Here is a 72,089-nt window from a genome sequence, read left to right as displayed (position 1 = left end):
GATCAATTAACAATGACTTGATAAATAATTGATAAGATAGATTGATAAAGTGCCATGAAAAGCTGATAGAGTGTCATAGAGGACCGATTGAAATTGATTGATAAAGAGGTTGATAATTAATGACTGATTAATTATCAACAAAGAGGGAATTAAGTCTAATTGTCAAGATGAGACCAATTCGAATGATTTGAAAATTATAAAATGCAAATCATAATGATTTTGGACCAAATGCAAATGAACAAGAGTGATTAGGGTTGGATTTGAAATGAATTGAAACCAGAGGAATGACACAATGTCAAAATATGATGAAGCTCAAATGCGACATAGAAGACATGTTAAAAATTAGGTTAGCGACGTAGGAGTAATGACCAATTTTGAGTGTCTACATCTATAAATAATAGTAATGAATTTTTTGATAAAGCATGAGGTGAAATTCCATGATAGTTGATAATGAAAGACAACAATTTATTGCACATAATATGCCAAATATACAAAAATGATAATAATTTTGATCATCAATCATAGTTAGAAGAGTTATGCTAGGAATTCACTTTTGAGTTTCCTATGTTGTATTTTCATGATGAAATTTAATCATCTTCCTATTCCTTAGGAAGGTATAATTTAGGGACTTAATTTGATTAGAACAATTAATATTATTTAGCCGATATATTATAGGATTTACAGTAAAAATGTAATGATGATTTATTAGCAATTTGTATATGTTCTTTCCACTCAACAATAAAAGTAGTTTTGAATCACATAGTATTCAGTGGAATGTGAATGAAGAGTTGAATTAATTATCTTATAATTTAGATTAGTGTAGTTACCCTAAAGGCCCACATGGGGTAACACTACAACTTTGTCATTAATGTTAGTAATTAATTAAGTTAGATCATTAGTTAATTGCTAAGTAGTTCATAACTACCATTTATAGTAACTAATGGTTAGTGTTATTTATAAAACTTGCATCACTATTGATAGCCAATTGCAATAGCTTGTAGCATAATTATTACATTTTTTTTAAGTCCTTTTAATATAAATTTCTTTTTAGTTCAACATGTTTTTAGTTGGCAACCACCTTATCATTTTATATTTTGATTATTTTTAATATGCTTTTTCCTAAAATAGTGCAGTCAGCTTATCATTTTATATTTTGGTTATTTTTAATATGCTTTTTCCTAAAATATTGCAAGTGATGGGACTAGATTAATTCGGAAAAAAGGCACTCTGCAACTTTGTCTCGACCTAGGGTTTGGACTTTGGATGTAGGGCCTAGGCTCTGACGTGGGGATGTACGCGGGCCTCCCACAAAGGTATGTTCATTAATTGGTTTGTGTGCAGGCTCCCCCAATGTCCTCCTCGCCATCGCTTCACACTGCCTTCCCTTGTGCGAGCATTTAATGCCAGTTAATGGAGGGCTCTTTCGGAGGTGCTGTAAAACTCAACAACGATGCCCCATTTAAACCTAAGTCCTTCAAGGAGGCGGTTACATCTTCTTCTCCCTCTGTCATCAAAGGTGAGAGGTTTGTCATGAACCCTAATGGCAGCCCCCATGGAGAAGGTAAGGACCCTCACTCAGCCCGGGAATCTATTTCAATCTCTCCTAATGACCTAATGTGTAAATAAATTAATATGGAAAAGGATAGACTTAGAGACACTACAATTTTCTTTGCTACTGTGGATTTGGATAAATGCCCCGCTTGTAAATTCATTGATGATTGGATTAGGAATGTATGGAATACTAAATTAGGTTATTTGGTATCGTTCTGTAGACTCATTCAAAAAGGATTGTTTGTTATTTTTTTTAAAGATCATAAAATGCAAAAAGAAGTGTTTAGTAAAGAATACTGGTCTGTCGGAAAATGCACATTTTGTGCCCTAGAATGGACACCAGAAGTGGTCAATGAAGAAATTCTTGCACTCTCGTGCCCTAGATGGGTTCTAATCCGAGAAGTGCCACCGCTGTTATGGAAATTCATACCCCAAATACTGGAACCAATAGGCAAAGCTATTCGGGTTGATAACTCATCCTCGCTTATTCCTCATTTAGATGCTAGGGTTTTGATATAACTTAATCCTGGGTGTGATTTCCCCAAAACGGTTAATATTAATCTTGAAACCGAAGTCGTGGTTTGCCCTATTGAAATCCTTGTTGGGGTGAACGGATGCTTCTTCTACAGGAAAGAAGGGTATATCTGCAGGAATTGCCCGATTATTAATAAAACTAAGGGCTTAGATAGACCTCACAATCAATCCGACAACCCGCCACCTATTCATGAAATGCACATCCCGAGCATGGATAAGCTCAATGACATTAGTAAAAAAATCAATAACTTGCTAAAAGGGGAAAACTCTAAACCCCTGGAAGATGGAAAAATATTCAACTCTGGTAGCTCTAGTGTTGCCCTCACCCCCCATTCGGCAATCTCAAATGCTCTAAAATAGATAAATGAGAATCCACAGGAGGAGTTTCAGATTGTAGGAAAAAATCCTAAGAAAAGGAGGAAAAATGCACAACAATTAGCATTGGAAAAAATTAGGGCAAATGGTCCTAGTAATTTGACCAATAAGATTAATCTGGACAACAATTTAACATCTCCTATGGAAGATGATGGTCTTGAGGTCCCCCCGGAGATGAAATTATCTAGCCTAGTCTCTAATGGTGATAAGCCTGGAGCTCATAACCCTAAGGATAGAGTTGGTGTGAGTAGTGAGCTGAGTTTGAGAGGGGGTCAGGTTGGGTTGATGAATATAACTTCTCACAGAAGTTCGGCAGACATGGATGTCTCATTTGAGGAGATTCCATCAAAGGACCCTCCTTTCATCATTGAGGTTGAGCCCCCCTCTCAATCTGAACCCATTCCTGACTCGATCTTTGTCATTCCCCCTAAGAAGTTTGTAGAGATTGAAGATTCTTATGTGATTGAGGTCATTATTGCTGACCCTATGGTTGGTGAAGCTAATCCAATATCTAGTGATGGTCTTATTCTAGACCTTCCAGATAGTTTGAAGGCTTTGGAGTCTTGTGCTGAAACCCCAGAGACCCCCAATCAACGGATCATTAGGAAGGAGTCTGAAATAGATGAGGAGGACCAGGGAGAAGAGTGCCTAGGAGAAGAAGGAGAGTGGGCTTCAGATACTGAAAATCCCGAGGCAATCCCTTGGAGAAGAAGGGGTAGGCCTCTGGGATCCAAAAATAGGGGCACTATTAATAGAAGGAATAATGAGGAGAAGAAAGACCTCCAGAGATGCTTTAACAAGTTTAAAGCATCCTGAGAATAAAACAATAATCTGAACCTAGATGAAGTGCATTTGTTGGAACATTAGGGGTCTGGAATCTCTAGATAGGAAACAAATGGTCAGAAGGTTTGTCAACCAGCATAAGAACATAGACTTCATTATGCTTCAAGAACTCAAGGCTGTAAAGTTTACCCTGGATGTCAACTTAGAATTGATATGGAAAGACTCTATCAAGATCTCCTCAAATCATGATAGAGGTAGAGGAGGTGTTGGAATTCTTATCAACCCCAGATGGAAAGAGAGTATAGTAAACCAAGGATGCTCACCATGTAACAGAGCAGTCTGGGTGTCCCTAGATAATAATGGATTCAGATTTGGAATTTGTTCCATTTATGCCCCCAATGACTACAGGGAGAGAATTGCATTATGGGATTGGATCGCCACATTGCCAGATATCCTCTGGATGGTAGGAGGTGACTTTAACATGGTTGAAACTCGGGAAGACAAGTATGGAGGTATACCTATGGAGTGGAAAGGGATGGAAAAAATTCACTGGGAAAGATTGAAAAACCGAAAAAAACTGTTTGACCCTCTCTTCTGCAAAAAGAAAGATAACTCTAAAATTTGGTATACATGGTGCAACTTCTAGAGTGGGAAACACAAGATCTTTTGTAGGCTGGATAGGTTTTATGCTAATAAAGACCATTTCTCTTTTGACCTAGGCAATAATGGCAGTCCTATAACAGTTCTTCTGACCACTCTTTCAGATCATCATCCTATCATCTATCAAGTTAGACTCAGGGACTATCTTGAGAACTAGGAAACTTCAAAGGATAAGTTCTTTATGAATTCCAGCCTTCTCTTAGGTGTAGATGTGTTGAGTGCAGTTAAGATTGTCAGGATGTTTAACAAAAGGAATAGATTGTTGAACTCTTGTGTGGAAAGATGGAACCAGAATGTGGATAGCTGGCAAGTGCTTCTTCAAACCATAGGACAAAAGAAAGCAAGGGATTTTAGATGGAAAGAGAAAAGTCTAGTTGAAAACTTCCACTTGTGTGAAGCTAAGATTCAAGACAATCCAAGTAGTATTGAACGTACTCATGAGGTAGCCTTGGCTAGGGATAGACTCAGAAAGCATCAACAGACTAAGACCAAAGGGGCCATAATCAGGGCTCGAGCACATTGGATGCAATTTGGGGACAAAGGATCCAAATTTTTCTTTAATATGCTAAAGCAAAAATAGTATAGAGAACAAATTGGTAGGATTTGGGTAGAAAACAGAGAAGTTAAGGACTTGGAAGATATCAAAGAGGCATTCTTCCAATTCTATAAAGGTCTCTTCTCATCTGAAGAATCTGCTAACTCCTGGGAAGCAAGAGAAAAGTGCAGAAGGATTATTCCTCCTAAAATCTTAGAGGCAGATGCTCAGGCATTAAAAGGGCCTATCACTCGACAAGAAGTAAAAACTTCCATCAAGAACTTGAATAATGACAAATCTCCAGGCCCAGATGGGCTGACAATAGAATTCTATAAAGCCAATGAGGATTGGGTGAGTCATGACCTACATGAGCTTTACACTGAGGCCTTTAACACTGGCTCTCTAGGGGAACGAATTAACAGTGGGATTATCAAACTACTTCCTAAGGATGGGAACAAGTCCCTTATCAAAAACTGGAGACCAATAACACTCCTTAACGTTTCTTACAAAATATTGGCCAAAACTCTAGCAATCAGATTGGAAAATATTCTCCCTAAATTCATTTGTTCCACACAAACAGGCTTTATCAAAGGAAGATATATACTGGAAAATCTAATTACTAGCAGGGAGGCCATGGAATGGGTGAGGACTTCAGGACAAAAAGCAGCCATGTTTCTCCTAGATTTCAAAAAAGCATACGACAGGGTAGAATGGGGCTTTATTCTGACTATGTTAGAAGCTTTTGGTTTTCCAACAGAATTCTATAAATGGATTATAGTATTTGTCAAAGACGCTTTAGCTCAGGTAACGGATCCCTGACTCAAAATATTTCTCTAGGCAGCTCCATTAGAAAGGGTTGCCCCTTAGCCCCTTCTCTCTTCGTTATTGCAGCTGATGCCCTGTTCTACATACTTAGAGACTCTATTATCTCTCCTAAAGTTTAGGGGATCCAACTTCCAAATGGGGAGGAATTGATCAATGCACAATTTGCTGATGACACAACACTCTTTCTAGATATCAACAAACATAACTTGGAAGCCCTAGAAGGTAAAATCAAATTTCTAGGGGAGATTTCAGGAGCTAAAGTTTCACAAAGAAAATCTACCATGCTTGGATGGGAGGAGCAGCCTCCAGACTAGTTGCAGCAGTTTGGGATCCAATGGGGAGGACCTAACAAGATAGTTAGGTACCTAGGAATCCCATTTGCAATATCCCCATCTCTCAAAGAAATGTGGCAATGGGTTAGAACCAAAATAGAAAAAAAACTTAATAGATGGGATAATAGATATCTTTCACTTGCCGGGAGAATGCAGGTTTGCCAAAAAGTTCTATCTTCTTACAACATTTATTACTCATCAGTATGGATGTTCTCTAAATACCAAATCCTAGAAATACAGAAAACCATTAGGAACTTCTTGTGGTTTGATGGAAAAGGTAAAAAAAAAATGCATTCTGTTAAATGGGAGTGGTGCCATAAGGACAAGAGCTTGGGAGGGCTAGGACTTAAGGACTTGAGAATCCAAGGAATTGCTCTTGCAACAAAATGGATTTTCCAAGCTCTTGATGGGAATGAACCGTGGAAAGTACTGGTTAGGAATAATATTTTGAAGGCCATACCAAAGAAGGCCAAAACTTGGAAATCCCTCCCTTTTTGTGACCTTGTGGTTGGAGACTTCGAGGTATCAATACAAGGGTCCAATGTCTTCAAGTCTATCTGGAAGGCCTGGAGTAGTGTTAAGCCCTTCATCAACAATTTTAGAGTCAGCAACAATGAGTTTATCCATGGAAGTAGATCCATTTGGTGGAACCTCTTGCACTCATCTAAACCCTTGGCCCTTACTCAGGGGTGCTCTGCCAAAACTTGGGCGGCAAAAGGCATCTGCTGCTTTAAAGATATTATTAAGGATGATAGTCTACTAGATTGGGATACCCTTAGAGCTAGATTTAACCTTCTGAGTTCCCATAAACACACATATAGTATGTTACAAAAAGCCTATGAGAAGCTTTTGGCCAAGAAATGCAAAAATGATATAGAATTTTGTAAGGATCTTTTATGGGATAATGCCATCTCGGTTCTTAATGTTAAAACTAGTGTTATTTATAAGACCCTAACATATGATGAAGCAATAATTTCCCATACTAACAAGCTGTGGTTTGTAGACTTTTTAGTTAAACAATGGTAGAAGGTGTTCAATAGGCTTTGGAGTAGCCCTGTCGCTCCTAAAGAGAAATGTTTTAAATGGTTGTTGATTTTAAATAGATTACCAATCAGAAAAGATCATAACAACAGTGATATTTGTAATATTTGCAGGGTTCCTAAATCACTTAGACATATTTTTTTGATTGTAGCATTGCCAAAGAAATCTGGTTATTATTTGGTATTCATTTTCCTATTCAATTTACTGTTCTTGATGTTATAATCGGATATATTAAAGATCTAAAAAAGGACACTAACCTTTTCTGGTATGTTCTTACTTCTGAGATTTTATGGCACATTTGGAAATTAAGAAATGAAGATAAATTTCAGGGTTCAAGTAGGGCCCTTACTGAGTCTTTTCGTGGACTCACCCTTCATCAAATTCTCTTGCAGGTATCAGTAACAATGAATGTAGAAAAGAACAAGTTCTTCAGGTTCATAAAGGATGGAAACGCAAGGATGTTCCTTCACGAGTTGGAAAATGGATATAAATGCAAGAGGACACTCAAAGGGAAGAAAGAGGTGGACCTGGCTCTGGAGACCCTACGAGCAGAGGTGGCCGGAGCACAAGACCCTATCCAAGATCAGATTCAGATGCTCACAGAGCTCCTTGACGGAAAACACGCTATTTGGATGGAGGGCCCCATGGGTTGGACCACATGGATGGATGCTCCGCAGGAGAAAAATCTTCAAGGATAATTGACATACTTCATGGATGGATGCTCTGCATAGTGGCTCCTTTTTGAATTAAACATTAGAGTATCATATTGTAAAGTGGAAAATCGAACCCTAGGTGTTCCCCCACTCCATGGAGAGAGAAAGGAGGTCACTAGGGTTGACAGTTTTCACTTGGGAGAGACTTTACATTCAAAAGAGGGGTTGAAACCCACAAGATCCAATCTCACACAATGCAAGACTGGATTCTAAATGAGTTTCAAGGGTTAAGACATCAAGGATACCCTCTTTTGTAAAGAATGTAGATAGAATGATTGAACTAGGAATGCATGTAAAGTAGGAAAGATTCGCTTATAAACGGAGATAGAGACACAGGATGAAGCTACAAACCTAAAATTAGCAGTAAAATGTTGAGACGATGCTGTTCTGCAAATTTGAGCGAAAGTTGACGGGACGATGGCGCTCGGAGTGCACACGGTCCTCCAAAAAATCCGTGAAACGAAGGTGGATCTGTTCGTCTCTGTACAAGGATTTCAGATCTTCAATTATAGCCGCGTACCTGCAACCTACACACAGAAAAGAGAGGATGATTGGGGGGTTAGGGATTAGGGGTTTGCCTTTAGGTCAAACCCTAGTTTTGGAATTAACCAAGAAATGAGAATGTTGTAAATGTAAATGTTTGTAATGTAAACAAGTACTGATACCTTGTTGTAAGAATGTTTGTATTCTTACATGAAAAGGTGTAATGAATGTTGTATGTTGTATGTTGTAGGTGATCTCCTCTTCAATGGTTGAATCCTTGTCTTGAATGCAACACTTAGCCTTGAATGGAGACTTATAATACTCAATTGCTTGAAGGAATGCTTGAATGCTTGAATGTTTGAATGTTTGAATATCGCTTCCGCATCTTACTCTTGCTTATTTCCTTCCTCACTTTCTAGGAGAGGAAAAGTAGTTTATATACTTGTCAATTAGGGTTGAGAGACTGATTTTTTCAACCTTAGGCTGACCTAGAAGCATTGTTTTCCGAATTGCAAACTTAAAGACCCGATGCCCAACAAGAGGCCGGGCCCAAAATAGGGCCAGGGACCAGGGCGCTGGGCGCCATGGTCCCACCTCCCGGGACAACAGGGTGCGAGGAAGGATCAGGCCAAGGTGCAAAAATATGCAGTTTTGATGTTGTAAACAGGTTTCGGGGTCTCCATTCAGGTTCAACGTTGCGCTGCCATCGTGAAGACCCAAATGCAGTCAAAATTGCAAGTGTCACAATTTTAGGACGCTACATTTAGCCCCCACTTTAGCGGGAGTATAAGCGTACGCCCATACTTTCGGTAAAGTACAAGGAAACAACATTGAAAGACTTTCACCACTTCAAGGAGGCAAGATACAACAAGCCCCGAGTGGACTAAGGATCTTACGACTTCGATTGACAAAGTAAAAGGGAAGATCACGAGGGAGAACCATGAATGTCAGTAGTAAGGTTCCCTCACTATGAGTCATGCAAGAAAAATACCAAAAGTTTTCAAGGCAAAGCTAAGTTCGCCAAGAAATTTTCAAGTATCTTGAAGAGATATGAATGGGGTGTATGCCCCCCTACGTTAAAGCGATCGCACACGCCTCATCGGGGGTGATTGCTTTAAGGTAGTGATACATATAAGAAATGAGAAGGGAAAGGAGCACGTTATCACAAAGATTTAGCCCCCAAGTGTGAGATAAACCCAAGGATAATAGACACAAAACACAATGCACTAGGTGACTTCGCTTTCCTTGGGGTCAGTATGCTGTATGATAATTCATGTATATCATATGTATGTATGCATAATTGTTCTTCATTCCCCAATCAAGGAAGGTCACCTAGAAGAAGGGAACACATGTGTCTTTTGAGTCAACATGAGAGAGACCAAAAGAGATCTCAATGCTTTGCATCGTCCTCAAGTAGACAACACTAAGGACAACAAATAGAAGAATGAGAGTAACACATAGAAGAAGAAACAAAAGAGATCAAGAGAGGAGGAGAGAGTCTGCTATGCTAATGAAACTAGTCTAGCACGTCATCCACCCCCCGATCTTGCTGATTGATATTTCGGGAAGGCAGGAAACATGCTAGAGGAGGAACATCCAACATAACAGATGGAGCTATCACAAGATCCAAACAAGGGCTATGTTCATGTTCCAAGCCACGTTGTTCTTGTCTAGGAGGTAGGATAAGTGCTTTAGAAAATGCGTTAGATAAATGGTTATCAACATCAACATATTCATATTCACTATCAGAAGAAAGAGGAGTAACATTTTCATCATGAATAACATTTTCATCTATATCATCATCAAGATTTATAAAAATAGAATCTTTAACTCGCACAGGATCAAGACCATCATGCATCTTATGTTTAGGAGATTTTGGCTCAATTTTCGGTTGAGGAGAAAATGGAATAATACTAGCTGAAGGTGTTTTTGGGGATTGCAAAGTTTGAGAAGCAGCTGCCTAAGCTCTAAGACGACGCTTTCATCGGCGTTCATGTGCAGAACGATTTCGTCTAGTCTTAGTAGGAAGTTGAGAAGATTGAGGAGGAGGAATGTTCTCATCCTTATCACTTGGGTGTTTAGGTTGTGGTCTCTTAGGTTGAACAATAGGAGAAGAGGAAGGAGGAGGAACTGCTCCATATAAAGGAGGAATATTTGGTTTAGGAAGGAGACCAAGTCCATCATGACGAGGAGGTATAGGTCTACTTTTAGAAAGTTTATTAGACATAGACGTAGTCACATCCATAGGGATGGGTTGGGAATCTTCTTGAGGGAAGACATTAGTTTTATCTTTCAAAGGAAGAACTTCCTTCTCAAGAACGATAGGAATATCAAGTTTGGGTGTTCTAGGTTCACTTAGAGATAGGATCATATCTTTTTTCCACTTTTGGTAAGATTTGAAAAGATGATCACTTCGCGGTGGGAGAGATTGGAATTGTTTAGGACAAAAATAATCAATAGGAATGCTAGAAGTTCTTTCAGTTGGTTTAAAGAGACTATGATTGACAGTAACAATTTCACCATTATGGGGAAATTTCAGACACTTGTGAATGGGAGAAGCAATAGCTTTCATGGAATATAGCCAAGGGTAGCCTAGCTTCACATGAAATTGTTTGGATGATGGAATAATAGCAAAGCTCACATTAAGGGATTTGTTATGGACCTCAATAGGTAATGTAATAGAACCAATTGCAGGAGAAGAAAATGCATCAAATAATTTCACAACCACATTTGTTTTGTCATAGATCACTTGATTCAATTGCAAAGTAAAAAGAAATTCTTTAGTAATGACATTAACCATACAAGAAGGATCAATAAGCACTCCACGGCAAGGTGTATTCTTAACTTTTGCAACTATATATAGAGGACCATCAGGTGCCCTGATAGTTTCACTGGAATCAAATGTGATGGAAGGTTCTTTAGGGATTTTCTACTGTTCCACAAAGTTAATCACATTCGGAGTCATAGACACAAGACTATCAGGTGAGAAAGAGGAATCATTAGTCTCAATCACATTAGAGGTATGAGAAGGTAATGGATCAGTAAAAATCTTAAGATTTTGGTTAGGAGGAGCTACAGATGTGTTGCCTTTATCATTCACACCAGAAACAGAGATAGTATTATTATCAATCAAATCTTGAATTTTACCCTTTAAAGAAAAACATTTTTCAGTATCATACCCAGGTTGACGATGAAATTGACAAAAAGATTTTTTATCAAAATAGGGTGAATTAATCTTTGCGGGATCTATTTGCCTTATAGGAGGGAGAGTAAGCACATTTCGTTCCAATAACTTATTCATAATACTATGCAATGATTCATTCAAAGGAGTAAACTTTCTTTCTTTCTTGAAAAACTTAGAAATAGGAGGCACACCTGATGCTGCATTCACATTGTTGTTGATGATGTTTTCATTGAACTTAATGGACTCTCTGTTTGGTTTAAACTTCCCAAATGGTTGTTGACTACTATCACCCTTATCACTCGGAGCCATAGGATTTGCTTGTTCCATTTGACTCACAGTCAGTTGATAATTGTGAAGAGTTGCGCACAATTGTTGGAAAGAAGTAAACTCAGAAAACAGAAGTCTTTCTCTAATATCTTTTTGTAAACTAGAAATAAAGATTCTTTGAATATCATTGTCAGGTACTGAAAAAGAAATTTGAGCATACAAATGCTTATATCTACCAATGAAATCAGTCACTTTCTCTTTAACACCTTGTTTACAATGCATTAAATCAATCAAAGTAACTTTAGGACTTATATTGTTTTGAAATTGTTGAATAAAAGCATTTGCAAGTTGTTGGAAAGAAGTAATAGAATAGGAAGGCAACGAGCAATACCATTGTAGAGCATTATCTCTTAATGTTCTAGTAAACAGTTTTGCAAGCAACCTTTGGTCATGAGCAAAATCAATACATATTGTTTGAAAGGTCTTAACATGTGTTAGAGGATCACCCTTACCATTATAAAGCTCCAACTGTGGGATTTCAACATGCTTAGGGGGATAGCTTGAACAATGTCAAGAGAAAGTGGGCTCGCAACATCAAATGTGGGCACACTAAACTTAGATTGATTCATAGAAGCAATTTGTTGCTGTAAAGAAGAGACAGTTTGTGCAAGATTGTTAATGGTCGCTTCAGTCGAAGAGTTCATATTAGACGTGTTAGATTGTGATGGAGGTATTATGTTATTGAAAGAAGGTATTGATTGAGAGTAAGGTGGTGGGACACTATGATAGTTAGTCATAGGAGATGATTGGAAAGGAGGAACACTACAAGGAGGAATGGAATGGTTAAACGAATTGCCCCCTTGTGCCAGGTTCATTTGTGGAGATGTAATAGGAACACTCATTGAAGGAATGAATGAAGAAGTTGGATTGAATGAAGGAAGAGGGTTGATTGAAGAAGAAGGATTGCCCCCATGACTGGTGATCATAGGTGGAATGTCTTGTATTGAAGTAGTCATTATGTTTGATGTAAAAGTATGTATACTAGCAATAGGAGTTGTCAAAGGAATAGAATGATTGACTTGAGTAGGAGGTTGTGTATAACCTAAAGTTTCGGCACAACTTTTTATAGGCATCACATTCGAATCCACAATGTGTGCAATACTATGCAAAATATCAATTCCATTCTTATCACTTTGAACCATATGTTTTAGACCCTCAATTAATGAAAGAGCTTGACTATCGGGGTATTCTTGAGACATCCATCACTGAAAATCATCAAATTGGTTATCCAATTTTGAAAGTTGTTCTACAAGAACCTCATGGAGAGCTTCTTCATCATTAAGGGGATTAGAGGAATTACCCATGTCCTCATTAAAAAGGCCATTCAAATTAGGCTCCATCTCCTTGGTAATTAAACCTTGGAAAGACTTAATTCTAAGGCTTCGTCTAATGGGAATAGTGTAAGTAGGGCTTATTGTTGTAAAACTCATGCACTAAAGAGAGGGAGAAGATTTTGAATTTTAGAGGTAGAAAATTTCAATAAAATTAGCCAACCTCCTAGATTTAAGCTGTTAAATACAATCAGGACAATCTCCCGAAATTTCGAAAAAAATGTCAGGGACCGTGGCGAACGGAGTGCACATGGTCCTCGCAACTTTTTTCAAAATTTTCAGGGATGAAAGCTATGATGATTTTAAAGCTAATCTGAAAAAATTGAGTGATTTTATGATCCGTCGATAGGCCAAATTAAAGTTGCAATCTCAAAATTGAACCCTACCAAGATTGTTGAAAAATGCAGAATTTGAATTTTGAAAAAGAGAGGGAAACTGAAATTTTGGATTTTATGATTTTAGAGGGAATACTGAAAGCAATACAGGATTTGAAATTTAAAATTTGACTAAATTTCATGCAAAATTCACTTTTGAAAGTGGAAATCAAGGTTGTTGCAATTAAACATTTAATTTCAAAAGTCACAAACTGCAAAAATTTAAATAAAGCACTGAAATTTCGAATGAATGCCAACACACTTTTCAGATTTAGGACTGTAAGAAACACAATTTTAACACAAATTTCAATTTCAACAATTTTTGAATGATTATAAGCCTTTATCCAAGCAATCACTAGACCAACTTTGACTTTAATTTTGAAAGTGTTAGAACTAATAAAATCAGCCAAGATTCTGGATTTTAGCAGAAAAATACAGTAAGATCTAGCTCCCGAAATTTCAGAAAAAATGTCGGGGATGATGGCGCTCGGGGTGCACACGGTCCTCGCAACTTTTTTCAAAATTTTCAGGGATGAGAGATATTGTGATTTTGTTGCGGAATCCAAAGTTACAACTGATTTGGAGGTGTTTTGATCAGTGAAATCATTGGTCAAAGGTTGAATCAAGAGGGTTTTAAAAATTAGGGTTTTGAAACTTAACCAGTTAATTTTTAGAATTAAAGCACAACTATGAATTGACAATTTGCAATAGAAGGGTAGATCTGAAACAAGCATTAACAATTAAAAATTTCACAAGCTCAATTATTAAAAAGAAAATTTAGGGTTTTTATGCAATTAACCTCTAAAATTTGCAAAAGATCAAACATGGAAATGTAATTAAGGAAGCAAATTTTTTTTTCAGATTTAACAATGAATAATTAGAATTAGGATGTTCACGTCGGGTTCACCAAAATGTAAAGTGGAAAATTGAACCCTAGGTGTTCCCCCACTCCATGGAGAGAGAAAGGAGGTCACTAGGGTTGACGGTTTTCACTTGGGAGAGACTTTACATTCAAAAGAGGGGTTGAAACCCACAAGATCCAATCTCACACAATGCAAGACTGGATTCTAAATGAGTTTCAAGGGTTAAGACATCAAGGATACCCACTTTTGTAAAGAATGTAGATAGAATGATTGAACTAGGAATGCATGTAAAGTACGAAAGATTCGCTTATAAATGGAGATAGAGACACAGGATGAAGCTACGGACCTGAAATTAGCAGTAAAATGTCGAGACGATGTTGTTCTGCAAATTTGAGTGAAAGTTGACAGGACGATGGTGCCCGGAGTGTACACGGTCCTCCAAAAAATCCGCGAAACGAAGGTGGATCTGTTCATCTCTACACAAGGATTCCAGATCTTCAATTACAGCCGCGTACCTGCAACCTACACACAGAAAAGAGAGGATGATTGGGGGGTTAGCAATTAGGGGTTTGCCTTTAGGTCAAACCCCGATTTTGGAATTAACCAAGAAATGAGAATGCTGTAAATGTAAATGTTTGTAATGTAAACAAGTACTGATACCTTGTTGTAAGAATGTTTGTATTCTTACATGCAAAGGTGCAATGAATGTTGTATATTGTATGTTGTAGGTGATCTCCTCTTCAATGGTTGAATCCTTGTCTTGAATGCAACACTTAGCCTTGAATGGAGACTTAGAATACTCAATTGCTTGAAGGAATGCTTGAATGCTTGAATGTTTGAATGTTTGAATATCGCTTCCGCGTCTTGCTCTTGCTTATTTCCTTCCTCACTTTCTAGGAGAGGAAAAGTAGTTTATATACTTGTCAATTAGGGTTGAGAGACTGATTTTTTCGACATTAGGCCAACCTAGAAGCATTGTTTTCCGAATTGCAAACTTAAAGACCCGATGCCCAACAAGAGACCGGGCCCAAAATAGGGCCAGGGACCAGGGTGCTGGGCGCCATGGTCCCACCTCCCGGGACAGCAGGGTGCAAGGAAGGATCAGGCCAAGGTGTAGAAATATGCAGTTTTGATGTTGTAAACAGGTTTCGGGGTCTCCATTCAGGTTCAACGTTACGCCGCCATCGTGAAGACCCAAATGTAGTCGAAATTGCAAGTGTCACAATTTTAGGACGCTACACATATGTATAAATTGTTACATCTCTGTTTATATTTCTTGGCAAAACTGTTAAACTTGTAAAGTTTGGATCTGCAGTCCAGGTTAAAAAACTGTACATGTTTTTGTAATAGGCTTCTCTCCTTATATGCAGTATAAAATAAATAAATATTGCAAGTGGGTTATTAAAATTAAAAATGAAGTATATTTGAAATTAAAAGAAAAATATTAAACTATATTTAAATATTTTACAAAATAAATGGTATATTAGAGGAGAGAATCTTTGTCAAAATGGTATAATTGATTTGTTGATAATAATTAAATATTAGAGACAAATTGATGTCAAATGAAAACTATCCAATTTCTATATTTTTTATTTTAAAAACATTATTACGAAGAAAATATATATCAGTTTTTTTTCCTTGCACTAAATATTGATTTTTTTTTGTTGAGCTAGGGGTATCCTCGCAACCCAACCCAACTCCCAACCCACCTTACCTTGGTCTTACTTATAGCCAAGTCAGGGGTTGGGAAGGGATGATATTAGGTGAGAATAATCCCCTAAGGGTGCACACAATCACCCACAAACCATGTGCATCGAGTAATCCCCAGCCTCCGAGTCAAACCCGGTACTAGTGGGGAGCAAACCCACAACCCAAGCCAAGTCCACTACCCATGCGAGATACTAAATATTGATGCTATCTAATCAGAAAATAGAAGTCAAGGAAAATGAAGCTTGTTTTTATTCTTTTTGGTGACCCTAACTCAACCTCTTATTTTTTTGAATTTTTCAACAATAAAAAAATTGCCTTTAAATATATTAAAAAAATTTAAATTTTTAATATATATAAAATTCTTGAATATTTTTACATTTCATTAGTTTACATATTTGTGAAATTCAAAATAGAAATGTCACTTTTATGCAATTGAAGTAGAACAATTTTTGTTGTGTTGGTCATTTCCTTTATAAAAGTGTGATAGAAGTCTATACTTTTACCCAACATTATCTTCCTCATACCAAAAAAATTAATATGAGTTCAAAATTTCTCGTTTTACCTACAAAGATTATAATAAATAACTCTATATAATTAAAAACGTTAGATACATACCAAAACCAAGCTAAGAAGTCATCAAAACCATTTTTAATGTCAATGCATAAAAGGGAGTGTGATGACATTTTAGATTTGAATTTTGAAAACTATAAATTAAAGAGAGCTTAGGCTGATAACGTAATAGGGTTGAATTTCAGCATGCAAAGAGATGTCTAGTTATTAACACAAAGGTGATCTTAAGTTGTATTCGATTACACTAGCATTAATAGCCTCTTAAATATCAACCATATATAATAAGTGCAAAGTAATCATAAAAGACTTTTTATCTATTTTATTAATTAATATCAAGATGCATCTAAAATATATGTTTTAATCTTGATAAGAAAAAGGATAGGCTAGTTGTACTAAGTGATATTTGAGTGGAGTATATAGCTGGTTTAGTGAACTCTTTTCAATATGATCATGGTTTGTATTTCATTTATTTGATTGTTTTATATAGAAAAATGATCAATCTTGATAATCTATTGGGAATTTTGTGTATTCAATTTGTTGTATAGGTGGGTTATATATTGTTTTAGTCATTAGTTTTGTTAAATTTTGGACACTTTTTATTATTGTTAAGATTTGGTGTTCCACATAATTACATGTTGGTGTAAATAATTATTCATCTTGGATATTATTACACCTTACATAATTTTACTTAGGTACATACATTTAATAGTAGTTTGGGTATGAGACACTTGGGTGTTTGTGCCACATTGGGATAGTGTGTGTAGGAGAATTTCCACCTTTTATGGTGTTGATCTTATCTTGTTGTTACATTCCACCTCATGTGGAATATTATATTGTTTCTCCTACCTACCCACACCTAATTGCTACCTACCCTTGTTTCTTATTGGGCCACATGTCATGTTTGTGTGCTCACATATCCATTAGCCTTGCCTATATAAGCAAGCTCATATACATTGTTTGTACAGGCATTCATTGAACATCTTGTAATGATCCAGTTGATCATATTTTGCATCTTGATAGAATACAGTTTATTCCTATCATCTATTTTGTCTCTCTTATTTGTGCTTTCCATTGCCTCTAGATCTTGGAAAAATCTCACATGGTATCAGAGCCATTAGAGTGTCATTGGTTTGTCAATTGAAAAAAATTTGCGGTTTGCATTTTGGAGCTTTCTATTGCAGGTTATTATTGAAATTTGATAGGTCAAATATGAGGTTACCATTGGATTGAGGAGGTCCAAGAAAGTCATTTTTGCCTTTTGTTTCATCCAAATCGGACTTGAGAGGCCAAATCTAGAGGCATTTGAAGTTTGAAGCTGCAACGAAATTTTTCCAGAAATTATAATTTTGCAGGCAATTTTCAAATAGTGATATCTCACTCATCCAGACTCCTTTTTTTGAGAAATTGTTTATTTTTTGGGTTAGAATTTCGTGATCTGTATAGTGGTGCAGAATTTTTCTGATTGTCGGATATAGGTTTTTCTAAAATCGTGAAATCTCGATTTTTACAACTTTGGAGGGCTTCATTTGAGCTCATATGGACTCCTTTTTAGGTGTCGTTTTTTTGAGAGTGCATAATCTTTTGTCTACTTTCATAATATGCCATTAGTTTGTAGTGATTGTGAGTAGAAATTGTAATTTCAATATTTGGTCATTTTTTGGCCTATTTGGTACTTGTATTTTGCTTGGATCTCAATTTAGATCACTAGTAATATTTGTTGAAGTCTCTTCTATATCATTTTGAGAAGTTGTAATCATTGAAATTAGAAGTCCACTTTTCCATTATTTGCAAGTGCCAACATGATCTTTTAAGGGGGGGTCAGTTGTTCATTTATATCTGATGCTCTGCAAAATGGACAATTGTTAGACTAAAATCTGTGGTCGTATAACACACAAAACACAAGAGACAAATGTTAGTGTTAATCAACCAAAAACTAATCTAAACAGGCATGTTAAACGAGACACTAAAAACATGGTAAAATATCTAACTATCAAAGTAAATACAACAAGGCATCTCCAAATGCCTTTTAACATGCTCTTAGCTCCTTCTCCCTTGTTCCTCTCCTCTCCAAGTTCCAAATTAGTGTAGCTCTTAGCAGCTTTTTGCACTATGGATGCCTTATGGAGGTTCAAGATTGTAGGATGATTATGAAAAGTATGCAAATGCAAGCTTAATAACCAAAGAAAGATGAGTTATCTAAATGCTATTTGTTAATTTTAACTAAAAAAGTGAATATGACTAAAATATACTAAATGCTCTGTAAAATTCTCTATAACTTTGATGCATACAAGTTTTCAAGATCTAGATTATGAAGAAATGGGCTCTTTTTATAGGAAAAATGGAGCAATGGATGGTTGAGATTGAGTAATCTCAACAAGGGTCAGGATTGAATGATATTCAATCCATGTGAGGGCTTTCAAACCAATCCCAGGATGACAAGTGTCAACATGAGAGGGGTTGAGAGGAGAGGGAATAAACATTAAATGCTTGACATGACCTGAGAGCTAACTTGGGAGTTAAGGTCAAGGTTGGGTTGAGTGAATAAATTCTTTATTCAAAGAATAAAGCTTTTATCCAATGGATAAACTCTTGTGCAAAGGTTAAAGGGATAACCATGGTCAAAGCAATAAATGCTTGAGAAGACACATGGGTCACATGAGGGTTGAGTTAGGGGTCAAAGTCCCTAACCATGGGTGCAAGTGGATTTAACCATAAATGGTCATGTAAGAGCCATTAGTGGTTTGGAAGACTTTAGAGGTTAAATTGTTGAACAAACAAAGCATTTAATACTTTTCAAAGACTTTGAAGTCTTTGAGAAGTGACTCCAAGTTACTTAGGAATGTGACAATATTTAGGGGATGGATTAGGCTAATTAGGAAGGGCTTAGAAGAATCTAGAAGGGGGTTAGGATTGTAAGTGGGTTTGGTGGTTGAGGGAAAATAGGATTTTAATTAAAATAAAATTTATTTATTTCAACTTGTGGTTGCAACTTGCATTTGTAGGAAAATGCAAGTGGGGGGGGAATGATTTAAATAAATGTTTTTAATTATTTATTTAAAAGAGGAAAAGGGGAATTTAAATTGAATAAATAGGATTTATTCATTTAATTGATTTGAATTTGTTTTTAATGAATTAATTGAAATAAATTGAATAATTTATTTAATTAATAGAAGAATGTTTGAAGATGAATTAATTAAATATTAATTTAATTAACTGATGGCTAGTGGGTTTTTAATCAAATAAATAGCAAATATTCATTTAATTAAATTGGACAGATTTATGTGACTACATTTGTCCCTCTTTGAGATGGTGCGGTTTATCGTGTCGTTTCAAAGAAAGAGAAATAGGTGTGAAGAAAAATGCCCCATAAATGTTAATTTAGTGGGTGGTATGCCCCCTCGAGAGATGGGAGGCTCGAGAAGTTCACGAGGACGATGGCGGTGAGCTGGGTGAAATTAGGGTTATGGTGAAGGGTATATATTGGGAGGAAGGGGTGAAAACAGGGTCATTTGCATTTATGTCCATAGTGAAAATTGAGCTCTGGTTTTGACTTATTGGAAGAGCAAAGAGCAATCAGGATGTCGGTTCCCATAATAGAGCACCGATTAGAGCGAGTCCGTCGATTCCAACGGCCAGATGACTATGAACCAGCGGTATGTGAATTTGATTTTTTGAATTTCATGCATTTTTGATAGGTTTTTGGCTAGGTCCAAGTTGAGTCAAGACAATAGCACTAAAACTATGTTTAGCGCTATTGTCAACTAAATTAGCACTATTGTGCCGCTATAGCGCTATTTCATAGTGGTTTTAGCACTTTTGTCAAGTCTAGCGCTATTGCATAGTCGATTTAGCACTATTGAGTAGTTGATTGAGCGCTTGTGTGGTGATGTTGCGCTATTGCATAGTCAGTATAGCGCTATTGTTGGTTTAGCACTATTGAGTAGTTGATTTAGCGCTTTTGTCAGCCCTTTAGCACTTTTGTGTGCAGAATAACATTTTTGTTTAGGAAAATAAATGCCCTAGTGTGTGTGAACAAGAATCTCCGGATGCCAATGATGGATGGATGGAGATGAGAGGTGAGAGTTGTTTTGAACCATAGCAGTCCTGATGAGACTTAGGTCATTAGGGTAAATGCCTGTTGTAGTCTAGGTGTGCTATGATTGTTTACCTATTGAGACCCGAAGATACTTGATCAAAGTATCTGTTGATAGTCTAGGTTTAAACTTTAAGAAAGTTTGAAACAAAACAACTGATGATGATGGTTGATACACGTGTGTAGGAGGATCTTCACGTCTTACAGATGTACGAGAGGCATCTCGCCACACATGTGATGCGCGATCAGTTGATAGAGGCCGAGGTGGATTGCATTGCAGTGATAGGCCTGTATGATGTTATGTATATGCCCGTGATTCGGACAAATTGCAGATTGATCATAGCATTGGCAGAGCAATGACATAGTGAGACATGCACGTTTCACTTGGCGTAGGGAGAGATGACAGTGACACTACAGGATATATGGCGCATCCTGCACATTCCTACTCGATGAGAGCTAGTGAGCTATGACTGAGCTTGGGGGACAACAACAGTGCAGAGATTCTTTGAGGAGGATGTCTTTATTGACGATAGATCGATAGCCTGGGAGGATATAGCAGCCTTATATGAGCCTTTACCAGCAGTGTTGTCAGGTATTGTTGGGGGACTACTATGTCAAGATGATGATCCCATGGACTTGCCATTGGTTGGGGTCAGGTGATCGAGGAGATGATTAGAGAGGGGACCCAATTTGCATGGGGACTGCGCGTGCTATTGTACTTATATCGGGAGTTGCATGAGGTAGCATACCGAGGGATGCACTCATTGGGAGTGGGTATCACGTTGTTGCATAGTTGGGCCTGGGAGCATCTACCGGTGATGCAACCGATTAGTCTAAGATTTAGGGTAGTGGACCAGCCCTATGTATACATGTATGGAGGTATGATGAGTCAGCCCCACTTGGGGAAGTTAGAGTGGTGGCGGTGGGCACTGGATGATTTGGATACAATGATCTGGAGGCCATATATTGAGTGTGAGCCATGGGAGGATGATGCAGAGGCATTGCTGTATATGTTCATGACACAATACCTCATTGGTAGGACAACCTACAATGTGGAGAGACAGCTTCCAAGTAGAGTGCTGAGACAGTTTGGGCGGCGATAGGGATTGCCTAGTGGATCAATAGAGTATGCATGGGTGGTATGAGAGAGGTACTTGTGGGGACCAGTGTTACCCTATGATCAGGCATTGGAAGAGTTCCGCACATTACAGGTGAGACCATGGCATATGAGGCCAAGGGATGGTAGATGCAGGGGTGTCAGAGGAGTATATGTAGTATATTACGGTGCATCTGATTCCTTGGATATCAGATCCGACAGAGCCGATTCCAAATTTTGAGGAGGATAGGGGACAGAGATGGAGGAGGAGAGGAGGTCACAGAGTAGTAGGTGGACGAGGGAGAGGGGATGGTGGTGATGGTGATGGAGGAGGAGGAGGAGGTGGATTCAGAGGTGGAGGTGGGGGTGGTGGACTGTTATAGAAGAGAGGGAGAGGTGGGCAGCCATTGCGGCTATCTCAGGGACCTTTGATGCAGGGAGGCATGAGACTAGGTTGTAGGGATGTAGGTGAGGGACAAGGACCGATGGAGACAGAGGAGGGAGCCACTGGAGAGGCACCTATGGATATAGGGGAGGGAGCTACTGGTGGGGATCTGCGAGATCATATGATAGGATATTTGCAGACTCGTGTAGAGGGTTTGGAGGTAGAGGTAGCCGCTAGTCATGTGCAGCTATTTGCACGTGAGTCAGAGCTGACTGTGGTACTATGGGAGAGAGATTAGGTCGTGGATAGGGTGATCCAGTTATAGGAGAGAGTGCAGGCTTTGGAGGGAGTACAGGGACAAGGGCCTTTTATGGATGCATTGGTGAGGGAGTTACGGAGAGCAGGTGCAGAGGTTGATTACTGGCGGGGTTTGTATGAGTAGGAGGTGCCATCTAGTCGATGGGAACTGAGCTATTCACATATGTGTCAAGAGAGATCAGAGTGGTCTCAGAGGATGTAGAGCAGTGGGGGTGTGATGGGTCCTCCACGGAGAGATAGATCAGGCGGTGATGGTGGTGTAGCATCTGGTCAGAGTGGTATCTGAGGGAGCATTTTGTATGCATATACATTGTTATTTTGGACTGTGTCTTGGATGGCTCTTGGTAGTCAATATTTTGGACTTCATTGTACTCTGATGCATGTATGTTTTTAGTGATATGATATGATATATATGATGAGATCCCCATATTTTGTGATGATATGCATGTTGATATGTATGGATTTTATGCAGGATGATGATCTTATGATTTATGCTTAGATGGATAGTTGTATGTGATATATGTATGCATTGATGAGATGATTCCCATATGTATGTTTCATGATGATGCAGTCCTACATGATGTCTATATGCATGCTTTATGATTGTGATGCTAACATATGGATGCAGGTTGATATGGATGATTTGTAGATGTAATGCTTTATGTATGTACTGCCATGATGATTATGTATGCATATGATGATATCAACAATATCTTGTTCTTTATGGTGAATTGATGATAAGATAATGATATGCATATGATGTTGATGTAAATGTGTTAAAATAAATGATTTTATTTATGTAAAGTACAAATGTTTATATGATTATTTCTAAATGAATGCATATGTATAATGTATAAACCAATGTTAATACAAATGGTTTTATATTATGAGCTAAATGACAAATATGAAGTGAAATGATAATGTAATGATAATACAACTCATGGGTAATGAATAATTGCACCTTAATGCAATTAAAAGGATAATGAATGCTTTCTTAATGAATCTTAAATGGTACTAAATGAATGCATCTGTAATGGCTAATCATGGTAGCAAATGCAAATAAGGACAATTTTTATCATATAAATGAATCTAAATGTCATGAGTGTGTAATGATGAAATGATATAATGAGACTAATTCCCATAAATGATAATGAACTATATGTAGTTTTATGCAGCTAATTGATATGAAATGCACTCTATGCAAATGCAACTAAATTTAATGATGATGTGATTATGATAGGTGAATGCAAGGTTGTTTAGACTTTGCATGATGCAGTGATGATGTATCAGAGTACTCTATCGTGATTGTATCCAAGACCAACTTAATTTTCATATAACTGCTCATATTAATTTTGTTCACACTTGCATACAAAACCATGCATATGAATAATGAATGATTAAATGGATGGGTGATATGCAACGGAATGCAATATAAACAGATGAGATGCAATAACGATCCATAGTGCTTTATTTTCATCATTGAGCTTAAAAATGTTGTAAGAAAATACAAGCAACTTGACATATTGATTCAAGATGACCTGAGTATTTATTACATGGATTTTGATATAGCAAGTTAATATAAGCAACTTGATATAATGGATCAAGTTGTCTTGAGTATTGTTTTGCGGAACAGACAACGATTATCTCCTTTCATGCATGACTTGGAGCGTCCTCCTTGATCTTTTGCCGATCATATCCTGAGACCAGTTCATACCGTAATAAGAGATAAATCATTATCAAGCGTGGATGAGGCAGTAGGAACCAAAGATGGAACATTGTACCTGCAAGCAAACAACATATATAAAGAATAAATAATATGGACCCTCGATAATGGTTCACGCTCATATGGTCGAGGTATACGTTGTAGTCAGTAAGCCATAGTGATGATCTATGACTGTATTTTGCATACGATCACGTAACTTAGTGAACTTCCCGTGTAGACACCATTAGTACATGCCCCATTACATCATTGGAATTTATTCACAGAGACATACAAACAATGTTGTAGGAACCATCTCGTCCACTCTAATCACTTGTGGATATCCCAGAGTAACGTAGGAACCTAATATATATAAATGAATGAGTAACCTACAAATCAACCAAGTATTTGATAGCTTAAACAAAATTTTCTTGTCAAAGAAAAATATCATTGTCTTTGTTTTGGTAAGGAAGGATGCATCCTTGTTTTAGATAGTTTGTGTGTCGATGTTGATTTTTGGGTTGATGTGATAAGTGGTCATCATTTTGAGTATTTCACAATGTTTGTTTGGTATTTGCTTGGATGCGTATGTACAAGGTGTTGCCATGTTTTTGATTTTTGATGTTTTCAAAATGTTTTTGGATTTTGTGAGATAGTTTTTCCAATTTTTTTGGTATTTTGATGATTGTTTTGAATGTTTTTGGATTTTTACGAGACAATTTTGAATGAAGAAATTCAATGAATCATAAGTAATGCATAATCCACTTCCATCAAATAGATTAAGGGCATTGCCCCCAGTTTAGACATGATTATGAAAAAGCAGGATGTGAGATGCATGAAGTACTATCTTCGATTGTAGATCAATAACAAGCCATGGTTTGGACGGATGGATATGTGGATGTAATGAATGTGATCACAACAAGTCCGAGAGACAATGGAGCCATAGCCTTTACGAGTCGCACCTATTTTCCAGGTTTTCACCATCGCACTTCCCCAAGGTGCCACTGAAGTGGTTGTTCACCGTTTGGATGCATGATTTTTCCTTACTATTTTGATGTTTTTGTATTTTCCTCAGGACATTTTCTGAATGTTTTTGGTGTTTTTCTGGTATGTAGGAGAGCCTGATGCTCTGTGTAGCTCAAGTATAAAACCTTTTGAGGTGCATGCTATTAATCTAATCTGCTAGCGGTTCTCCTTCTGACGTAGCCAACTGATATGCCCTAGACCCAAATACGGTAGTGATAACATATGGACCCAACCAATTTGATTCAAACTTGCCCTGATGTTCTCGGTTGGGTTGATTACGAGGATTATCTCGTAGAACAATATCACCTACCTCAAATGTATGAGGTCTAACTCGATGATTATAGCTTCTGCTCATGCGCTGCTGATAGGATTTGAGGTGGTTGTATGTAGCTTGTCATTTCTCATCAAGTAGCTCTAAATCTTGGAGACGTGATACTCTGTATGCTTCATCATCTATCAGATTATGCAAGGTAACTTGTAGTGATGGTATCTCAACCTCAATAGGTAAGATAGCTTTTGCTCCATAGATCAATGAGTAGGGAGTTGCACTTGTAGGGGTTCGAATACTAGTTCGATATGCCCATAATGCTGGATTCAATTGAACATGCCAATCACGACCGACATCATTGACTATTTTCTTGAGGATTCTCAATATGTTCTTGTTGGATTCTTCGGCCTGACCATTTCCTTGTGGGTAATAGGGAGTGGAAAAGACATGTTGGATGTGAAACTTCTCACAAAGTTCACGGACATCCTGATTCTTGAAAGGAAGACCATTATCTGTGATGATGGACATGGGTACACCATACCAGCAGATGATGTAATTAAGGATGAATGAGGTGATCTGCTTGCCGGTGACTTGTGTAAGTGGAACAACTTCAATCCACTTTGTGAAGTATTTGGTGGTGGTAATAATGAATTTGTGACCGTTGGATGAAGATGGATGGATTTTACCTGCAAGGTTAAGGCCCTATTGACAAAAAGGCTATGGTGTTGTGATTGGTTGCAGTTCCTATGCTGGTGTATGTATCAGGTCTCCATGAACTTGGCATTTCTTGCACTTTCTGACAAAGTAGTAGGAGTCTTTTTCCATGGATGGCCAATAGTATCTAGTGCACATGAGTTTCTTGGCTAGTGATGGACCGCTTGCATGAGTCCCACAAATTCCTTCATGTACCTCTTCCAAGGCCTTTATTATCTTATCCTATTCTAAACATCGAAGGAGAGTACCATCAAGACTGCGTTGGTATAGGGTTTCAACAATAATGGTATATCAAGCGGTTTGGCAAATAAAGGTTTTACGTTGGTTATTCAATTGGTCAGGAGGAAGTGTGTGATTGTGGAGGTAGGTGTAGAACTCACCATACCATGGGGATTCAGAACCGACAAGATGACATATCATCTCAGATTCAAGGATATCATAAGCAAGAATCCAAAGCTGTTCGACCAAGAACTCCTAGCATGTTGAATTCTTTAGAAGATGGAAGAGAGATGCGATGGTAGCCATAGCGTCAGCAGCTCGATTCTGATCTCAGGGTATCTACTCAAAGGTGATAGTAGTGAATGATGCCTTTAATGTGTCCACCATTTGTTTGTACGACATCTGTTTGTCATCCTTAGTCTAATATTCATCTATTGCTTGTCGAATGACCAGTTGGGAGTCGCCATATACTTGCAGTTCTTGTAACTTCCATTGTATGGCTAGTCTGAGTCCTGTGATTAGGGCTTCATATTCAGCTATGTTGTTTGTGCATGGAAATGTGATCCTGTAAGACTTCGGGATGCTATCACCTTGAGGTGTGATAAACAGAATGCCTGCCCCGGAGCCATGCCTTGTATATGAACTATCAAAGTATAGTTTCCATGGTTGTGTCGCTGTGATCATGAATACCTCTTCATCTGGAAAATTGGAAATGAGAGGATGATCGCCTATGAGTGGTGCATTGGCCAACTGATCTGCAATGACTTGTCCTTTGATAGCCTTACGGTCCACATACTCAATATCAAATTCACTTAGAATCATCACCCATTTGGCCAAGAGGCCTATCAATGCTGCTTTGTTGAGCAAGTATTTGAGTGGATCAATCTTTGCAATTAGCTGCACTTTATGTATCAATAGATAGTGCCTTAGTTTGGTGGCTGCTAAGATTACTGCTAGGCAAGATCGCTCAATAGGTGTGTAATTGAGTTCATAGCCAACCAATGTGTGAGAGATTTAGTAAACAACACACTCTTTGCCTTCTGCATTGTGTTGTGCCAATAGTACACCCAATGCTGTATTTGTTGCTGATATATAGAGTAATAGAGGCTTACTCGGATCTGGTGGGATCAATAATGGTGTATTCATGAGATAATCTTTAAGCATCTGGAATGCTTGTTGGCATCTGGTATCCTATTGAAAGCAGATGTTCTTGTGTAGCAGGTGTGTAAAGGGGTGACACTTATTGGCCAGTTGTGCAATGAATCTTCAGATGGATTGTAGTCGCCCTTGTAATGTCCTTAGTTGACTGATGTTCTTTGGAGGTGGCATGTCCATGATTTCTTTGACCTTTGCTAGATCGACCTTGATACCTTTGCTTGAGACAATGTATCCTAGAAGCTCCCTGAAGTTACTCCAAAGACACATTTCTTTGGGTTGAGTCAAACATGATATTGTTCCAGTCTGTCAAAGATTTTCTCTAAGATGTCCAGATGACCTTCTCTTGTGAGTGATTTTTCTAGTAAGTCATCAACATAATCTTCCATTATAGTATGCATCATATCATGAAAGATGGTGGTCATTGATCTTTGATAGGTTGCTCCTACATTCTTTAGACCAAAAGGCATTACATTCCAGCAGTATGTTCCCCATGGGCACGTGAAGGCGGTCTTATGTTGATCCTCTGGTGTGTTGTTTATCTGATTGTACCTTGAAAAGCCATCCATGAGTGAAAGCATGGCATGCCCTACTGTTACGTCCACTATTATGTCGATGTTGGGTAGGGGGAAGTCATCCTTAGGACATGCTTTGTTTAGATCTATGAAGTCAGTACAGATATAGATGCCCCCATTTGGTTTTCTGATAGGCACAATATTGGATATCCAATCTGCATAATCAATTGGTCTAATAAAACCCACATCTAGGAGTTTCTTAAGTTCTGCTTTAAGTAGTACTGCAATTTGAGGATGCATCTTGCAAAGCTTCTGCTTGATAGGCTTAGCTCCTTCTACTACTATGAGGTGATGCATGACTAAATCTGGATCAAGACCAGGCATGTCTGCATATGACCATGCAAAGTTAATCTGGTGCTTCTAGAAGAATTTAACAAACTTAGGTTGTTCCTCTTGAGTTAAAAGAGATGCCAGATGTATGTGGTGAGGTGTTTCAGGAGTCCCCACGTTATATTCTTGTCTCTTCAATGAGAATTGTTGATCGTTCTTTCTGTGTACTAGAGGGGAGAATGTCAAACCTTGCATCCTTAGCCTCCTCAGAGAGGTTTTCACTGGAAGATCCATGTTTTATTGTTATATTTTTGTAGCTGAAAGGTTTGGCATCCACCCCAAAGTATGCTGTACTATTAAGTTATATGGGGAATCCAGCTTTGTGATCCCTGCTTGGTATGTTATCCCGTAGTTCCAAAAAGTCAATGATCGCCTCATCATTTTGGAAGTGGTCAAGGCATGGGGGATTAGGTTGGTTCCATTTGATGAGTTTAGGATGGATAATGGGCATTACCTCATCGATCAGGTTAAGTTTGTTAGATGTGTTATTGAGGGTTAAGACGTTGTGGTGAAGGTCGTTGATGGTAATCTCCCTATCAAAATCAGGCGTAGGATGCGATGTAGGGTCTGTGGAAGATGTTTCCAGCTCAGGAACCCAAGAGATCTTTATCTGTGCTTCTCTATAAACAGGGATGTCTTTGTGAGGTGGAGGGGGTGACGTGTCTTCCTCATTTGAAGTATTAAGCTAGATGGAATCAAATTCCAATTCATGTGAGTCAGTCTCTGAGTCGCTTTCCAGTATCCGATTACTATACCATACTGGGATGTCCTTTGAGTTAAACACTGCAGGTGTGATTGGTTGATGTACCTTTGTAGATGAAATGATCAGTGCTATAGGAAGAATTATAGGGATTAGTGAATCTGATACAGGAAGTATTGGTAGTGTTGAATCTGCTGCTTCTGCTGGAACTGCTGGTGTTGTCAATACTACTGGGAATTCTGATATAGTTGCTGCTGTTGAGGGTGCTATTGATGTTGTTGCTATTGCTAATGGGATCACTGGTTTGATTGGTGGGATGATGGGTGTTGTAGACGGTTTTGCTAGGATTTTTAGCCTCAATGGGGTAGTTGTTATGGTTCCGGGTGCTGCTTTTATAATCAGAGGTGGCCTCTTTGTAATAGGCTGATATAGTGGCTTGCTAGGTTTCCCTTTGAATCTGAGTTTAGGAAGGATCTCTTTTTGAAATCCTAAGCCTGTGTTATCTTTGGGCTTTAATTCTGGCTGAAGCGGCTCATGTCGCTCTTGCTTACAAGGTCCTAAAGCACTTTGACCATCATATCCCATTCTTTGCATAATGAGTAGACCTTTTCCATATTGATCTGTGGGGAGCTTAGCTTGTGGAATGTCCGTGGTGATTGGGTCCTTATAGATCCATTCTACTAAGTCCTCATCTCTGGTTTCTTCTTCTTGACTCTTTCTGAGGATGAACGACGTCAAAGTACATGTTGGCTTGATCAATGGTGTTTGAAGTATTTGTTGAGGTTTACCATGAGTTCTAGGAGAAGTAGGCATTTGTCCAACACAAAAGAGTTGGCTTAGATTGTACTCTCTAGGACCTTCCTCTACTATTTTTATCTTGAGCTTCTCTTGCTTGGGTATAGTGGTGTTTGAAGTGGAAAGAGAGGCTGAACTTACGTATGATGTGGAGGAGATGGCTTCTCTATTGTTGGGAACGGTAATCTCTGGTTGATGACTTATATTATGACAATATGAAAGGGGTTTGCATCACCCAGGATTGTAATTTCTACACCATTATGCAGGAACTTGATACATTGATGCTCAGTGGATGGAACTGCTTGCGTGGTGTGTATCCAAGGTCTTCCTAACAATAAATTGTATGGAAGAGGAAGGTCCAAAACTTGATAGATGATGTTTCACCACAGGGCCCACTCAGATTGGTAGCACCACAACTCCTTTGGATGAACACTCTGCGTCATCATAGGCTTTGATTGTGATCTTCTTGCAGGGATCCACTAATTCAATTGCATATCCCAAAGCTGTGACTAATTGTAATGTACAGATATTCAGGCCTGCTCCATTATCGATCAAGACTCGCTTGATCTTGTGTTCGTTGATAAACCCTTCAATGTGGAGTGAGGCATTGTGAGGTTGCTGGAAGGATGAGTTATCACTTTCAGAGAAAGTGAGACAAGGTGATGATCTTAGGTTTCCAACCATAGCTTGGAACTGATCTGTATTTAGGTTTGCAGGGACTGATGCCTCTTGGAGAGCTTGATCCAAGATTGTTTTATGGGATGGAGATTGGCGCAATAGCTCTAAGATAGATATCAGCGCGGGCATTTTGTCTAATTGTTCCACAAGGTTATACTGCTTTGGGATAGATGGGGTGGCTTGTAGAGCTTCTTTTATGGTAATCTTGCCGCGATGTGTAACAACATTGCAAGTGGAGCTGGGATTTTTGATGGTAATAGTTGTAATTTGTTCACTGGCATCATACAGGTGATTCACAGTGTAATTATACGTGGCTTGCATATAATTAGTGGTATCTGTGTTTCTCCCTGAAGTGGAAGGACCCCTTTGATCTTGTGATGGAAGTGGATTTTTGAACATGAGATGATCATCATTTGTTGTCTTTGGGTCATGTCCTTTGATTTTGATTTCACCTCGGTCAATAAGATCATGAATAAGATCTTTCAATCTGTGACAATTGCTTGTCTTATGTCCTTTCCCTTGATGGAAGTCGCAATGTTTAGTATCTCTCCACCATGAAGGTTTGACTTGAGGTTCATAATTTGATGTTTTGGGTAAGGTCACCAGATTTTGAGAAACCAACTGACATAATATTGTTTCGATGGGTTCCCCTAAGGGAGTGTATGTTTGTTTTGGTTTGAAATTTTGTTGACGTTGTCTGGGTTCCTGTTGAGATGTGTTGCAGCCTTGATTTGGAGGAGCAACTGTGTTATTCTTGGGTGTGGGGTTCTATCCTGCAAATCGAACCACAGGTTGTGCACTTTTGATAGTTCTTGCATCCACAACCCCATCGTTAATAATGTTTTTGTTTTTGTTCCAAAAGTTCGGCTTGTCACTATTGAAGCGCGGGCAAGGGCCATCTTTTGGCTCATTATATATCTTGATAAGCCCTTTTTTGATGGGAGCTCGCTCACATTTTAAGCCTTTGGTGATCATGTCATTGAAAGAGTCTGTGTCTTTTACGTCCAAGTGAAATTTGTTGGCAATTTTGATGTTTGATGCTGTGATTGTCATTGATGGTCACACACTTGTCTTGAGATCATTTTGTTTGTATGAGTTAAAGCTCAACAGATATTTGTTCCAACCGATATCATGTATTATAGTCTTTAGACTATCGGTGTTCTGTAGGAAGTGTTCACCGGTCTTAAGCGGCATGAAGACCCCAAGCGGTTTAAGGATCTCAAGTGGTACGAAGGAGAGAAGCGTCACAACACATTTTTCCAGTCTTCATTTTGTTAAGCCGACAACCGGTATTTTGGTTAAAACTGGTATTTTGTATGAACCGGTAATACTCTGTGATGAGTTACCAACCGACATTTTGTGATGAGTTACCATCCACCGATTGTTTGACGATGCCGACACTTTGGCGGTGCATATTGTGTTGTGTTACCAAAAGTGTCCAGATACATTGAACCTAGGAAATTGTATTGTAATCCTATTGGACCGACATGAAATTAGATTCATTTATAAGGACATCATGTCTAGGGTTTTAGGTTGTTGTTGTTGATGGTTGTTGATAGGGTTTAAGGTGGTTGAGTTAGAGAGAGTTTGAATGTGTAGAAGATTGAAGTAATGCTATAATGCATTAGGAACATGCTATCAAGGATCTAACCAATCAATCTGTGCTATCTGATAGATCACTCACTTGTTGATTACTCACATCTTCAACAAGTCTGTAGCCCTTAATCGAGTAGGCCCAAAAAGCCTTTTGTAAAATCCTCTAACAAGGTGGTTCACATCCGTGGATCTAAAATCCTCTAGCAAGGTAGTCTTTAACCGGACTTATCTCCTAATAGAGATTGAGATTCCTAAAAGGATCTGTTCTGGTAAAGAACATTGTAAGACCTTAACCGGTCTGGTTTCTATTCTATAGATAGTTACTTGTGAGTTCCATCTCACCGTGGTTTTTCCCATTTGGGTTTCCACATCAAAATCCCTTGTGTTATGGTGTTTGTGCTTTTGTGGGTAAATGCATTATTTTCTATTTGGTTTGCATGTGTGCTAACCGGTTTGTTTGCTAAACTATTTTACCGGTTTACTATTAGTCTAGCAAAGTGTTTAAGTGCAAAGATTTTTGGCGTACTAATTCACCCCCCCTCTTAGTATTCATCAAAATTCCATTTCGTCATTTAAGTTGGAAATAAATATTTCCACCAGTTCTTGTTCAAGAAATTGAAGAGAACGTCTGCTAGACATTTGACGCCATCATTGCAGAAAGACTGAAAATAGCTCACCTGGCTTTTGTTTAGTGTTACATAGGTCAGCCATTGTGATATCACATTTAATGTTGTGTGACTAATGTGCCAGGAACTTCTGGATGGGTTCTTCAAAAGTCCTAATCCACCTGGTAATCGGGAAAACCATGATGTGGTTGTTCCTCCCAAACTCTGGGGAAAGAGTCGCATTAGGTATGTATCCTCGTATGCCACTTCGAGGCAAGTTGAATGGAATTCTCTAACATGATCACAAGGATCTCCTTTTCCTCTATACTTTTCAAACTTGGGTGTTTCAAACCCTCGTGGAAAAGTTGGCATATGAAGATTCCTATCAAAGGGATAGGGACAAATGTCATTGAGTGAAAATTGATTGGTTTTTACACCACTATGAAGTTGTTGGGTGAGATTTTCAACTTGTTGCCGCAACATGTCTATTTCATTTGGAGGTGGAGGAGGTGGGGGATTACCTTGATGAAGGTTGTATTTGATGTGATCTCATCCTCTTTCATCCTCATTACGACTTTGGCATTCTGATGCTTGTCTTAGTTGTGCAACATCAAAGTCAGAAGGTAGTTTGGCTCCCGCTTGAGCAAGTCTCAAAAAGTGAGCATCAACATTGCTCCTAAGTATTTCATCAAAAAGTCTATTAAAGAGAGGGTTGTGTTGTGCCCTTTCTATTGCCGCAAGAGTAGGAGTACTTGGGTTGTCATCATTTACGTTTCCTCCAAGGGCTTCTTGGAATTCATTGATATTTTCCTCTTCTTCCTCTTTAATTTCTTGTTGTCTAGACCTGGACCTGGTATGAGCCATTTGGTTTATAAGTTTTTGTTGAATTTTGATGAAAATGATGATGAGTTGTTGATGGAATGAAAGATTGATGTTTGGTGAAATGCTTTGCATATGAATCCCTAGCACTTAAAGGTAGATGTTACCAAAGTTCTTTCTTGAATTGCTTGTTGTGTTGGTTGACAAAGTTTGATGTGATAAGGTGTAGAGAAATCTGAGATGTATTACAGACTCAACTACCTAGTAATGAGAGGATGCACTTAGAGGCTAGTTTTAACCTGCGTAGAAATGCCTCTTAGGATGAGTTTATCCTAGATGTTGAGACATTCTAAAAAGTCAAGGTTAGTGGTTCTTCTTGAGCTACGTTGTATGTGATACAAATGTCTGGAAAGAAGTCAAGGTTGATCTTGCCTCTTTTGTTTTTGTGATAACTCAAAGCTCTATATTGCATAAAAGCTCTGTGGTTCAATGACTCTTGATCAAATTCATTTGATTTCCCTTGAAGATAAAGATGCATGTGACTCAAGAAGGCTCTATAAGAGACAAAGATTTGTCTATTAAGATAGAAGAATTTCCTCCTTTTGATCAAAGCCTTTGAGCTCAATGGTCTTCTTTTCAAGTTGACATGTTGATGAAGATTCTTCTTTTTCAAGATGTGAAGAATGGTCATATAGTTTGATACTCTTGCTCTTTGTTTTTGGATTTTTGTTTTTGAAAATGTTTGTGTTGGATGAATACTTGTTTGGATTTGGGTTTATGATGTTTCTTTGACAAGAAAACAAAGCAATCACACAAACACAAGAATGTTGCCATAAAAGGCACAAGTAAGTGTGGGTCTAGATCAATCCAATCCTTGGAATTTTATGACCCTTTATTTTAGATGTATTTTAGGTGTTTTCCAAAGCCTAAAGTTGGCTCAATTTGTACTGGTCTAACACAAAATGAAGACACTTCAAACACTCTTTATCCCTAAGGTTAAATGGCCAGTTGCGATAATTTCAGCCCACATCTTGATATTTCTTCGACTTTGGTACTACATACCTTATGAATCCCGCCCTGGCAGGTAAGGATGTGATATACTAAGTCTTGCACAAGCATAACAAATAGATGATCCCTATGATGGGGGAGTCACCACTTTTATCGGGCTAGCAGTAAGCTTTCAAAAAGCTATGTTTCTACTCAAGGAAATATGTATGGTGAGTATCTTGGGAGCAAAACCTTCTATGCTCTTGCACTGAATTTATCACAAATATCCTCAATCAATAGAATAGGTGGGATTCTACTTAAAGGTGTTTAGTAATTTTTGATGTTTTTGGACATAAGTTTATTCTACAGTGACTCACTTAAGAGCCTTGTAACTTGTGGTGGGGTGCATTTGTCCTTTCGGCAAGTTACACTGTAGGAACAACTATACCCAAGGCTACAACTTTCGCTCTCACCTGATTTCTATAGCGGCTCAAAAGATTTACCGCACAAGGTCGTTCCCAAGAGTGATGTGTCTCTTGGTAGGCCTCTCTTAAAAAGATAAAATTTGAGTGTTACTAACACTTTTCTCTTGCACCTAGGACCATGAAAGCCAAGGGAGAGGATAGTGTGTGTTAGAAGTGGGACCACTCGACAAACACTTTTGCACAAGTGTGCCAAACACAAAATACACTTGTTATTTTTAACTTGTCATTGCAATGATGTTTTATCTATTTGGAGATGTTGCTCCAACAACCATGATGTTCTTTTTAACTTCAAAGGCAATATGTTTGAGTAAACTAGAATTTTGAAATCCTGGTCAACTTAAGGAAAAACACGTTTGCATGAAGTAAAATCATTTTTGTAACAAAAAGAGACAAGTTGTTTGTTCTTTTTACTTGGACAAAACTAAAGTGTTGATTGTGAATTTCCTTAAATTTGATGCAAGAAAAGAGATTTTGCTTTGTTTTGTTTTAAGCACCAAATAAAAAGTGATCCTAACTTGCAAGAAATAAAGTTTGTTTTTGTGAATTTTTAAAGCACCAAATGAAGTTTGAATCCTAAAGTGCAAGAAATAAAGTTTGTTTTGTTGATTTTAAGCACCAAAATGAAATTTGAATCCTAACTCGCAAGAAATAAAGATTGTTGTTTTTTTTTGTGATTTTTAAAGCACCAAAAGAAGTGTTTTTGATTGTTAAGTACAAAAGGGGGTTAGTTTAAAACCTGCACACGAAATGAACAGTTAGAAAAATCTGAAAAACATGGTGGGCTTCCAAAGGCCTAAAAAAATATATTATCAGTTACAGGGCCTTTCTTTTACAACATTCTGTTACAATAGCACTACTCTGTGTGACAAAAGAAGCGCTACTTAACACAAATGTGCTAAATCATATACAAACGCGCTAAACTCAAATTTTTAAACAACAATACAAGAGCGCTACAACATGGACAAAAATGCTAGTTAAGACTCAAAAGCACTAATATACTGACGATAGCGCTAAATTTGAGACAATAGCGCTATTGTAAAGAAAATAGCGCTAAAGCACGAACAAAAGTGCCAAAGCACAACCTGTGTGTCAAGCTAAACAGTCAAAAATGTTGTTGGGTGTTGGATTCACGTCAGGTTCACCAAATGATGCTCTGCAAAATGGACAATCGTTAGACTAAAATCTGTGGTCGTATAACACACAAAACACAAGAGACAAATGTTAGTGTTAATCAACCAAAAACTAATCTAAACAGGCATATCAAAAGAGACACTAAAAACATGGTAAAATATCTAACTATCAAAGTAAATACAACAAGGCATCTCCAAATGCCTTTTAACATGCTCTTAGCTCCTTCTCCCTTGTTCCTCTCCTCTCCAAGTTCCAAATTAGTGTATCTCTTAGCAGCTTTTTACATTATGGATGCCTTATGGAGGTTCAAGATTGTAGGATGATAATGAAAAGTATGCAAATGCAAGCTTAATAACCAAAGAAAGATGAGTTATCTAAATGCTATTTGTTAATTTTAACCAAAAAAGTGAATATGACTAAAATATACTAAATGCTCTGTAAAATTCTCTATAACTTTGATGCATACAAGTTTTCAAGATCTGGATTATGAATAAATGGGCTCTTTTTATAGGAAAAATGGAGCAATGGATGGTTGAGATTGAGTAATCTCAACAAGGGTCAGGATTGAATGATATTCAATCCATGTGAGGGCTTTCAAACCAATCCTAGGATGACAAGTGTCAACATGAGAGGGGTTGAGAGGAGAGGGAATAAACATTAAATGCTTGACATGACCTGAGAGCTAACTTGGGAGTTAAGGTCAAGGTTGGGTTGAGTGAATAAATTCTTTATTCAAAGAATAAAGCTTTTATCCAATGGATAAACTCTTGTGCAAAGGTTAAAGGGATAACCATGGTCAAAGCAATAAATGCTTGAGAAGACACATGGGTCACATGAGGGTTGAGTTAGGGGTCAAAGTCCCTAACCATGGGTGCAAGTGGATTTAACCATAAATGGTTTGGAAGACTTTAGAGGTTAAATTGTTGAACAAACAAAGCATTTAATGCTTTTCAAAGACTTTGAAGTCTTTGAGAAGTGACTCCAAGTTACTTAGGAATGTGACAATATTTAGGGGATGGATTAGGCTAATTAGGAAGGGCTTAGAAGAATCTAGAAGGGGGTTAGGATTGTAAGTGGGTTTGGTGGTTGAGGGAAAATAGGATTTTAATTAAAATAAAATTTATTTATTTCAACTTGTGGTTGCAACTTGCATTTGTAGGAAAATGCAAGTGGGGGGGGGGGAATGATTTAAATAAATGTTTTTAATTATTTATTTAAAAGAGGAAAAGGGGAATTTAAATTGAATAAATAGGATTTATTCATTTAATTGATTTGAATTTGGTTTTAATGAATTAATTGAAATAAATTGAATAATTTATTTAATTAATAGAAGAATGTTTGAAGATGAATTAATTAAATATTAATTTAATTAACTGATGGCTAGTGGGTTTTTAATCAAATAAATAGCAAATATTCATTTAATTAAACTGGACAGATTTATGTGACTACAATATCTCTTGGTGAAATTTCATTCAGAGGCATCTTCATCTGCAGTATTCTATAGGGCTTCTTGGTTGGTGGCATCATTTTCATGTTTTCACATTTTAATATTTTATCATGATGTATGCTCTTGCTTGAGAAATATTGTACTCCCACTATCATAAAGTGCCACACCTCTTTGTATCTTGTTATTGTTGACTATTTGATGTAATCCTCTTGTACATGTAGATTAAGAATATTTTGTGAGACTTGGTGCATGCCTCTAGTTGAGACTTAGATTGTACACATTTGTGCATGGCTCCAATGAGACTTAGATTGTACCAGTATTTCTGCCATTTACGAGTATCTAGATGATGCTCAAAGAAGGTTGTCTCCATGCTTAATCTTCTTTTTGTTGTAGTGAGTGATTCATCGTCATCGACATTGGTACCTGGTTTTGTCAAAATTTGACATTATTGGTGCAGCATAGGCTCTCTTTCTTTCTTATGGGGAGGTATTTTGGTCAACATCATTGGACCATCCTTGCAGGAGATTTGACATTGAGGGAGGGCTTCATGGTCTTTTCTTCTCTCTTATGGGGGGGACATATTTTGTTCTTCTCATTCCTCATTGAGAGCATTGTTTGCTTTCATAATCTCTCTTTTGGGGGAGGGTTTTTTTCCTATTGGGTTTTTCTCTCTTTCTCTATCCATGGGAGAATGCATTTGCATTTGTACATGGGTACCTAACATGGCCTCGTAGCCGGGACCCATCTTGCATTGCTTAGTTGCATTGTAGACTTTAGTGCATTCCCCTAAGTTACACTTAAGGGGGGTGTTGGTGTAAATAATTATTCATCTTGGATATTATTACACCTTACTTAAGTTTACTTAGGTACATGCATTTAATAGTAGTTTGGGTATGAGACACTTGGGTGTTTGTGCCACATTGGGATATTGTGTGTAGAGAAATTTCCACCTTTTATGGTGTTGATCTTATCTTGTTGTTACATTGCACCTCATGTGGTATATTATATTGTTTCTCCTACCTACCCACACCTATTTCCTACCTACCCTTGTTTCTTATTGAGCCACATATCATGTTTGTGTGCTCACACATCCATTATCCTTTCCTATATAAGCAGGCTCATCTATATTGTTTGTACGGGAATTCATTGAACATCTTGTAATGATCCAGTTGATCATATTTTGCATCTTGATAGAATACAGTTTATTCCTATCATCTATTTTGTCTCTCTTATTTATGTTTTCCATTGCCTCTATATCTTGGCAAAATCTCACATTACATTTGTATAGAGCAAATTAACCATAGCAAACATAACCATAAAAACATTCACCACTTGACACAATGATTTTGATGTGGAAACCCAAATGGTAAAAACCACGGTGGGGAGGAAAAACCATGGTGGGGATGAATACCCACAAGTATTCTAAACTCTTCTGAAGTTTGCCCTATTAGGAGCCAAGCCTGTTAAAGCTTTTTACAAAATTCTCGTTAAGAACATATCCTGTTAGGGACCACCTGGTTAAGGGATTGACTGTAATGCCCTATTACAAGCAATACCTTGTTAGGAGTAACCTTGATAGAGGATTTGAAATCCAAGCTAATGGATCACCTGGTTAGAGGATTTGGATAGTACTTAAGCCTGTTAAAGTTTATTCGGTTAAGGGATTTGACTGTTGTAATTGTTAGAGAACAACAAGGGTTTGTTGATCTGGTAAATAAAAATAATATGCTTGATTAGATCCTTTTCATACTCCTGTCTACCTTTACACATACTGCAGATGCACCTTCTGGTTAGACAACCAATCACTCTTACACTTAACCAAAATTGCCAACATTACAACAAAATAACTCATCGACCTTATAAGAAAAATAACAGGTCAGTAACACATCAAAAACCTAATATCTCATAAAGATTACAAACAAATCGGTTCAAGTATGACTATTGGATTACATAAAAATCATTCCACATCATTCAAGACAACCTTAACCACTCCTTGATCACCGCTTCATCGATCCCTGTAACTCATCACACGTTTTCCACTTCATGCAATGTACTCGCTCATTCCCAAGATAAAACCATTATCTCTACGTGCCAAAAACCATTTGAAACGCTTCTCATACAACATGTATACGTGGCATAATCATTACCATTCATCATTTGATCATAAACCAATACAACCGATTTACCAAGCTCCATCGGTTAGGGTTTGACACATCAACATGTAGGGTCACCGGTTGATCTCACTTCTTCTCAAGTACTACCAATTTCCTTCACTAGCTCACCTACTGGTTGTAAAACAACACCATAACAACATCATTATCGGTTACAATTGACATCAATGCCAACATAATAGTTTTTCAATGCAATCTTCATGCGAATTCCAACAATCTCCCCCTTTGGCATTCATGGCAATACAAGTATCAATACCCTTGATTGTGATGATTGTGTATAGGAATCCTAGTTTACATTTTACCATGTACTCTCCTTCAATTGAGTCACCAAGTCTTCAGCTAGTAACTGGCTAGATCTTCTCTTTATCAATCATATAGTTCTTCTCCTCCTTTGACAACAATGCCAAAGTGAAAGTAAAACATGCAGTGTCATACTTCACTATTCTGCATCAATAATCTGCAACTTGATGCTCCCCCTATGGAATAACTCCTATACACCAATTCTGCTTCAATATTCTTCAATTAGCTCCGGGACTGATGTATTCCACATCTGCTCAATTGACATCATGTAGGGGCACAACCCCTAGCTGACCTCTAAGATACTCAAAAGTAGTCTTAGGCAAAGGTTTAGTAAAGATATCTACAAGTTGCTCCTTAGTAGATACATGCTCCAATAAAACATCTTTACTCTACACTTTCTCTCTCAAGAAATGATATTTCAACTCAATATGCTTGGTTCTAGCATGCAACACCGGGTTCTTTGAAATATTTATTGTACTGGTGTTGTCACATAAAATCTTTATTGGATATGTAATCTTCAGTTTGAATCCTTCCAGAATGTGTTTCATCCAGATTGCTTGGGTACAATTCATATACGCTGCAACATCCTCAACTTCAGCAGTGGACTATGATATACAACTCTTCTTCTTGCTACTCCAAGATACAAGTCTTCTTTTTACTGTAACGTCACAAATTGTACGCACTTGCTAAAGCAGTACAATTTCACACCTAGTTTAGCACCCGCCTTGGTGCAGTTTGCATTTTGAATTGCGTTTCCCCTTTAGCACATAATTAATCAAATTAATTAGGTCTAAAGGTTCTATTTCATCATCTTCCACATCATAAAGTCGGGCCCTTTCATTAAAGTGTGCCCCTTTCATTTTATTCCTCCAATACATCACTTAATCAAAAACCCTAATTAGGCCTTATTATGATCTTGGGGGCTTGATTTCGGGGGTCAAAACATCTTGAAATCACCTGTAACTTCGAGATTCACTCTAAAATCATCATATCCGATGGCCCTGAAAATTTGGTGAAAAGTTGTCGGGACCGTGGCGCCCGGAGTGCACACGGTCCCAGACATTTTTCCCAAAATTTTAGGAGTGTGATCCAATCATAAAATAAAGCTTAACCCCAAGAAATTGGCGGGAGATTCAATCTCTAGGTCGGTCAAAAGTTGGAATTAAGACCTAGGGTTTCATACATAAGAGCTCTCTTTCTTCATTTGAAAGGATCCGAATTTTGTTTTTAGGAACCTCATATGCAGCGAAAGAGCAGATCTTTGAAGACTTCAGCAACACTCAACATTCATCCTCCAAGCATTCATCAAATTCATTCATCCACTTCGGGCTTTGAAGGCATTGAAGAGCAATAAGTGATCACCGACTGAAGATTGGCTTGTACCCCTCCCTTGGGGTTGGGTATGATTTCATGTTGTTTTCATGTCTTTGCATAAGCCTCATTATGTCACTTGCATTCATGCTTTAGATCACTTTGCATCTTGATTTGGAGCATTTACATTGTCATCTACAAGCAATTAGGGTTTACTTTCTAGGTTGCTCTAGTTTGCTTACTTGCATTTTAGGATCTTGCACACACACAAGGTCTGCATAGACATTACTATTACAATACAAATTGGCTATTCGTGGAGGTGGAAATCACCAAAGCAGGGGTTTGACTAAGGCAAAACCTTATATAGCCGCCCAAAACACCTTTTCAGATATAAGTGCATATTTTGGGATTCAGATGACGCTGTAAGTTGCAGATCCGAAAGAAGCAGACGGAGACCGAACCCTATATCAAGTTTCAGCACAAAAGACCAGGACAGGGGCGTGGGGCGCCCTGGTCCTACCAGGACAGGGGCACTAGGCGCCCTGGTCCCTGGGACAGGGGTGCTGGGCGCCCTACTCCCCCTATCAGACAGCAAGTTTTGGCAGTTTGGACAGTTTTCCAGGTTGCAAAACAGCAGTTTCAGGAGCAATTTCAGGAACAGAATCAGGATAGTGGCGCCCGCGCCCCGGTCCCGAACCTTTCCACTCAGATTTTGACTCTGGGTACGCATTTGCATTCTTGTCTTATCTTTGTGTTTACAGCTTTCCATAGTTTAAGTTCAATTCTGCAATCTTGTTATTAGTTCATACTTGCACTTTGGGGTTAGGGATTGAACTTGCATCATTTTATCTTTCAATTACAACAAAGGAATAGAAATCCTAATAGGTAGCCCGTGGCTCTCTCTTTCACAAAAAGAAGTAGCCAATTGTGTGATACCTCTAGGCTCTTTCGTATTCCGCAATGTGTGTCAAAAGGTAGGATTAGGACATGTTAACCTAGTCTCGCTTTTTCCCCTACACATTTTGGTGAACCTGACATGAAACAAATTATTTCTTTCTCTTGCATTGCATTTGTTAGATCTAGATCTAGATTTAGTGTGTTTCTTTGTTTCTTTGTGTTGTGTGTTTAAATTCTATGCAACTTTTATTTCAAAATGTCAGATTTCTATTTGCAAGATGTTCATGTTTATGATGATGTATGCAATTATGTTGATTATGAGTATAGCCAAGATGAATTAGATGAAGCTTTAGATGAGTTTTTGAATCCTAAAGAGGCCAAACCTTCATTTTACCAAAAACTCATAAGCCTTGTTACTATGCCATTTTGTTGTGATGAGAAAGATAAGTCGAATGATTCCTCTCAAGGGTACATTCCTATCAACTCTTCCACCGAATCTAGTAACATGGTTGTTTTCAATAATCCCCTCTATGAGGAAATGTCTCCTTTTGAGTCAAAAGATAAACCTTTTGATAGATATGATCATGCTTTGTTGGATGATTCTCTTGATGACTTTGTGGCTTTATCAAAATCTCTAAACAAGAACAAAACTTCTAAATTAGCTAACATGATAAACCTGAATGAGCATAATAAGCCTCTTTTTGAAGTCCAAGGTGCTTGTCCTTCTCCCACCTTTCAAGTTCCTAAATCACCTCTCCTTACTGTCCAAGGGGGGTATGATTCCTTTCTTACTCCAAATAAACCTATCATCACTGTGCAAGGAAGAAAACCTATAAGTCCTTATAGTTATGCCAAGCGATTAACTAGAGAGAGTTATCATGCGGTTGCCCATACTTATCATACTAGAAATAATAGGCAGCCTAATCCTCCTCCCGTGACTCTGGTTTCTCTTCCTAATCCTCAACCAACTCTTCCGCAAGCTCCGCGTATTTCACAAGTTCTTGGCAAGGAATATGATCTCATAGAACAACTTAAAGCTACCCCTGCTAAGATATCCCTTTGGGATTTGATTCAAACTTCTTCTGCTCATCACGGAATGTTACAAGATGCTTTGAAAGATTTGAATGTTCCTCTGCCGAATACATCTAGTAATATAGCATCTTTGGTTAACTCTGTGATGAATCCTAAAGCTCAAATTGTGTTTACTCAAGATGAGTTGCCTACTAGTGAAATCCAACATCAGTATGATCCCTTGATGATTGTGGTTATAATGAAAGACACTGCTATAAGACGAACACTAGTGGATAATGGCTCTGGTCTTAATGTGTGTAGCATTAATCTTTTGCATAAGATGAATGTGGATACATCCTTAATTGAGCCGGACTCTCATCCTATTCGAGGCTTTGATAATGTGGCTAAAACTTCATTAGGTACTATCACCTTACCCATCACAGTGGGGCCTGTTACTTTGCCTACTCCTATCCATGTTATGTCAGGAAATCTAACATACAACTTGTTATTAGGGAGACCTTGGATTCACAGTATGCAAGTTGTCCCCTCTACATTGCATAGACAAGTTAAATTTATCTATAACAATAAGACATATACCTTGATAGGTGATACTAATTTCCAAGCTTGTTTACAAACATCTACTTCCAAAGGGGGTTCTTTTAAGCCTTCCTCGTCTAGTGATGACTCTTTAAACAAGATACCTATCGATGAATCCTCACTCTCTGATGATCAAAATTCTTTGGATGAGTCTGGAGCTCCTGAAGAAGACTCTTCTCAACTTGAAACTACACAAAAGAAGGATTTTGATCCTGAGAAGGTTCTCGCAGACGACGATTGGGGATCCCTTGATTTTAATCCCACCTTTGTAGGTGAATATAAGGTTCCTTCTAGAGAGCTTAAAGTTGAAAAGAAGGAAGAAGCTAAAAATCAATCAATCTTACCTAAACCTATGAGCAATAATTTCGTGGCCGCTTCTCAAACTTCTTCTCCTCACACTTCTAATTCTGAAGGGTTTGATTCTTTGTCTTATGAAAAACCACCTTCTCTTTCTGAAATGGCTGATCGTTATGGTCATGGTTTTCGTATTCTAGCTAAGCATGGGTATAATGGAAATGGTTGTGGCGCTCACGAACAAGGAATAAAGGTTCCTCTAGAGAATAATCTTTATGATTATGCCTTTGGACTTGGTTATAATCCCTGCAAGCGCACTAAAGCTTCTAAAAGACCATGCATCAGTGTTAATGTTATTTCTACATCTCTACCAATGAGACACCCTGAGTATATTGATCCTTCGTGTGCCTGTGCTTTGGATGTTTTTCCTACCAATGATGCTTTAGCTGAGTTTTTAGGAGCATATGATACTCTTCCTTGTTATCATCACAATAGGGGATTCCCTTATTGTTTGAACACTGAAGCCTATTTTGGAAAAGAGACTGATAACGATGAGATTGTGAAAGAATTCCCTTAGTTAAAGGATACTCCTCAACAAAGTAATCTTCTTATAAGTGACACCATTGATGTTAAGATGGATCCTTGCAATGAAGAAAAAGCTATTAGAATTGGAAAATGTTTGGATGAAGAAGAACAAAAACAATATGCAGATTTATTGCAGGAATTCCCTGAGATCTTTGCTTGGACATATTCTGACATGCTTGGTATAGATCCTAAGATTGTTACTCATAATATTGTCTTAGTTCCCAATGCTAAGCCTGTGAAACAAAAGATTCAAAAAATGAATCCTAAGGTAGCTTTGCTTGTTAAGGCTGAGATTGAAAAATTATTGGAGGCCAGATTTATCCGCCCTATTGATTATTCCCCATGGATTTCAAATATCGTCACTGTGGCTAAATCAGATAATAAAATAAGGATGTGTACTGACTTTCGAGATTTAAATAAAGCTTCTTTGAAAGATGATTTTCCCCTCCCAAACATTGACATGATAGTTGATTCTACAGCAGGACATGCTTTGTTATCTTTCATGGATGGTTTTTCAGGATACAATCAAATTTTCATTAATCCTCAAGATCAATTCAAAACTGCTTTCACCACTCCTTGGGGTACGTTTTGTTGGGTAATGATGCCTTTTGGACTTAAAAATGCCGGTGCAACTTATCAACGAGCGATGACCCTTATCTTTCATGATTACATGCATAAGATTTTAGAAGATTATGTTAATGATATTTTAGCCAAATCCATTCTCCGTATAGATCATATTAAGATTCTTCATCAAATCTTTGAAAGGATTCGTAAATATCACATGTGCTTGAATCCCCAAAAATGTGTCTTCGGTGTGGATAGTGGAAAACTATTAGGATTCATAGTTTCGCATCGTGGGATTGAGGTGGACACTAAGAAAATAGATGCTATTGTCAACATGCCACCTCCTAGAAATGTGTCTCAACTCAAAAGCTTACAAGGAAAGATTCAGGCTATTCGTAGGTTCGTATCTCAACTTGCGGATCGTACTTTTCCTTTTACTCAACTTCTCAAAAAGAATATCACTTTTCAATGGAATGAAGATTGTCAGCAAGCATTTGAAGATTTAAAATTATATTTGGCTAATCCCCCTATCCTTCAACCCCCCGAATCTTCTAAGCCCTTTCTTCTTTATATAGCTGCTTCCTCTCATGCTCTCACAACATTACTAGCACAACATGATAAAGATGGTAAGGAGTGTCCGGTTTATTATATAAGTCGTACCTTACTTGATTATGAGACCCGATATTCTGTGATAGAAAGACAATGCTTGGCCTTGGTGTTTGTGACTCAGAAATTGAGACATTATCTTTTAAATTCAGAAGTCCACGTCATGGTAAAGTTTGATCCTTTGAAGCATCTTTTCTCTAAAACTGATTTATCAGGGCGCCTAGCTAAGTGGGTTATGATGTTAACCAAATTTGACCTTAAATTTGTTTCACAAAGAGCAATTAAAGGGCAAGCGTTGACCGATCACTTAGTTGAGGCCCCTTCACCTTTCTCCTTCCCTAACCCTGAGTCTTTTCCTGATGACTTCATTCTTTGTACAGAGAAAGATGAAACTTGGGAGTTATACTTTGATGGCTCTAAGTGTCATACGGGATCGGGGGCAGGTGTTGTTCTGATTTCTCCTACAAAGAAGTCCATTCCCTTATCTTACTGTCTCAATTTCCTATGTACCAATAACATTGCTGAGTATGAGGCTCTTATAGCAGGAATAAAGGCAGCCTTGGCTTTGAATATAAAACACATACATATTTTTGGAGATTCTCAACTGATTATAAGAAAGTAACAGGACTGTATCAAGCGAAACAAGACAAATTATCACAATATAAAGACCTGGCTATCTCTTTGTTACAAAATTTTGATTCTTACACCATGGAACCTATTCCTTGAAAAGATAATCGACATGCGGATGCAATGGCATGTGTGGCTTCTCTTGTATCTTTAGAGGACCCTGTGGTTGATCTTAAATTTGTTATTCACAACCTTATTTCTCCAGCTATTGTAGATGATTCCAGCCTGGTGACATGTTGCGACTTTATAGACTCAGATGAATGGTATTCTCATATCGTGAGATACTTGACCGATGGTACCTTTCCTGATTCCGCCAATAGGAACACCAGGGCTAGAGTTCACAAGTTGTCTGCTAGATATATTATTCTTTCTAGTGTTCTTTACCGAAGGGGTTATAACGGTCTTCTCCTTCGCTGTCTTAACAAATCGGAAATCCCTATTGCTCTTGAAGAGGCGCATTCAGGTGCCTGTGGGGGGCATTTTGGAGGCAAATCCTTGGTTCAAAGATTGCTTCGTATGGGATATTATTGGCAAACTATGCAGCAGGATTCTTTTTCATTTGTTAAGAAATGTCATCAATGTCAACAACACAATAATTTGATTCATGCTCCTGCCCAAGAACTCCGTTCTCAGGTAGCCTCTTGGCCTTTCTCTGCATGGGGGTTGGATCTCATCAGTAAAATATCTCCTCCTTCATCTCAAGGACATACTTTCATTATAACCGCAACAGATTACTTTACAAAGTGGGTAGAAGCTGTTCCTCTTCGCTCTACTACTGCTGAAGTGATTTGTCGATTTCTTCTAGAAAACATTATTTCTCGATTCGGGATACATTCCACTATAATCTCAGATAATGGGACATCGTTTAAAAATAAAGACGTGAAGAAATTCCTTGAGAAATATCATATCAAACATCGATTTTCTACACCATACTATCCTCAATCAAATGGTCAAGCCCAATCATCCAATAAAATAATTGAACAAATTCTTCGCAAAACCGTGAATAAGCATGGTAAGGATTGGAGTACTCAGCTAATCTATGCTCTTTGGGCCTACCGAACGAGTGTATGAATTGCTACGGGAACTACCCCTTATAATATTGTTTATGGTGCTGATGCTATTATGCCTTTAGAATTAGAGATTCCATCACTTAGAGTTTCTCTCAAAGGTATAGTAGATGATGACGCTTATAGAGAACAAAGACTTCAACAGCTTGAGATGCTTGATGAACAACGTATAAATGCTCTTGAGCATATTCAAGTGTATCACAAAACTCTACAACGAAGCTATAATGATAAGGTCATTCAACGTTCCTTCTCAGTAGGTGACTTAGTTCTCTATGAGAATCAACACAATGTGAATGCCTTACCTGAAGAAAAGGGAAAATTTAGTCCTAATTGGCTTGGACCGTATATTGTTATTGAAGATTATGGATCAGGTGCTTATAAAATAGCGGATGTAGATGGTACACCTCTTAAAGACCCTATAAACGCTATGCACTTGCGTAGATACTATGCTTAATTCCTCATTCCTTATCATTCATCTATTTCCTGTCTCACTTCTTCAAAATTGGATAATATGTTAGCATATCTTTGTTAGAGCAAATAGAATTAAATGATGTTTTGTTTAATCTATATTGCTTTGTTCTTGACAAGCGTGTTTCTTTACTTTATGGTTTTGTCTTGAATTCATTTATGTAAATTGCAAAAGATTTACATTTTTCATTATGTTGGCATATTATACAATGTCTTTATGTGTTAAGTTGAATCGTGTCATGTTGTGTTTAAATTCAAATTAAATCACATTAGTTATATGATTCTTAGGCTTCATACATATTTCTTCCCTATCATCAATGTAGTACTTGATCAAATATTTTTAATTAAGTCACACATGTATCAATTTAATCATGGAGCATTGAGAAATCAATCACATGGAAATTAAATTCAGAACATACATGTAAATCTACCAAATGTGTTAGCTTTAATCAAAGCAAAATATACATTGTTTAGGCATTAAAGATAACACGTTTGAGACAAAGAAGCATGTATATATATATGTGTGTGTGTGTGTGTGTGTGTGTGTGTGTGTGTGTGTGTGTGTGTGTGTGTGGATCAATATACAAAGGTAGGTCACTATACATCCAAAATGTGACCTACCCTACATCATAAGATCATCTCCTATCCCTAGGGCTGGTGGCTGGAGAGTGACGACTAGATGCTCCCTCCTGATCCGGCCATATAGGTGGACCCATAGGTGTATAGCGTGATATAGATCGTGAGTGACTCCGAGAGGAACTCCTATGATCCCTATCCATAAGGATTGCGCGATACGAGGTAGCCTCGGCCTGAGCTGCTGCTAGATCACGTTGTGCCCGCTAAATGTCCTCTGATAGTGCTCGCTCTCTCTCCCTCCATATTTCTACCTGTACTCGAAATGGGGAAAACAAATCATCATGTCGACCCGCGTTCCCTTGAGGTCTATAAGCAACCTGTGAGGAACTAGGGATCTGCGCCGTGGTGGAGATATCTGTCACTGCTTGCTGGATCAAGGAATGCCACTCCTGCACATTAGCTGTAGTAGTAGAATAGATTTTTTGTTAGTACCATTTTATATCATCAAAACATTAATCAATCAATATACACCTACTATACCTGGATCTCCCTCATGCCAGTAGGGATCGTGATATGGTAGCATCTATGACTGGGAACTACCAGGCTCCCCATGCTCGAATGATCTATGCACGATAGGTATAGGTCTCCGTATCACCTTGTGTTCCCCCTTTTGGGGAATAATGGGAGGATATAAGGCTATGGTATCATCTCCTAAATGGTGAGGAGCTGCATCTGACTCCTCCTCATCATCTCTATCCTCATCCTCATCATCATCATCTCTATCTGTGTCATCCTCCTCTACTTCCTCCTCCTCCTTAGCACTAGGCTGATCTCCTATGGGCGGATCAGAACCTCCTGCCTCCTCATGACCCTCTCCCTCCTCTGGCTCCTCCGATTTGGATCCCTAGTCCTCATCTCGGTCTCCATGTCTCCATGGACCTGGATGGCCTATCAGGTGATCTGGTGGAAAGATAGGCCCCGGGTATGTCCTCACAAACCAGGAAAGATACCTGCGTTGTGCTCTGGGATCTGCGGCATAATCGGTGACCACATCCTGGTCGGACCCCTCTATATTTGTGATCTCGATATCATCTATCGTCGGTCTCGCTACTACTCTGGGTCTGGGAAGGACTCGTGAGTGTCGAGTGTAGATGGGTACATTGGCTGGAACACACTACTCTAGCCCAAACTGCCTTCGTACTCGGTCAAAGTAGAATGAGACTATGATATGTGGATATCGTCCTCTCAGTAGGTGGTTCCTTTGTAAGCATGCTAGCTATCTCTCCATCCCATCCCATCTGTGCATCCGCAGATATGGTCTCCATACAGTCACCTCAGCTGTCAACCTATCAACCATCACTCTCCAATACAGTAAATCCCCAAATCTCCACTCGCTGGTAAGTGGATAAGCAAATACCCTAGGTCACTCGCTAGCCGCACTCATCGGATAGCCAATAGGCCTGGTGCATGTAAAGTGCTCAAATATCCACACCTGTAGAAGTGTGCATGTCATCAAGCTGCAACCTTGTCCAAAAACATACTCCTTGAGGTTGTGATAGAGATGTGCAAGCATACTCCGACCCCAGGCGTATACTCTCCTATGTCTCTCCATAGCCCTGATGCACCATGTGAGACCTCCATGCATGTGTGTACCTCGCCCGTTAGGGCAGACAACTAGTGCAGTGATGGCAATCATAAGACGTCTCATGAGGGGCACCTCTCCTGTAGGATGTAAGAGCCAGCTAACCATGATGCGACCTCTCGTCTCACTCGGCATGACTCTCCCGATGCAGTATACCTGCTCCCTCTGATGATCCTCTACTGACCAATCGGTCGCATATGTCATGGTAGCTCCTTTGATCGGTAGGCGAAGTATGCAGTACACATCCTCAAGTGTCACTGTCATCTCCCCTACTGGAAGCTGGAATGTGCATGTGTCAGGATCCCATTGCTCCATGAGTGCCATCAGCATCGCAGGGTGGAATCGAATGGCCGGCATAAGAATCATAGACCACAAACCTACTATAGACAATGTGTCTCTCTCTGCCTGAGTCAGTCGGGGAATCTGATCTCGCAAACTATGAAGAATCTGCCCCGCCGTGTGCTCTCTCATGTATGGGAGACCCTGCATTACAAAAGCATCAATGTAATCAGTAATCAATCATCTATGCCAATAATGAAAACTGACGAACATCGAAAGTTGACCCTTGCCATGTCCTGATTGGACCATGGCGCCTTGAGGGGACCATGGTGCCCTTCAGGGACCATGGCGCCCCTTAGGGACCATGGCGCCCTGAAAGGACCATGGCGCCCTAATGGGACCATGGCGCCCCACAGGGACCATGGCGCCCTGAAAGGACCATGGTGCCCTGAGGGGACCATGGCACCCTAGGTGGGACCCAGGGTCAGATTCCAGGGCCCACATTCGATCACAGAATATTAGAGTCAATGAAAATGAAGAAAGTCAAAGTCAAAGTTCAGTCAACTCACCTCGTCAAGTGGCTTGTCATCGATCACAGCCTGTCGCATGATCTCAATCCTCGTGGGACGCTCCGGTCATCATGAAGGCATGATGATGGCTATGTGGGCTCCGCTGCAATGAACAATAATCAGAAATCAACAAAGTGACAAAAGCAATAGTCACTTTCAAGGTATATACTTTCATTCCTTTACCTTTACTTTCAAAACCCTAATTTTCCTCTATCTTTCATTTCATCATAACTCGAGTTTGGGAGATGCAATTTTCGAACCGTTTGTTGCGTAGGAATTGTATTTTCGTTCCCTTACTCCCTGGATGTTCCAAAATGTGCTCTAATGAAGCCTTCTTAGTGAACATCTCTCATCAATAATCGCTCACACAATTTGTTGTAAGTAAACATGCTACCCTGTTTCACCTCCCTAATAAGCAAGCCGAAACAGGGGGGGCATATAGCTACTCGCAAATTTCATCACTTTCCTTAGTAAGCATTAGGTGATTTTGTGATCTAACGTGTGTTTTGTAGGGTGCGGTTCCTAACTGTGTACTGCAGATACCACTGGGGGCTTTGTTCGACGGACTTATGGATATATCATTTTTCAAATAATGTTTACTTTCCTGTACTTTAGCTTGCATATGCACGTAGTACTCATATGACCGCTAAAGTGGGGGCTAAATGTAACGTCATAAATTGTACGCACTTGCTAAAGCAGTACAATTTCACACCTAGTTTAGCACCTACCTTGGCGCAGTTTGCATTTTGCATTGCGTTTCCCCTTTAGCACTTAATTAATCAAATTAATTAGGTCTAAAGGTTCTATTTCATCATCTTCCACATCATAAAGTCGGGCCCTTTCATTAAAGTGTGCCCCTTTCATTTTATTCCTCCAATACATCACTTAATCAAAAACCCTAATTAGGCCTTATTCTGAGCTTGGGGGCTTGATTTCGGGGGTCAAAACATCTTGAAATCACCTGTAACTTCGAGATTCGCTCTAAAATCATCATATCCGATGGCCCTGAAAATTTGGTGAAAAGTTGTCGGGACCGTGGCGCCCGGAGTGCACACGATCCTGGACATTTTTCCCAAAATTTTAGGAGTGCGATCCAATCATAAAATAAAGCTTAACTCCAAGAAATTGGCGGGAGATTCAATCTCTAGGTCGGTCAAAAGTTGGAATTAAGACCTAGGGTTTCATACATAAGAGCTCTCTTTCTTCATTTGAAAGGATCCGAATTTTGTTTTTAGGAACCTCATATGCAGCGAAAGAGCAGATCTTTGAAGACTTCAGCAAAACTCAACATTCATCCTCCAAGCATTCATCAAATTCATTCATCCACTTCGGGCTTTGAAGGCATTGAAGAGCAATAAGTGATCACCGACTGAAGATTGGCTTGTACCCCTCCCTTGGGGTTGGGTATGATTTCATGTTGTTTTCATGTCTTTGCATAAGCCTCATTATGTCACTTGCATTCATGCTTTAGATCACTTTGCATCTTGATTTGGAGCATTTACATTGTCATCTACAAGCAATTAGGGTTTACTTTCTAGGTTGCTCTAGTTTGCTTACTTGCATTTTAGGATCTTGCACACACACAAGGTTTGCACAGACATTACTGTTACAATACAACTTGGCTATTCGTGGAGGTGGAAATCACCAAAGTGGGGGTTTGACTAAGGCAAAACCCTATACAGCCGCCCAAAACACCTTTTCAGATATAAGTGCAGATTTCGGGATTCAGACGACGCCGTAAGTTGCAGATCTGAAAGAAGCAGACGGAGACCGAACCCTATATCAAGTTTCAGCACAAAAGACCAGCACAGGGGCGTGGGGCACCCTGGTCCTACCAGGACAGGGGCGCTAGGCGCCCTGGTCCCTGGGACAGGGGCGCTGGGCGCCCTACTCCCCCTGTCAGACAGCAAGTTTTGGCAGTTCGGACAGTTTTCCAGGTTGCAAAACAGCAGTTTCAGGAGCAATTTCAGGAACAGAATCAGGATAGTGGTGCCCGCGCCCCGGTCCCGAACCTTTCCACTCAGATTTTGACTCTGGGTACGCATTTGCATTCTTGTCTTATCTTTGTGTTTACATCTTTCCATAGTTTAAGTTCAATTCTGCAATCTTGTTATTAGTTCATACTTGCACTTTGGGGTTAGGGATTGAACTTGCATCATTTTATCTTTCAATTACAACAAAGGAATAGAAACCCTAATAGGTAGCCCATGGCTCTCTCTTTCACAAAAAGAAGTAGCCAATTGTGTGATACCTCTAGGCTCTTTTGTATTCCACAATGTGTGTCAAAAGGTAGGATTAGGACATGTTAACCTAGTCTTGCTTTTTCCCCTACACATTTACCAATATCCGGTTCATAGTGTAGACAACTATGTTGACAGTTTATCTCCAGAAAGTTTTTGCTACTCCTTCTATTAGCATCATTCTAGTAGGTTCAACAAATGATAGATTGTTCCTCTCTGCAATACCATTCTACTGTGGTGTCCTTGGTGCAGAAAGATGCCTCTTAATTCCATTGTCTTCACAATATCTAGTGAATTCCTCTGAAGTAAATTCACCTCCTTGATCAGTCCTCAGACACTTTATCTTCTTACCACTTTCCTTTTTAGCTAAGGCTCTAAATGCCTTGAACTTACTAAAGGCTTCTGTTTTGTCCTTGAAGAATGTGACTCGCATCATTCTTGAGCAATCATCAATGAAGATCATAAAATATCTATCACCTTGAATACTTTTAGTCCTTATGGGTCCACAGAGATTTGTATGAACCAAATCTAACAAATGTTTTGCTGAGAAATATTTTCTCTTAAGAGTTGAGGATGTCATCTTTCCCAACTGACATTCCTTACACTAAGCATTCATGGGTTTGTCCAATTGAGGCAAACCTCTTACCGACTTGGACTTACTGACTGACAATGTTATCAAAATTTATATGACAAAATCTTTGTTGCCAAAGCCAACTATCATCTACTTTAGCAATTAAATAGTTGTTGACTTTAGGTTTCAGGTGAAACATGTTACCTTTTGTCTGCTTGCTAGTTGCAATTAGTTCACCTTTGCTCCCACAGATTTTGCACATTCCATTCTTGAATTCTAATGGATAACCTTTGTCATTGAGTTGAGCTACACTCAAAAGATTGTGCTTTAATCCTTTAACCCAGTAGACATCATCTACACTGATCTTTCCATTAAGAGAAATGGTTCCCTTTCCTTTTACCATGCAGGGTGAGTCATTTCCAAATCTCACAACTCCTCCATCAAATTCCTTCAAAGTAAGAAATTTACTCCGGTCACCGATCATGTGGTGTGAACAACCACTATCTATGATCCAATCATCAAAACTATCCATGTGAGAAAATAATGTCTTATGATCGAATGTTTCCTCTTTAATGGCAACAAAGACAATGTCTTCATCTCCCTCAAATTCCTCATCGGTGATACCACCATCAACTGCAATGAGACAATTTCTTTTGCATTTTCCTTTGTACTTCTTGTACTTCTCATGCTTATGTTCATTGTCACCATTAGGACAGTTAGCTACAATGTTTCCAATCTTGTTACATGCAAAACACTTCAAAGGTGATTTACCTATGTACTTACGGTTACCTCTGGGTAACCGCTTGGCCAACAATGCTTGAAGCTCGATCAGACTGTCTTCATCATCAACTTCTCTACTGGATCTAGATTCATAATTGTGACTAACATCTCTGATTTTCCTCATAGGTGGGTTAGAAACTAAAGCTCTAAACGCAGATTCAGATTTCTAAGCACTACCATAATAACAATTTAATTCAAATGCAGTAAGCTTACCAATTATGGAGTCAAGAGTTACCTTAGTTTTATCAATTGACTTTAGCTCCTAAATGGCTACAACTCGAATAGTGTAGACCAGTAGAAGGGTTCTCAACACCTTACCAACCACTGTGGCATCCTCCACTTTATCACCAACACTCTTGATCTCACCAACTATCTCCTTGATCCTTTGACCATACTGTTGAATATTCTCACCTTCAACCATCCACATGTCATCAAATTTACCTCTCAGATTCTCTTCTTTGGCAACCTTCACATGCTCATCACTGCTATAGATTTCCTCAAGTTTCTTCCACACCTCATTAGCAGTCTCCAGACCATGGGCATCAACATACTCTGAATCAAACAAAGAACTGATAATGACCTCCAATGCTTGATTATTTTATTGTTTCTCTTTCTTTTGATCATCATACATAGTCCCACTAGGTGCAACACATTGAGTAACAACATGTTCCCAATATTGACTTCTTAGACTCTTGATATAAATTTTCATTCTATCACTCCATATTCTGTAGTTTTCCCTATTTAACTTCAGACCTTGTTTCTTTATCATGTTCTTCTAGATCTTTACCTCAAGCTATTAGGCTTAGACACTAGAGGACCTGAAACACTCTGATACCAATTGATGGTATGATGAATCAATAAGGATCCATTCAACTACTAACAGGGGGGGGGGGGCGGTGAATCAATAGATTTGACTAGAATTTCACCAAACTAAAAAAAAAAAGCCTCTCAAGTTAAACTCAGAACTGACTAGTTCAAAAACTGAACTAACAAATGCAATATCATTATCAAGTACACTGATTGACTGTCATAACAGAATAACAGTAAAAAAACTCTGAAACTGTCAAAACCTTTTAACTAAAACATCCAAATACTTTATTGACAAAAGTAAAAGCACATTTCAGATTGTTGTCGGTCATCATCTTATCTAAGTGGATTTAGCAATTAAACAAATTAACCATAGCAAACATAACCACAAAAACATTCACCACTTGACACAATGATTTTGACGTGGAAACCCAAATGAGAAAAACCATGGCGGGGATGAATACCTACAACTATTCCGAACTCTTCCGTAGTTCACCCTGTTAGGAGCCAAGCCTGTTAAAGATTTTTACAAAAGTCATGTTAAGAACATATCATGTTAGGGACCACCCGATTAAGGGATTCACTATAATTCCCTATTAGAAGCAATATCCTATTAGGAGTAACCTAGGTAGAGGATTTCAAATCCAAGCAAATGGATCACCTGGTTAGAGGATCTAGATAGTACTTAAGCCTGTTAAAGCTTACCTGGTTAAGGGATTTGTTTGTTGTAATTGCTAAAGAACAACAGGGGTTTGCTGATCTGGTAAATAGCACTCCTCTGCTTGATCAGATCCTTTTCATACTCCTATCCACTTTTACACATACTACGGATACACCTTCTGGTTCGGCAACCAATCACTCTTACACTTAACCAAAATTGCCAACACTACAACAAAATAACTCATCGACCTTATAAGCAAAACAACAGGTCAGTAACACATCACAAACCTAATATCTCATAGAGATTACAAACAAATCGGTTCAAGTATGACCGTTGGATTACATAGCAATCATTGCACATCATTCAAGACAACATCAACTGCTCCTTGATCACCGCTTCATCGATCCCTATAACTCATCACGTGTTTCGACTTCATGCATTGTACTTGCTCATTCCCAAGATAAAACCGTTATCTCTACATGCCAAAAACCATTTGAAACTCTTCTCATACAACATGCATACGTGGAATAATCATTACCATTCATCATTTGATCATAAACCAATACAACCGGTTCACCAAGCTCTATCGGTTAGGGTTTGACACATCAACAGGTATGATTACTGGTTGATCTCACTTCTCAAGTAATACCGGATTCCTTCACTAGCTCACCTACCGGTTGTAAAACAACACCATTACTGGTTACAATTGACATCAATGACAACATAATAGTTCATCAATGCAATCTTCATACAAATGCCAATAGTTTCAATATAAAAGAAGATTGATCAAGAAATAAGTTTATCCTATTTTTCCTAGAGGAGATTAGGTTTTGAAATAGAAATATGGATAAAGTGTGAAATAGTATACAAGTGAATATTGCAGAAGGGATATGTAAATGGAGAAAAATGAGAATAATAAATATTTTAAAAATACATTAAAGGTCTTCACAACCATCTTCGAAGGTCTAATTTTTATCTAAATCGGTAGACATAGATGAAGCATTTTTGTATGCTCACTATCTCAAATTAGATAGCCCTCCATTCCTATTTAAGGATAAAAGGAGAAGAAATCAAAAGATAAATTCTATGAATAAAAAGAAAAGGGTAGCATTGAGATAATTGTGATAAATGTTGTCCTCATTTTCTAACAATGGTGAAAATGTGAGACGACCTGTTCAATTTTTTTCCAAATTGTAGTTTGCATACTCTAAGTTGCATTTATCAAAGTTTAAGTCATGTGTCTTGAGGCAAAGTTTGTTTTATTCATGTTCTCATCAAGCGCCGAGTTTATAGTTTTCATTTTTGTTGGTCTTTTATTGGTTTTTAAGTCATGCCTTTGAATTTGATGCAAGTTGTTTTACACTGATACTTGCAAATCTGGTTCTAAGACCCGAATTGCAAGTATTAGCTTGTCCTTCCCCTTGTAATCATGTCTTAGAAACCTGATTACAACTCCAAGTCATATTTATTACTTATGAGAGCTACAAACAAAGTTGTTTTATGACTCTTATAAACTTTAAAATGTGATTTGAATAATTATTTTGGCATTGCAAATTGTATTTATCCCTTTGCATTTCATTCATGTGCTTGTTGCATTTTGTTTGAATAAGAGTGACACCTTGTTAGAGTTGATTTATTCTCTTTTATCTAGGTTAGTGTCATTTTTCCTTCTTTTTTTTTTTTAATGCTTCTTGTTTCATTTCGAAATCATAGCAGATATTTTATGATGTCATTTTTTGCAATTATTCATTTTATCATTTGCAAATTAGGGTTTCCATGTTTAAAATTGTCTCTTCATAATTTTCCATGTCAAAGGGTTTTCGAATTGCAAAAGTCTCTGTTATTTATTCCTCATTGTTGCAAATGAGAGCACAATAGATAATCGAGTCTTGAAGACCCAATCACACATTGTGTATGTTAAAGCCTTTCTATTCAAAATATGTAGTCGAGTCTTCAAGACCTGACTACAAATTCACATTGAATAAAAGTTTGACATCTTGTGGTCGGGTCTTCAAGACCTGACTACATATTGGTATTCACTACCATTACAACTTTTTCCCTATATCACTTGAAATTGGGTCTTGAAGACTCGATTACAAGTCACAATTCATCATGCTTATTACTTGTAATTGGATCTTCAAGACCCAATTACAAATCATACCACATTGTTCAGTACTTGTAGTCAGGTCTTGAAGATCTGATTACAAGTCTAGATACATTTTTCATAGCTTGTAATCGGGACTTGAAGACCAGATTATAAGGAAGCATTGGAGTTCATAATAATGCGATATCAAGATAACATTTTACCTTGTATAATTGGGTTCATAAGATTTGATTACATCTTAATCTCCATTGCATATGAAACTGATTGCTTGCAATCAGATCTTATATACCCAATCAAAGTTATTATTCACACTATTTGGTTTATAATCGGATCTCTAAGAGCCAATTGCAAGTCTTTATCAACTTTTCTTCTAAAATCACTCATTGACTATGCATTTCTTGTCAACCTCATGATGTCACCATTGACTCCTCCAGTCATAATCACTTGTTTATAGATCAAGTATCTATGTTTGCACACATCTACCAAAATCAATTGATCAAGACATTGGCCTTGCTCCTGCATCATTATCATTCCAAAAAAGTGTCATGGAGGTTCTTATTTTACATGAAGATGTTCTCATATTATGGGCTTTCCACTTCAATCTTGCAAATAAAGCTCAAATGTATGAAGAATCGACCACCGCACTAGACAAAAAGATGAAATACAAGTATATAGAGATCAATTACTTCTAATGGTGAAGAGATCAAGGATACAAAGATAGGGCATATTGATATATCTGAGTTTATCAAGAGAAATGAGGAGCAGTCATCATCACCAGACATGCAACAACTTCTCAATAGTCACATTAACCTGGTTTCATATTTCTTAGTGGCTACTTTAGAACCAGAGTTTGTTCTTACCCGTGCATCTCATTTTCATAAGGAGACAAGGACTATTAAGGATGATGACGGTAAAGTGATTTTCAGATTGGATCCCAAAACTATTGATAAATTTTTCAAGGTCCTAGCTCCCCCTGCACATGCCAAAATCACTATAGAGAAATCTCAAGCTTATTACAATTAGAATGAAGAAAATTGTAAGAAGAACATCAATACTAATTAGCTTTTGAAGCCAAGAGCCATGACCACTAGATGGCCTAAGCTTTATCAGAGTGATTTCAAAGATGAGATTAATGACATGATTAATCTCCTTAGCAAGATCGAAGGATTGAAGAAATCTAATCTATTTGAGACATGGATGTAGATAGATATATATCTATCATGAAGAAAGGAGTAGAGTAGATTTTCTAGGGTGAAAAAATCAGTGTCACCTTATGTGAATAGCTTATGTAGGTGCTCACTACTCTTACCTTTTATATGAATTCATATTTGGTCTACATTATGACTTCATTCAGCCAATTTCCTGGTCTCACCACTGAGGGAGACATAAAAAAAGTTCAAGTGTGAACAGACTATGATCAACTGACCAAGAAGACTAGTAGACATCATTATAGAAGGGTTCAAGATGCCTTCTATGGCTCATATATGTGTTCCTTTGACAAGACACTTAAGAAACAAAGAGTATCAGAATTAGCATGGAATAAGGTTAATGAGTATGGGCGTCTCTTCCTACAATTTCCTATATTCACATCCATGAGGATAGGCTACTTTATGATCATCCGTATATGCTCCCATGGTATCCCACAAATAATATTTTCCTAATGGATCTAGGGAGGCAAGTAATGGCTATTCATGCAAAGCAATTGGCTGCTCATAAAGCAGGTTTTATCATATCTACTTAGAACCCTCTTTCCATTGGGAGGTATTCATTGATAACCTTTGCCAAAGCCAAAGCTATAAAAATAGAGCTTCAAGAGGTAAAATTGAAGAAATTCAACGTCAGAAATGATTTTGACTACAGAGGCATGAAGGAGAAAATTAAAAGAGTTTTCAATCATGTGCACCATGTTGAACATATTTGGATTGATATTCATTCAGAAGAGGATACCAGGAGGATGATTATAGCAGGCTCACCTTGGAGCAAATTATTACTCTAAATTTGGCTGATATCCCAAAAGGCATGGAAGATGATGAAGAGGTAGTTGATCCAGTCGACAAGAACCAAAAGATTGCAAAGACTCCTCAACCTCCCATCCACTAGTCTCAAAAGGAATGTATATCTATCAAGGAATTATTTCAACCTATCTTTGCCAATACAAATACCTAGTTGAAAAGTAAAGGCATCAAATTGAAGAAGTTCAAAACTGGGTTAGAGGATGATACACCAGGGCCAGTTTGTCAGAAATCTGAATTCAGAACCAAGAATAAGGAAGATGATTTTTCTTCTAAAGGGACCAAAATCAAGATCAATATTGGGGAAGCCAAGAATAGGTCCCAAGAAGGAACACTTGTTAAAGGAAAAGAGAAAGTTAAAGAGCGAGATGATCATCAGGAGGAAAGGAATCAAGAAGAAGAAGAATCTCCTATTGCCTCAAGTCCAAAATCTCTCCTTAGTAATGTGTCAGAAGTGTCTACTCCTGTAAGTGTTTCTAAATTTCCTGTGGATGCCAATGTTGATTCTTTTTCCACGGTAATGGTGACTCCTATGGTTCCAATGATGTCCTCTTATATTTTTTCTACCATGGCTATTGAGTGTATCCTGGATGTTCCACATGATAATTTGGATAGTGTGTTTGATTCATACGCCTCTTATCCAAACTTGTTTGATATTCCCACTTCTACCATCATTGATTTTGACAAGTTCATGTCAGGTTCCATATCTCATGTTTCAATGGAACATTACCTATCAGTAGTACAAACTGATACTCCACCCATAGTTTCAACTATAGTGCATACACCGTTTGTCTCTTCACAAGCTATAGTTGAGGAAGTTCAAGTTGATACTTCCGATCTTCCCTCATGGTTGAGAACAATTACTCTAAAGAGGAAGAAACAAGAGGTTTCTCTAGATGATTTTGACTTTAAGTAGCTTATTCTCGTTAAGCCTAAGGCAACCAAGAGGGATTAAATTGTTTCAAGGGTGATGGTAGATAAGAAGAAGATGAGGTATGCTAAGATGGTTGAGCCAACTTCTGATAAGCCCGATGAGGAGATGCAACTTACCAATTATGAGATTACAAGAATTGAGCTTGGGAAATAAACACATGATAGTACCAAGCATGATGCTCAAGAATCTGTAACATGATTGATTCAAAGGTATGATGAGCTCAAAGATAAGAAATATTAGTTGAAGCAACAAAATGAAAAACTCATTTTAGTACTTTTGGAGATCACCAAATCTACTAAAGCCGTTGATCTAGCTTCATCTTCTATTGCTAACGAATCTATCAAGAAGGCTAAGATGGTTGGAGAAAAACAAAGTGCAATAGATTCTTGGGCAAATAGGCTACTAAAATAAAGCACTCAACTTGTGAAGGTAGTCCTCTGAATATTGAAGGGTTTAGAATTTGAGGGACGTGCCTGCAAGAAGTTGTGTCCACATTTTGGCCAAAAAGTGGAAGTTTTTTCCTTGTTTTTTCGATTTTGTCCTGTTTGACCTAAACATTTGAAGTACTTAAAGAATGAATCTTGAAAAAAGTTAGTAATAGAAAATGTAGTGCTCGAAGTCTACTTTCCAAATATGTAATTTATTTTAATACCCAAATCATACAAATGAAGTTTGAATAGGCATTACTAAAACCTATAGTTTAAAAGTCACTTGTTAGGACCATACCATGCCCGTGTACAACAAACATAATTTGACCTAAATGAAAGTATTTTTCTTTATCCTTTTGGGAAAAGATTTATCACTCACTCACCTTTGATGAGGATATTTTTTTGTAATTTTTTTCTGTATATATGTTTTTTTGTTATTTTTTTATTGGGCATAATCACTGTTTTGAAAAATCTGCTTGTACAGCAAGCATAATTTGAACTAAAATTAGCGTTTTTTTGAGACTATATAGAATTGTCTCTAGTTTAATGCCATATAATTTTTTTTCCAAAAAAATTAAAGACAAAAAAGTTATTAAAAAACTAAAAAACCCTGTTATTTCAAGTTTATGGACCTCTTTTATTAGAAATTATTTTAAAATTAAAAATATTGATCAATTCTTTTAAAAAATTATATATTTGGAATCAAGACAATGTGTACTGTAATGGGTTTTCGTTGTTTAAAAAAATTCTAAAAATTAGGTGTTCAGATATATTTTTGAAGTCATTTTTTTGTATGAAGCTTGATTTGGCCTTCAAGTTGCAAGTAAAACTAGGTCCAAGCCTCAGGTTTGTCTCTCCAAACCATTTTCCAAGACAAATTCTGAAGCTGCAAGCGGGCCCCAAAATATTTTTTTTAGAAACGGGATCTCGTATCAAAAACGGGATCCTGTATCCCATTCACTTTTTTTAATTAATTAAAAATGGAATTTTGAATTAAAATGGGATCTCGTTTCATTTTGCATTTTTTTTCTTTTCAAATTTGTACAAATAGGAGTTATTAAAAATGATAAAATATGTCTTCTTATGTGCGAGTTTTTACATAATATTTTATGATCTAGTTGTCCTTTGGATACTCTTTTGTTGCAATTTTAGATCCTTTTTTTGAAGGTGGCATTTATTACATAATTTTTTAGTCATATGGTCTAAACAACGTCAGAAGAAGAAATAGAGGAGGGAAATGACCATTGATAAAATTCAAGCAGAAAGAGAGAAGGAGGCCAAACGTCAAAGAGATAGAAGAATGAGATTTTGACAAATGAATAATCCCGATGCTTCTAGATCCACAACAATGGAAGAGACAAGCATTCAAGATGATGCCTTGGGGGATAAGATGGACGTAGATAATGTAATTATGGATGATGTTGATGTGGATGAAACAATTATGAAGAATATTCCAAGTATTACATCCTCAAATCCAGGTACATCTTCAAATTATCCAGGTACATCTTCAAATCCTTCTCTAGAAGACATGGATAATGTGATTATAGGTGATATTCATGTTGATGATTTAGTAGAAGCTAGATATACCAATTTTGAGATTGATAGAATTGTTGGAGTTGAGAAAATACAACACCACAGGAGCCCAAATGATCTCTGCAAGCTGAAAAACCTGTTACAAGGAGAAGCAAGGAAGCAAATCACAGAAGGAACAAAAACACAAGAAAAACATGCTCCAAAAGATGAGAGCTCAATAATCTCCAAAAATGTATTGTCAATAATAATCCTTCTTGTTCATACAATGAAAAGAAAGAACTCAACCTTTAAAAGGTCAAGAAACCCTAAAAGGGAAAACCTAGGTTTGCACATAATAATTAATAAAAGAATTAATTATTATGCACCTAAAGTTAGCTTAAGTGTAAAAGAGATAAAGGGAACTTAAATAATTAAACAAATATTGTTTAATTAATCAAGTAAATACCCGAATACTCTAACACCCCCCCTTAAGTTGTTGGCATTTTTGTGGTTTATGCTGTGATTGTCATTGATGGACACACACTTGTATTGAGATCCCCTTTATATGTATGAGCTTATGCTCAACCGGTATTTTGTTCCAACAGGTATGTTGTATACTAGTCTCTAGACTAGTGGTGATTTTGCAGAATGTGTTTCCCGGTCTGAAGTGGCATGTCGACCCCAAGCGGTTCGCAGATCACAAGCGGTACGAGGAATCAAATCGGCACAACACATTCTTACCAGTCTTCATTTTTGTCAAACCGGCAACCAATATTTTGTATGAACCGGTAATACTCTTTGATGAGTTACCAACTGACATTTTGTGATGAGTTACCAATCCACCGATTGTTTGACGGTGCCGACACATTGACGGTGATTCTTGTGTCGTGTTACTAAGTATGTCTAGATTCATTGAACCTAGGAAATTGTAATGTAATCCTATTGGACCGACATGAAATCAGATTCCTTTAAAAGGACATCATGTCTAGGGTTTTTAAGTTGTTGAAGAAGTTGCGAAAAGGGTTAATGTTGAGCTAGGGTTTAAGGTGGAAGTTGAGAGCGATCTTATTTGAGAAGATCGAGTTATAACTGAGAGAGAGATAGAGGAGACTGAAGTAATGCTGGAATGCATTAGTTGTGAGCAATACTGGATCTAACCAAGCAGTTTGTGCTATTAGATAGATCAAACACTTGTTGATTACTCACATCTTTGACAAGTCTATAGCCCTTAACTGGGTAGGCCTCAAAGCCTTTGTAAAATCCTCTAACAAGGTGGTTCACACATGTGAATCTAAAATCCTCTAACAAGGTAGTCTTTAATCAGACTTATCTCCTAATAGAGATTGAGATTCCTAATAGGATCTGTTCTGGTGAAGAACATTGTAAGACCTTAACCGGTCTGACCTTAATTGGTCTGGTTTCTATTCTGCAGATAGTGACTTGTGAATTCCATCTCACCGTGGTTTTTCCCAGTTGGATTTCCACATCAAATATCTTGTGTTATGGTTGTATTGCTTTTGTGGGTGAATGCTTTATTCGCATTTTGGTTTGCATATGTGGTAACCGGTTTGATTGTTAGACTACTTTACCAGTTTATCTTTAGACTGTGTAAGTGTTTTAGTGCAAAGATTTTTGGCATACTAATTCACCCCCCCCCCCCCCTCTTAGTATTCATCAATTGGTATCAGAGCCAACCTTTCTATAAGTTTAACCACTTGGAAAGAGATATGGGGGAATACACCTTGAGGGAACTTACTCAACGGCTCACTAAGTTTGAGCAAGCCTATGATGATCTTATGGTCAAATACAAGGCATCTCAAGAAAAAAGAAGAGAACATGCAGAGAGGTTGATGGAACTATCTGAAAGTAGTTCTGAAGATGAAGCTAACATGGAAGCTATGATTGCTGAAGTGAATAAGCTGAATGATTCAAACTCCAATTTGAGAAAGGAGTTGGAAGGACTGACTATTCAGTTTAGTCAAGAGCTTGAGAACCGGAGAAAAGTTTAAGATCTGGTAAAAGACAGAGATCATGACATCTCCAAGTTGAAACATGAGATTAGTGCACTAACTACTCACCTTCATGAGAGTAGAATGGAAAAAGAAGACATGCAAGGAGAACTGAACATTGCCATCTTTGAAAATACAAGTCTTATGGAGACAAACACTGCTATTTCCAAAGAACTCTTTGAGTCAAAGGAAATACTTGCTAAGTTTGACAAAAGTATAGTCAGGCTAGAGCAAAAGCTTGAGTCATCTAGACCGGCAAAGAATACCAATGGTCTTGGTTTTTCTGGATATGAGGAAGGAGAATCCCCAGGAACAAATGCTGAAGCATCAAAGAAGCAACCGAAACTCAAAGGAAAAGGTAAGAAAAAATTCAAACCTGTTTGCTTTAACTGTCATAAAGAAGGAAACACTGCCAATGTATGTAGGAGCAAAGCCTACAATAATTTTCCTTATTTTATCAACAATGTACCTAGATCCAATAAGTTCAATGGTCATTGTTATGCATGCAACAAGTTTGGGCATAGAGCATTTGAATGCAGGTCTGTAATGGATAACACCAGAAGATATCCTTAGAGGACCCAAGGAACTGGTCTTGAATCTTTTATGAACCGGAACCACAACCGATTTAATGTCTTCAATCATCAATCAAGAAGCAGTAGTCATCAAGCGGCAACCGGATGGAGAGAAAGTTGTATGATCTATCATGGTCATGGTCACACTGCTGCAACATGAAGAAGGAAGAATGGAAACATGTACAATGGACCTTGGAGAGCACCTGGACTTGTTTGCTATCACTGCAACAAACTGGGTCACATTGCAAGATTCTACAGAAGCAGAAAAAGTATATCTGATGATATACCGGTCACTCAGGAAGGAGAAATAGATGTTGAAAAAGTTCAAGGAGACATGAAGAAAACATGGAAGAAGAAACCAATATTGTTGGAGGAGGAACCGGTTTCTGCACCTAGTGTGGATATATCAGAACCGGCAAACTAAGCGTCAAAGGCTTAGGGGGAGAAAATGGTCAAATGCTTTCGAACCCCCGGTTGACACCGGTAAAAGACCGTAACCGATATGTTACACCTGTCGCTTGGCAGAAGACCAGAAATGGTAAAAAGGCAAATTAGGGTTTACGCCCTAATAGAGGAGCATTAATGATGGTAGGTGAGAGACGTGTATAAATTCAATTTTCAAATCATTTCTCACTATCTATTTTTGAGAAAAGAAAAGTTTTCAAGTGCAGAGCGAAGAAAAGGCGATTTGAGCTTAGATTTCAAGAAATTGGATAACCTTGAAAGAGATTCAAATCTAGTTTGCAAGCGGTAGTGGAGAACTCAAAGCGGTGATTTGGCATCCGACAGAGAGCGAAGTAAAGTAGAATCAGGAAGCCCTAATTTCGCATTTGAAAGGTATTTTTCATGTTCTTGAAATACTCTACAATGGCTTCCGCATCTCATACCAGTTCAAGCACATCCATTGAGTCAGAAAGTTTCATTCAGAGGAAGTCCAAGTATACTACTTTGTCATAAGTTCCAGCTGGAGTCATAGTCGAAGAAGGAATTTTAGATTATATTGATTGCAAGATAGAAGACCTAGGGTCCTTAGCCATTCATACTCAATTAGGTCTATTTTGCGAAAAAGACAAAAGGATCAAACCGGAGTTCAGTATCTTAGAGAAGAAGAAACTCCATAATGCGGTATATTTTCTGGAAGACTTCACAGAGGATCACATCAGGATCATCTTGAGTAGAGTCCATGGTGACAAGATGTACCTGAAGAGAACGCATGATATCATGCCTGAGGCAATTCATGCAGACACCGGTTTCTGCAACACAGGGGAAGTGCCAGCCTTGAGAACGGTAAGCAAAATGGAAATGACCAAGCTCACCGGTTTGACAAGCGATTCACGAGGTATGAAAGTTAATTCTATCAAGGATGAACTGGTGAAATACGCCTGCATGGTGATAGGCTACAGAACATTCTCAGCTAGCAGGATTAATTCTGTATCTGCTGCAACGGTAAATGCTGCTTGCCGGATGATTATAGAGGATAAATCATTTGACATATGCATCGGTATGCAGAGGCAACTCTTGTTAAATCTTAAGGCAATCAAAAAGGACAATTCACTGAGATTTAAGTTTGGACAACTACTGGTAGGGTTGTGTTTCTATTTCCAAGGCTACTTTCTAGATGTAGGAGATGTCCAGTGGTCCCCTGACCAACCGGTAACCAAGCAGATAAAGGAAAGTGTGCAAGCCATTGGAACTAGCTACCCTGAGCTACTGAACAAATACTTTGATGAGTTCAGAAGAAAGATGAGTCAGAGGGTACGAATCTCGGGTGACATAGTGAAGAAGTATGAAGATGACATCTATTTCACTATTCAGGTGGACAAATGTCTAATGGAGGCTGTTGAGCCTAGAATGGAGGAAGTGGAGCCTATGGGCTATGAGGTCATGTTTGACATACTGGAAGGGTATGCTTCAACCCTTATTGCCTCGCCTCTTGATCCAAAGGCTAAGAGAACCAGAACCTACTTGGAGAGGATCGCACCGGTTGAAGAACCATCGGTGAAGAAGGGAAAGGAACTGGCAGCTAAGAAAGCTAAGGTAGTGCCTATAGCATCGACATTGGCTACCACTGCGACTCCAAGAGTGACCAAGCGGTCACCGGCAAAGAAGAAACCGGAGGTAAAACCGGCAAAAGTCTTTGAAAGAAAGAGGAAGACTAAGGCAAATGAACCGGACTCCAAAGAAACCGAGTCTAATGATCAACCAAAGAAGGCTAGACAGACCAAGAAGATGAAGAAGAATGAACTAGCAACATCCGCACCGGTAAATATAGATATCTCCTCTTACAAACCTTTGACACATTGTCAAAGAACAGTGAAGAATATTAGGAGAAAGTTACTTCATGATTTAATAGATTATTATGATGAATTCAATAGTGAAGAAAAAGATGAAGTACTGCAAGAAATCATTCTTTATTTATGTAAAAATGACCGGTCACCATCAGAGATTAAATCTCAGACACTAGATTCATTATTTAAAGCATTGGATAACAAATGGCGCAATGCCATTGAAAAAGAACAAGAGATTAGGGAGAAAGTTTTTGCACAGTACTTCCCCGAACTCTCAAATTCAGAATTATTTGATGTATTGGATCAAAATAAAGGTCTCTTCTTCATAAGGAGAAGAAGACTCTGGTTGTTGGAGGGGAGATTTGATGATGTAGAAAAGGATACACATCAACACATGGCCCATGCTATCAGGTTTCACAAAGCTCAAATGGCCAACCTCCAAGCAGAAAAGGAACATGTTATTTCCAAACCGGATGAGGTTTTTGATAAGGAAGGCAACCTGGTGGAGGAACCAATCGAGACCATAGATGTCGATGCCCTGGATATAGAAGATGTCACTCAGGACATACCTTCTAAGGGAACTGAATAGGGGCAACAGGCCGATCAAGGTGGTGAACAAGTTGTGGACACACAGCAAGTGGCAAAAGAAGAGAAAGAGAAGAAGAAAAAGGAAGAGGAAGAGGAGAAAAGAAAAGATGAAGAGAAGAAGAAGCAAGAAGAAGAAACGAAGAAGAAAGAAGAAGAGGACAAGGAAGAAAAGAAGAAGAAGGAAAAAGAAGAAATGAGGAAGAAGGAAGAGGAAGAAAAGAAGAAGAAAGAAGAAGAGAAGAAAAAGAAGGAAGAGGAAGAAAAGAAGAAAAAGGAAGAGGAAGAGAAGAAGAAGAGGGAAGAAGAAGAAAAGGAAGAGTAGAAGAGGAGAGCAGAGGACAAGAAAAAGGCAGAGGAAGACAAGGAAGAAGAGAAGAGAAGAGAAGTGGAAAAGAAGAAAGCTGAAGAAGCCAATGAACGAGAAGCGGCAAAAAGCTCTCAGGTGGAGACTCCGAAGGCAACCGAAAGTCAACCCTCACCGGTTGATCTCTCTAGTCCTATCGATCTCCAATCTGCAAGTGAGTTAGAGCTTATGCATAGCATCAAGGTTGCTCAAGAGCGCCTTGAGATCATTCACAGGAAAAAGGAACAAGACATCATTCAGGCAGCTGTAGACACTCTTACCGGTTTAATCCCCGGTACTAATCTTCCTGACACTGATTCATCACTAGCACAACTTAAACTTCTGTGTACTATAGTGGATGATCAGGTGCAAAGTCTAGAAGAAGCAGTAGAGGCCAATGTAAAGAAAGAGAACCAAAAGGCTCTTAATGTTGCTCTCTTGAAGAAATTAAATGAGCTTAGGACTGAACTGCTAAAGGATCAAAAGGACATAAGGAGTGCCTTGGATGAGGGAAACTTGCTACTCAGCAAAATCTGTCAACCTCATCTGTTCTATGATGATGTGCTAGCCAAGAAGCAACAACTTCAAACAGACTTATAGTCCTACTTGAGCACATTCAAGACTCCTTACGACTCCTTTGCAACATATGGGCAAACCATTCACCGGTTCCAGATCCAGTCAGCCAAGATAGAGCAAGAGATCAGCAAAAGGTCTAGGGATTTGCAGGAGCTTCAACTAGTATTACTTCCACGACTGCAAATTCTCCAGAAATGCTATCTGAACCTGGATGCCCTGACAGTCACACAAGAACTGAGCACAATAGATGCCATGGAGGAAAATGTATCACAAATGCAGACAGAGAAGGAAGTGGCGACCTCCCTACTTGAGTCTTGGTCTCTTTCCATGAAACAATTTTTGCAGGACTATAAAGCAGTTTTTGACAAGTATTATTCATTATTGTCATAAACTCTTTTATATATATATGGAAACAGGTTTTTCAGCGGTACTTTGTCATTGTTGGCAAAGGGGGAGAAGTATATGGTTTTAAATTTTGTTTTAAATTTTGAAATTTTGATATATCAGGGCAGAAGTGTATTAGAGGGAGAAGTATCTGTTTTGGAATTTTGATATATGATGTGATATATGCTATATGCTCTGATGATTATGCTCTAAATGCAAAATTGCTATACACTCTGTTGATTAAGGGATAGTGTATATGCTTAGGGGGAGCAATTTTGTTAATGGCAAGTTTTTCTATTGTAAAACACTTAGATGTCAAAATTTAATTTCCTAAGTGTTGCCATCAATGCCAAAGGGGGAGATTGTTGGCATTTTTGTGGTTTATGCTATGATTGTCATTGATGGACACACACTTGTATTGAGATCCCCTTTATATGTATGAGCTTATGCTCAACCGGTATTTTGTTCCAACCCGTATGTTGTATACTAGTCTCTAGACTAGTGGTGATTTTGCAGAATGTGTTTACCGGTCTGAAGCAGCATGTCGACCCCAAGCGGTTTGCAAATCACAAGCGGTATGAGGAAGCAAAGTGGCACAACACATTCTTACCAGTCTTCATTTTTGTCAAACCGGCAATCGGTATTTTGTATGAACCGGTAATACTCTGTGATGAGTTACCAACCGATATTTTGTGATGAGTTACCAATCCACTGATTGTTTGATGGCGTCGACACATCGACGATGATTCTTGTGTCATGTTACTGAGTATGTCTAGATTCATTGAACCTAGGAAATTGTAATGTAATCCTATTGGACCAACATGAAATCAGATTCCTTTAAAAGGACATCATGTCTAGGGTTTTTAAGTTGTTGAAGAAGTTGCGAAAAGGGTTAATGTTGAGCTAGGGTTTAAGGTGGAAGTTGAGAGCGATCTTATCTGAGAAGATCGAGTTGTAACTGAGAGAGAGATATAGGAGATTGAAGTAATGCTGGAATGCATTAGCTGTGAGCAATACTGGATCTAACCAAGCAGTTTGTGCTATTAGATAGATCAAACACTTGTTGATTACTCACATCTTTGACAAGTCTGTAGCCCTTAACCGGGTAGGCCTCAAAGCCTTTGTAAAATCCTCTAACAAGGTGGTTCACACATGTGAATCTAAAATCCTCTAACAAGGTAGTCTTTAATCGGACTTATCTCCTAACATAGATTAAGATTCCTAACAGGATTTGTTCTGGTGAAGAACATTGTAAGACCTTAATCGGTCTGGTTTCTATTCTACAAATAGTGACTTGTGAGTTCCATCTCACCGAGGTTTTTCCCAGTTGGGTTTCCACGTCAAATATCTTTTGTTATGGTTGTATTGCTTTTGTGGGTGAATGCTTTATTTGCATTTTGGTTTGCATATGTGGTAACCGGTTTGACTGTTAGACTGCTTTACCAATTTATCTTTAGACTGTGTAAGTGTTTTAGTGCAAAGATTTTTGGCATACTAATTCACCCACCCCCTCTTAGTATTCATAATAAGCTAGACTGAGGGAGAAGCTAAAACCTAGAATAGCTACTCAAATCATGAAAGATGGGTCCCAGAAACAAGGCCTGATCAGGTACCCAAATACAATGAAATCTCTATGAACTGGAGAAATAGAGAAAACCACGTGGGAACAAAACTCTACTCCAAAAAGAGATGGAAAAGAACACCATTGAAGCATGAAGAACCTGCAAACTCTATAGAAGAATAATTGCTGAGCTGAAGAACCTCCACTGAAATAGAACATGACCAGGTAGAGAAGACTATAATCTGCATGAGTGTCATCAAATGACACTACTTGAATCAGAAGGAAAACAAGGCAAACAACTGGAATCGAAGATACAAATGGCATGAGAAACCAAAAATTGAAGAGCTGATCAATCGAACCATGGAAGCATTAGAACCAACTGGACAAACCTCCCCATAATGCTGAAGAGGGAAAGGGACAGGAACACTGAAAAGAACAGCCAAGAAGAATTGCATGACGAAGAACCAGGAACATCAAAGGTACTTATAAAAGTACATGGTGTCATGGAAGGAACACTCACTTGACACACATCATGAGGTGAATGTCATGGAAGGAACACTCACTGGACAAAAGAAGATGACAAACAATAGGCAAACATCAACCCCCTCATGGCACTTTATAAGTAGTGCATGTACAACAAGGCACAAGTTGTGCATGATCCCAAGTAAACAATGCATGATGGCACTTTATCTTAGTTCATTTGAATATACAATGCTACAATGATAACAAGACTAGAAATAGAAACGAGAACCAAAATAGAGACATCGTATCCAGAGAAGAGATCCCAGGACCTAAAACAACCAAGATATCCACCAGAGTGCTGAAAAGCAAAAAAATGAATAA

Source organism: Cryptomeria japonica, chromosome 5, assembly GCF_030272615.1.
Source record: "Cryptomeria japonica chromosome 5, Sugi_1.0, whole genome shotgun sequence".
Classification (NCBI taxonomy): Eukaryota; Viridiplantae; Streptophyta; class Pinopsida; order Cupressales; family Cupressaceae; genus Cryptomeria; species Cryptomeria japonica.
Note: the sequence above shows the minus strand (reverse complement) of the source record.